Source organism: Dendrobates tinctorius, unplaced genomic scaffold, assembly GCF_039654945.1.
Source record: "Dendrobates tinctorius isolate UK_male_01 unplaced genomic scaffold, ASM3965494v1 ptg000075l, whole genome shotgun sequence".
Classification (NCBI taxonomy): Eukaryota; Metazoa; Chordata; class Amphibia; order Anura; family Dendrobatidae; genus Dendrobates; species Dendrobates tinctorius.
This window is the reverse complement of record NW_027361743.1, coordinates 18,972,452-19,044,145: the sequence shown is the minus strand read 5'-3', so window position 1 is coordinate 19,044,145 and position 71,694 is coordinate 18,972,452. Positions and strand designations below refer to the sequence as shown.

The window sequence follows — 71,694 nt, the reverse complement described above, 5'->3', positions numbered from 1 at the left end:
CATGTATTATTAGATTCACCATTGTCAAAGGCTGGGTGAGAGAATGTTAGCTAGGGGGATAGATGAGCCATTGGGTGGAGAATCTAACTCCATGAGACAGGATCTGTGCAAAGATGTCTTGGTACAGTAAGGGTAAGTTTATCAATGATGTTTAGCATAGCGTCATAATTAGTGCTATATGTAGTAGTGAAGGTAACATTATTACTCTGCTTTTTTTTCCCCCCTTTACTCTTGGCAATATTGTTACACACTAGTTGTTCGTTTTTTTTTTTTTTTTTATTTTGCTATACCCTGTGCTTTGATTAGTGATGATTTCTTGTACCCCATGGAAGATTATCCAACCAGATACAGATGTTCAGTTAATGAATTGATACCTGGGGACAATGGTGGCGGAAACTGGTTATGTACTAGGAAGTGTATGGATCATAGGGCGTACTGGTGTATCCATGTTAAGTTTTTCATGTCTTTTGTTTTTTTGTCTTCCATTTTTATGTTTTTATTCTGCTTAAATGTGATGTTTTAGATCGATCTGTTTTTCTTCCTGCTGCGGCTGGATCTTCCTTTCCTTCATTTGCATACAGGCTATTTTATCACATTGCCTTGGAACAGACTTTCTGTTTTTAGATGCAATGCACCTCTGCCAAAAGGTGGCGTAGAGGTGGTAATTCCTTATTAGCCTGACAGGAGGAGGATGTCTGTTTACATCTTTTCGTATTTTCTATGTATTACATGTGACTTGTATACTCCATAGGATGGATGCTACTCTGAAGGAGCTTACCAGCTTGGTGAAAGAAGTGTACCCAGAGGCCCGGAAAAAGGGAACACACTTCAATTTCGCTATTGTATATCCAGAACCCAAACGACCAAGTTACAGGTATGTGGAAATGCAAACTAATAACAAACCTGATGTAAATGTGATAATGGTGGGGGATTTGGCTATTGAAATATTTTATTTTTTGAGAGATCACATTTTTAAAAATGTATTTTTATAAGAAAAACAAAACTTAAGACGTTCATTATTGTCTTTCCGTTTCCATTAATACTAATGGACTCTTACAGGGTGAAGGAAATCGGGAGTACAATTTCAGGAAGAAAAGGATCAGATGATGCCATGACATTATATTCACAGAGGTTTCAAATTGGAGATTACTTGGACATAGCAATAACACCACCCAACAGAGCGCCTCCTCCATCAGGACGTATGAGACCGTACTGATATATATATATTTTTTTTTTTGGGACTTTTTTTTAAATATTTTCATTTCTAGAGAACAACACTGTTTTTAGTTTTCCCCTCCCAACCCACCCTTAGACTTCAAACAGCTGTTCATTTTATTCTCTATAAAGTTTTTTTTACCAATTGATGATTGTAGCATGGTGGTTTTTGTATGTATACATAAAAGTACAAATTGGACTTTGTATTTCTAGACATACCTCAGAAGACACAGTGCAAATATAAAGAATACTGATGAAAATCTCAAACTATGAGTCTTTTCTGCAAGGAGGAACAAGTCATTCATATAGATCTACATATCTATCTAGCCCTAATTTAGGGATGAAAGTGGATCTGTCATTAGATTTTACAATACAAACTGTATACATCATTATTTCTTAGACCTGATGAGGCTGGTGTACTTTAAAAATCCATGCCAAAATGGCTGTTTAATACATAAATTCAATTTAAATTATGTAGTGTTTTTTGGCAGCCATAGCTTAGTATTGAAGTATTGAGCAGTGTGAGATCTCAGCAGGGAGGAGGGACACTGCGAACGGTTCAGTTCCTGCTGTTAACAGGAGTGACTGGATGTAGCTCTGATCACTAGTGTATAACCTCCTTAAAATGCTAAGGAGGACCTTTCACCAGTGTTTAAACTGGCCATGGATTAGTGGCTTTTTTTTTTTTTTTTAACTTTTCATTTCGGTTGTAAAGTTATGAACTTGTGAAAATCAAATTCTAACTTTGTAAGGACCAAGGAGGCGTTTCATCCTGGAAAATGGTTTCCCCCCCCCCCCCCCCCCCCAGGATTATCAAACAACTATGCCTATATAAAGGACAAAGACACAAGGGTCACTCCCAATAATCCAACATATTACCCTTTACAATCCAGGGTACACTGCTTGGATCTCTTTCAGTATTTAATCGAACATGATCTCAAAGAATTACACCAATGCACAGGTTTGTCTAAAGGCCCTGTTACACGCATCAATGTCCCAGCGATCCCACCAACGATCCGACGTGGATGGGATTGCTGGGACATAGTTAGCCGATTGCTGGTGAGCTGTCACATAGACAGACCCACCAGCGATCAGGACCAGTGAGCAAGCTGGTTTCCAATGTAAACAGCGGGTATCTAAGAGCTGCGTGGCTCTTAGATACCCGCTGTTTACCCTGGAAACTAGCTCCCAGCGTTGCTGATCGTCGGTCTCTCGCTGTCACACGCAGAGATGCGCGCTGGCCAGCGGGAGACAAACGATCTCGCAGTCCGTCAATCTGATAAGAGCGGTTGTATCACCATCCTTGATACTTCACTCTACATGCGATTGGTTAACAACATTCTTGCTGATAAATCTACTTGTAAAGCACCCTTCACACATAGCTAGATCATGTGACACGTACCTCCCCCCCCCCCCCCCCCCCCCCCCCTCTGCTGGCTCTCGCTGATCGCGTGAGATTGTCCTGGTCCATTTCTCTTCGTCGGCTTCCTGCGGGCGCCGACGAGCGACTCCATGGACGCGGGAGGAAGTCGTCAGCAGAGCTGCCGTCTGACAGGTAAGTAACGACCGCCGACCACTGCTGCATCGCTGTGAGATCTGCCTGTTTGGCAGCTCACTAGCAACCATTTAGCGATGCACCAACGATCCTGATCGGGTCGTATCGTTGTCGAGATCGCTGGTGCATCGCTAAATGTAACGGGACCTTAAGACTCTAGCTACTGATCCAACAGCCAGTTTCAAATGCACTTTGTGCAATTTGCTACAAGAATGCATACGCTCTGGTGTCATTGCTTCTAAATGCCACAGGTGGCTAATATCAGACCATCTGATGCTCCCCATTTTTCATGGGCTCCCTAAAACTCAGTGGTGAGTTCTCTTGCCCTCTATGCCCCATCATCTTGGGCATAGTCAGTCTAATTGAAAATTTTATGCCAATGGCTTGATGAGCATCTTCAGCCTTTAATTAGAACTCACGGTTACGAAAAAGACCCCACCACAGTTCTCCAGGCATTTGCCACATTAATAATAATAATCTTTATTTATGTAGCGTCAAAATATTTCGCAGTGCTTTGGCATGATAATCTAGATGTCTTTAGTAACCAGTGACATCATTAACCTTTATTCTACCATTCCTCATCCTCTGGCCCTTACAGCTATTAAATATCATCTGGACAGCTACAGTGCGTATTCCGTCCCCTTAAAATCATTTATTTTGGAAGCTTTAAATTGCCTCCTTCAACATAATTTTTTCACTTTCAATGATTTATTTACAGGTACTAGGTGCTCCAATGGGCTCTGTTTTCCCGGTCCCTAGCCATTGTTTATATGCCCTGGTGGGAGGAGAAATATTTTCATGGACAGTCCTTTCTTTTCCAAATATGTTTATTGAATTTTTCCATAAATAGGAGGAAGGACAGGAGTAACAAAACAAGGGGAACATGGGAAGAAATAAAAAATGGAGAACTCCACATTGAAACTAGAGCATATAACTTTCAGACCAGACTCCAAGCATATAGTACAGCAGTCTAATCACTTTACATATAAATTGAGTTCCACACTGCCCACTTTAAATATTTATGTAAGACATTATTATTAAAGGCAAATCGTTCTTCTATGAGACTTTGTGAACGCAGAATGTCCAAAATAATGGGGAATGTGGGTACCTCTGTCTTTTTCCACCACAAAGCTATTTGATTCTTAATTACAGTAAATATGTGTATCATAACGTATCTGATGGATGTATCCACCCCCTCCATATCCAAGGATAAGATTACCATCTGGGGAGAGATCTTGACAAGATCAGATGATAGCAATTTAATATGTTCTCTAGTTTCCCTCCATAGATTCTGCAATTTGGGACAACTCCAAAAGAGATTAAATAAATTCCCCGGAAAAGTACAACCTCTCCAACATTGAGAAGACATACCATCCCCTATATGAGCTAGTCTGGTTGGGGTGAAATACCATCGGACTAGTACCTTATAGTAGGATTCCTGCAAAGACATAGAAACCATGGCCCTGCAGGTATGTTCTATGGCGAATTCCCATTGCTCTGGGTTAAAATTCTTTCTTAAATCAATCTCCCATCTTTCCATGTATACATGTTTCATAAAGATGGAGTCCCCATTTAGACGACTATATATATTACTCTGTCGCCTTATTGGGGGACACAGAACCGTGGGTGTTATGCTGCTGTCCACTAGGAGGCGACACTATGCATAATCTGAAAAAGATTAACTTTGGCTCCTCCTCTGCAGTATACACCCCTGGACGGCGTTAGCCTTCTCCAGTTTTTGCTTAGTGTCGCAAGGAGGCACACCTTTTTTTCTTTTTTTCCTTTCGTTGGAACAGATGAAGAAAAGTGGGTCTCCAGCGAGACTCCCGGCATGGCTCCTTCCTTGGCCCCCTTTTTAGGGGTGCCCAGTTGAAGTAGAGATGGCGGTTCCCCATGTCGCTCCTTCCCCAGTCCCTCGGGTACTGGTCCGAAGTTGAGACCCCCCCCCCCCCTCCTTCCCCAACCCCCTTCAGGGTCTGGGTTGAGGTTGAGGCAAGGATGAAGACCCCCTGACGGTGACAGACGCACCCTCCCTAATCCCCCGCAGGGGGCATTAGGTTGAGACGCCGCAGGTAGGGTCGGAGTACAGACAGCATTCTGCACCAGGGATCCCAGCCCAGCTGTGGGATCCTGCTGGGGCCGGGGGAGGGTGCAGGCAGACGTGGCACAGCAGAGACAGGGCTTTCTGCGCCCCTGCCTCTGCAGCAGCAGTGGCTCCATGGCGCTCCAGGGACCCCCCACACAGGAACCGCTAGCACTGCTGCCCCCACCGCTAGCCAGTCGCCCATTCTGGGGGGGTCCGGTGCAAATCCGACCCCCTCCCGGACTACCGTGCCGCTCTGGAGCCCTCCTGGGCATCAGGCCTCTAATTTAGACCGCGGCTTCGGCCTAGCCGAAGCCGCCGCCTTTTCCCCGCCCCCCCGGATGACGAAAATGACACTGCAGTGTCATAGAAGGGGCGGATTGAGGCAGGAAGGGCGCGCTTTTACATGGCCCAGCGCGCCCTTTTCCAGCTCTCCGCCCCCTTCCCTCTCCACCTCAGAATCCGGTGGCCATCTTGCTGCACCTGGAGGAAGGCAGCACAGAGTCTCCGGGGGGCACAGGACATGGGGCTTATCAGCGCTGGACCTAAGGGGAGCACCGGTGGGGTAAGATCACAGCTGGGTCCTTGGTACTCAGCTGTGAATTCCTATAACCTATAGCGCTCTCCTACTCCTTTTTCCTCTGCGTAGATACCCCTGTAGGGTCTCTATTAATCAGCCTAGGTACTATGTCGGGCTCAAAGAAAAGCACCAGGCAAGACTGCTTTTATGCAGTCTGCACAGCCTGCAAGGCCACTCTCCCCAGCGGCAGCACGTATCCGCACTGCCGGGACTGTACCCAAAAAACCGGAGCAGAACCCCAAGAAGTCCCTACCCACTCTTCTGCGACCGCTACTGCGCCGGAATGGGCAACTCAGATGTCGCAGTCTATGACACAGTCTATAGATAACCTGACCTCCACATTATCTGCAGGGTCATGTCTCGGCTATGAACGTTACCCAGCAAAGGGACGTCCGGTCTCATGATCAGGGCGCTTCCGACAGTTCGAGGCGTAAGCGGACCCACAGGTCGCGTTCAGCTGTGTCCTCACATAGCAATAGGTCTTCCCCCTCCAGGGAAAGACACTGTGGCCTCAGGTCACCGAGGCCGTCCCCTGATAGAGAAGGACAATGCGGATCTCCACAATGATCCCAGACTACGGGAAACCTCCGCTCTAGTTCGCCCGCTAGGGAGCTCCTTAGCGATGCGCAGGACTCAGAGGGCATATGTGACTCCAATTCAGATAACGAAACAGAGAACGCTTTGCTCCCTTGTCCCCCTAGCAATACTGCGATAGTTGAGGATTTCGTCTCTTCCATCCTTCGGGTGCTGGACATTTCAGATCCAACCCCGGAAGCACCAGAACACAAGATTTCCTTTGAAAGTGTTCAGAAACCATCGAAGGTCTTCCCTAATCACCCGGAATTTCAAAAAATCCTTTCTAAGCATTTTTCGCAGCCTGAGAAAAAATTCGCCAATCGCAAGTATTTGGAAGCAAAATACCCCTTTCCACAGAAAGACACGAAGGATTGGACAGATCCGCCTGAAGTGGACCCTCCAGTCTCTAGGCTGGCAGCACAAACGCTTCTCTCGCTGCCAGACAGATCAACCCTCAAGGACACGGCAGACAGACAAGTCGAACGCATGGCTCGTTCAATCTTTGAGGCGGCAGTTGCCTCTTTGGCTCCGGCATTTGCTTCAGTCTGGGCAACCAAGGCCATCATGGCTTGGGCTGCTCCATTGCAAAAGGGCCTTCAAGCTTCAAATCCTCAGATGGCGGACCAGGCAGTGCAAATTGCAGTGGTGGCAGATTACATGGTCCTTGCAGCGTTGGACTCTGCAAGAGGAATAGCGGGAATAGCATCAAACGCCATTACAATCCGGCGTATTCTCTGGCTAAGAGAATGGAAAGCGGATGCGGCCTCAAAAAAGTCCCTAACAAATCTCCCGTACTTCAGTGGCCGTTTTTTCGGTGAAAAGCTGGATACAATGATATCCAATGCTACCGGGGGCAAAAGTACTTCCCTCCCTCAACTAAGACCAAAACGCACGTTTAAAAGGCGTAATCAATCTTGTTTCCGATCCTTTCGGAATTCTTCGGGCTGGTCCGTCTCACGCCCAGCACAAAACCGTAATCGTTCCCCCCGCAGGGACAACACACGTGCGGCACAGAGGCCGGACAGGAACTGGCAATCAAAGGCAAGCCAGGCAAAACCTAAAGGAGGAAAACCTCAGACTTTTCCCTCGTCCTGACTCATGCCCTCTCGAAGACACCCCACTTGTTGGCGGACGACTGCTACTCTTTCAGCAGGTCTGGCTGCCTATTACAGAAGACAAGTGGGTCAAGGAAATAGTGTCTTCAGGATACAAAATCGAGTTTACTACCAGCCCACCGCACAGGTTTTTTCCTTCTGTCCCTCCAAAATCCCCGCTCAAAGCTCAGGGCTTCCGTCAAGCGGTTTCTTCCCTCCTGCGAGCAGGAGTCATAGTGCCAGTCCCAGCAGAAGAGCGCTTCCGAGGGTTCTACTCCAACCTGTTCGTGGTGCCCAAGAAGGGAGGCAGCGTCCGACCCATACTAGACCTCAAGCAACTCAACAAGTACGTTCGAGTTCGTCACTTCCGCATGGAATCCCTCCGGTCAATCGTTGCGTCTATGGAAAAAGGAGAATATCTTGCCTCCATAGACATACAGGATGCATACCTGCATATACCGATTGCTCCCGCCCATCAGAGGTTTCTCAGATTCGCAATCAACCAAGACCATTATCTGTTTGTGGCCCTCCCGTTCGGTCTGGCCACGGCCCCCAGAACATTTACTAAGGTCATGGCAGCTACCATGGATGTTCTGCACTCCAGAGGCATAGTAGTCGTTCCATACCTGGACGACCTCATCAAGGCCCCCACCCTCAAGGACTGCGAGGTCAACGTCTCGATCACGATCGACACTCTGACGTGCCTGGGATGGTTAGTCAATTTACGGAAGTCCTCGACTACCCCGAGTCAGTCTCTGACCTTCCTGGGGATGCTATTCGACACCTCCAAGGGTCTGGTGATCCTCCCCAGGGACAAGGCACTGGCTCTCCGTCTGGGAGTTCACACACTCCTCCGCAAGTCCCCCAGATCTCTCCGGTATGCCATGAGAGTACTTGGCAGGATGGCAGCAGCAATGGAGGCGGTACCATTTGCCCAGTTTCACCTCAGACCCCTTCAACTGGCCATCCTCAAGTCCTGGGACAGGAATCCGTTCTCCCTCGACAGGGAGTTCCAGTTATCAGCAAACACCAGGACGTCCCTGCACTGGTGGCTCAAGCCAACCTCGCTTGCAAGGGGAAAATCCTCTCTCTCCGGTCAATGGAAGGTTTTGACCACCGACGCAAGCCTTATGGGTTGGGGCGCGGTGCACCTACATCACAGAGCGCAAGGCAGGTGGTCACAAAGGGAATCGACCATGCCCATCAACATCCTGGAAATTCGGGCCAGCTTCCTGGCGTTGCAAGCCTTCCATCACTTGCTGGCAGACTTTCATATCAGAGTACAGTCGGACAATGCCACGGCAGTGGCATACGTGAACCATCAAGGCGGCACCCGCAGCATCCAGGCGATGACCGAAGTAACGCGTATCCTACAGTGGGCGGAGGATGCAAGGTCGGTACTCTCCGCGGTCCACATTCCGGGCGTGGACAACTGGGAAGCCGACTATCTCAGCCGACAAGGAATGGACTCGGGGGAATGGTCTCTCCATCCCGAAGTCTTCGGTCAGATCTGTCATCGTTGGGGGACCCCGGACGTGGATCTGATGGCATCCCATCTCAATGCCAAGGTTCCCAATTTCATGGCCAGGACGCGCGATTCGCGATCGCTCGGAGCAGATGCCCTGGTTCAGGACTGGACCCAGTTCCAGCTTCTGTACATTTTTCCACCCCTCCCCCTGATCTCCAGAGTCCTGAGGAAGATCAAACAAGAGGGTGTTCCCACCATTCTGATCGCTCCAGACTGGCCCAGGCGTACATGGTACGCCGACGTCGTGCAACTCACAGCAGACGCTCCCTGGCGTCTCCCCACACGTCCCGACCTCCTGTCACAAGGCCCGTTCTTCCACCAGAACTCAGGGGCTCTCAATTTGACGGCGTGGCCATTGAGACCTGGGTTTTGACCCAAGCAGGTTTTTCACCGGACGTTGCTAAAACCATGATCAGGGCTCGAAAGCCAACTTCAGCCAGGATTTACTATCGTACCTGGAAGGTTTTTCTTCACATGGTGCGACTCTCGTGGGCAGATTCCACTTCCCTATTCTCTTCCAAAGGCCCTCGGGTTCCTTCAGTCAGGCCTGGATGCCGGGCTATCCCTGGGCTCGCTGAAGAACCAGGTGTCAGCGCTTTCAGTGCTCTTTCAGAGGCGTATTGCTAACAAGCCGCAAGTGTAGACTTTTCTCCAAGGGGTTTTCCGATTGGTTCCCCCCTACAAACGTCCGTTGGAGACGTGGGACCTCAACCTGGTCTTGACAGCACTACAGTCACCTCCTTTTGAACCCCTTAGGGTGGTCTCACTCCGCTTTCTATCGCAGAAAGTGGTTTTCCTGGTGGCAATCACCTCGCTACGCAGGGTGTCTGAACTTTCAGCTCTTTCCTGCAGACAACCCTTCCTGGTTTTTCATCAGGACAAGGTGGTTCTCCGTACAGTACCATCCTTCCTTCCGAAGGTAGTGTCCAGCTTCCACCTCAATGAGGAAATATCACTACCGTCTCTTTGCCCGGCTCCCGTTCATAGGGTAGAGAAGGCTCTGCATACGCTTGACCTTGTCAGGGCATTGCGTGTTTACGTGTCTAGGACGGCTCCTTTCCGGAAGTCTGATTCACTTTTCCTTCTTCCAGAAGGCGTTCGCAAGGGCCTACCGGCTTCCAAAGCCACCCTTGCTAGGTGGATCAAGTCCACCATTCAAGAGGCTTACCGCCTCAACAATTCTCCTCTTCCGGCCGGTATCACGGCACACTACGCGGGCGGTAGGGGACTCTTGGGCCATTCGGCATCAAGCCTCAGCACATCAAGTGTGTAAGGCAGCCACTTGGACTAGCCTGCACACATTTACAAAACACTACAGAGTGCATACCCAGTCCTCAGCGGATGCGAGCCTGGGTAGACGGGTCCTGCAGGCGGCAGTACTCCAAGTCTAGGGGACTGTCAGCACAATATTCGTCCACTGCTTCCCACCCAGGGACTGCTTTAGGACGTCCCACGGTTCTGTGTCCCCCAATAAGGCGACAGAGTAAAGGAGATTTTTGTGTACTCACCGTAAAATCTTTCTCTTAGCCTTTAATTGGGGGACACAGCTCCCACCCTGTAGCCCTTGCGGGCCGTTGTTACGGTTGGGTTCTCATATTGTTGTTTGAGCCTGTTTTTTTTTTTTTTTTTTTGAACCAAAGATTTTTTATTATATTCAAATGCCGTTTACATTACATGCAGGCAAAAGCCTATGCAAAATCCAGAACATATACAAAAAAAAAAAAAAAAATATACGACATTCGAGTTACCCCCCTCATAAGAAAGCCCCCCCCTCCTCCCTCACCCCCCCAGCCTAATTGCCATAAGACATTCTCAATAAGGTTGACTCTACTGCAACCACTTAGACCAAAGTTTTTCAAAATGCACCTCTTTGTGTCGTCGTCTATAAACTCTTTCTTCTAACCGAACTACATTGTTCACTCGTACAATAAATTCCCCAACCGTCGGGGGCTCGGCATCGATCCATTTTTGTGCGATCAGTTTACGGGCAACATATAAAAGTTTTGCTATAATTGGCTTATATGCATTTCCCACAGACACTTCCTCCACATACCCCAACACACACGTTATGGGGTCCCTTCCCACTCCACATTGGTATATCTTCTCAATTTGTTCAATAACTTCCCCCCAATATGAAGAGAGTCTTGGGCAGGACCAGAGCATGTGTAACATTCCCGCGGGTTCAACTCTACATCTTGGACATTCCGCATTGTCCCTCAGGCCCATTTTTTCCATAAGTTCCGGGGTTTTATACGTTCTATGTATAATGTACAGCTGCGATATCCTACCCGGTTCACTCAATGAAAGTTTGGGTATATATTCTAATATAGTGTCCCATATTTCATCTTCTATCTGTCCCACTTCCCTCTCCCATTTAGCTTTTGCCTTTAGGGGAAACCTAATCATGTGGGAGTACAATAGGTCCCGGTAAATGGTGGAAATAACTCCCCTCGTACCCCCAGACGCGCACACATAATCCAACACAACATCTTTTTGTACCGTCATATGTTTCTGTGCCTGGAATGCATGCCTGAGACCGAGGTATCGAAACTCCCCGCTGCTCGAGAGCCCAAACTCCTCTTTTAATACAGAAAATGGCTTGATTTCCGTCCCCTCCAGTAACTGCCACATATATTGCAATCCTTTCCTCTCCCAATCACCAAAATCCTTCAATTTACACAGTTCTGATAGGCTTGCATTATCCCAAATAGGCGTGTATGTCGTCAATTCCCCAATTCCTCTGAGACTCTTAATATTTTGCCATATTTTATGCATTAACCTAAAAGTAGGTAGTCCTTTTCCATGACTCACAAAGCATCCCGCCTCCAGACTCTGTATTAATATTTTTTTATTGGTCAGTTGGGCCAAAATTTTTCCCATAACATTTAAATTTCCCTCCTCTTGCCAACCTCTGAAGTGCTGCCCTTGCGTTGCTATAAAGTATATCCATGGGTTTGGTGCCGCCAGCCCTCCTTCCTCCTTCCCCCTTTGGAGCACTTCCAGTTTAAGTTTTGCTTGTTTTTTCCCCCAAATTAGTTCCCTAAAAATAGTATTAATTTTATAAAATCTTCTCTTTGGGATCCACACCGGGGTATTATGGAGAATATACACCAACTGAGGCATCATTATCATTTTAAGTAGGTTCGTCCTCCCTACTATTGACAATACTAGTTTACACCATGCTGTCATCTTGGCTTTAAGTTTAGCTAATAAAGGATCCAGGTTTAATTCGAGAAATCTAGATATAGGCATTGATACCCATATTCCGAGGTATTTAAATTCATTAACTACTTTCAGCTGTCCATCCACCCCACCTATATGTGGACATCCCAATTCCCGGTCAATCCCCATGATACATGATTTGTCCCAATTAATTCTCAATCCGGAAAAGGATCGTTTGAGCCTGTTTATAGTAGCCTTTTTTTTTTTTTTTTTTACAGGCATGGTTATGTTTCTGGTATATTCCTCCTAATGCTTTTGCACAAAACTGGAGAAGGCTGACGCCGTCCAGGGGTGTATACTGCAGAGGAGGAGCCAAAGTTAATCTTTTTCAGATTATGCATAGTGTCGCCTCCTAGTGGACAGCAGCATAACACCCACGGTTCTGTGTCCCCCAATTAAAGGCTAAGAGAGAGATTTTACGGTGAGTACACAAATCTCCTTTTTTGCAAGTCCAATTTAATTTAGTATTACTGTGATTGACCAGTGATATCTTCTATGTGTCAGAAGTAGTAGATTATCCTTCAAGATCTGATAAGAGAGAAACTCCCCAGATGGCATATGGTATTTCTCCTTAATCTCGGAAAAGGAAGATACCCTACTACCGTCCCATATATCTCCTACTTTCCTAACCTTTAAATCAAGCCAAATCCTGGGTATGGATGATTGAAACATTACCTCAAGGAGTTTAAGAGGACATTTTTTTTAGTGAAATAGTTCTATTCTCTTTCTTTATTAATTTGGCAAATTTCGACCTGGCGTCTAATATGGCATGTACAATTGGGTTAGAGTGGCGCTTAGTTTTAGGCTCTAATATATGGCTAGAGAATGTAATTTGTAACGGTTTATAACTACTACTTGCTAGTTCAAGATCCATCCATGCAGGCTGCTCTCCAGACTTGAACCATTGACTATTTTTAGCCAGAGTCGCCTGATAATAGGCCCTAATATTAGGAAAAGCCAAACCTCCGTGTTTCTTACTTCTAAAAAGAATAGTATGTGCTACTCTTGGTTTTTTATTGCCCCAAACATATTTTATATTTTAATTCTTGTATTTTATTTATGAGTTTTTCATTGACTTTGAGAGGGATGGAGCGAAAAATGTAAAGAATTTTAGGTAATATGATAGATTTAACCACCAATATACGTCCCATAAGAGTAAGGTTCAAACTTTCGAGATGTTTAAAATCCTTGGAAATGACATTTATTAGACCTTCAATATTACTAGGCACAATCTGAATAAAAATTTTTGTGATATTTATACCTAAATATGTCAAAGATTGAGTTTCAAACTGAAAATTAGTGGAAGCTAGAACTTCGTTAACATCTTCTGGCGGTACATTAAATGACATTACTTTAGATTTCCCCCTATTAATTTTAAAGCAAGATACTCTGGAAAATTGTTCTAATATTTCCATTAAGGTTTTGACTGATTTCATTGGATTAGTTAAGGATAAGAATACGTCATCCGCAAATAGGCTTACTTTATGGGTACAATTTTTAGTATTATATCTGGTGATAGATGGATTTGCCCTAATTGCTTCTGCTAAAGGTGCCATTGCAATTGCAAATAATAAGGGAGAGAGGGGGCACCCCTGTCTAGTCCCATTTGTTATGTTAAAGGATTTAGACAAATAATTATTAGATTCTGGCATTTGGGTTAGAGTAAAGAGAAAATATTTTAGAAATAAATTGATCGTCAAAGCCAAATTTGGACATGACATTTTGAAGATAAAGCCAATTGATTCTGTCAAACGCCTTTTCGGCGTCTAAGGTTAAAAAAAGAGATGGGACACTAGTTTTCTTAATTAAGTTGAGAAGATTAATGACTCTTCTCGTGCCATCAGCTGTTTGCCTACCCACAATAAAACCCATCTGATCTGTATTGATTAACTTGGGAAGAATATGTTTAAGCCTTTCAGCTAGTATTTTGGAGAATATTTTAATATCCCCATTGATTAGGGAGATGGGCCTAAAATCTTTGACATTCACTGATTCCCCCTTTTCTTTTGGTAATAAAACTATAGTTGCTTCCAACATGCTTTTTGGAAAGGAACCAGTAATTGCTACTTGATCATAAAGGTCCTTTAAAAAGGGGGTAAGGGTTTTGGCAAATATTTGATAATACTCGTTAGCATACCCATCCGGGCCTGGTGATTTCAGAGGTTTGAGATTTAAGATAGTTTTCTCAATTTCTTCTATGGAAATGGGTTTGTTCAATATATCTAGGTCCGAATCATTTATACAAGGAAGTTTTAAACCGGTCAAAAATGTATTTATGGCAGTTTGGTCAGGGGAAAGGCACCCAGGCTCTTGATCCAAGTTATAAAGACTTTGGAAAAAATTCACAAAAACATCAGCAATGTCTTGCGGGTGTGACTGCAGTTGTCCTGTTGTGTTTCGGATCCTATTAATACTTCTTGTAATCCTATCCCTTTGTATTTTCCTCATCATGTAACGTGTGGGTTTATTTATGGAAGTGTAATAAGTGGCTTTAGTGGCTCTTATTGCTGCGTCATAATCTGAAATAAGTAATGCTTTCAATTGCTGCCTTAAGTCTAATATTTCCATGTGAGTGGTATGTGATGGACTTGCTAGACTATTTTGCTGGTCTTTTAATTTAATTTGTGACTGTAGATTTGAGATTTTTTTTCCCTTTTTTTTTTTTTTTTTTTTTTTTTTTCTCTCCTGTTTCTAGCCGATAATTGCATGATGCACCCTCTGATTACAGCTTTGTGGGCTTGCCATAAAATAAATGGGTCAATGTGTTCTGTGGCGTTATCTGTAAAATAGTTATTGAGTGCTTTATCTATGATTTCCCTAAATTTATTTGTTTTAATCAGTGAAATATTGGTCCTCCACAAGTAGGTATTAGATGTTTGAGGGCCTGTGGCAAATTCTACCCTTATTGGGGAGTGATCCGAAAAAGTTTTTTTGAGAATTTCAATTTTTTTGAATTTAGAAAGAGAGAATACACTAGTGAGAAAAAGATCTATTCTCGAAGAGGACTGGTGGGATTCGGAGAAATAGGTATACTCTCTAGAGGAAGTATTAAGGCAACGGAAAACATCATATAATTCATTGTTGGAGAGCCAGTTGCCTAACGATGGGCGTGATTTTCGTGCCTGGGATGATGCATCCAGGTCATTATTGGGCACCAGATTAAAGTCTCCCACCAAAATCAACTCTCCCTTCCTGACCTTTTAAATTTTCTTGATTAGTTTATTAAAGAAGAGTAGCTATTTACTATTTGGGGCATAGATATTAACTATAGTAAACGTAGTACCATTGAGATCACATACCAAGATGTGAAATCTTCCCTCTGGATCTACCTCTTTCAACTGCAATTTAAATGATATTTTGTTACTAACAATAGTTATTACTCCCGCTTTTTTAGTTGGTTTCAGAGCCTTAAATATATTAGAATAATTTTTATTCTGGAAGAACGGGTGGTTATCTTTAGCTAGTCTTACTTCCTGTAAGCAAATTACATCTGCCTGGTAATTTCTAATTTCTTTCCAAGTCACGTGTCTTTTGAATGGACTATTAAGTCCTCTCACGTTATAAGAAAGAAATTTTAATATCCATTTAATGTGGAACCCTTGGAGTCTGGTTTCGTAAACGAGAACAAAGAAAAAAAAAAAGAACTAAAGAAAGACTAAATTAATCACTAAAAATTAGAAAAAGTAGAGCAACTATACGGAGAACTCCTGGAGGGAGCCACCTATTGTGGCTATCTCCTGAAAGCGGGGAAAAAAGATGGCTGAGTTCCAGGGCTGTGGAGTCGGTAAGCCAAACCTGCGACTCCGACTCCTCAATTTCCCTTACACCGACTCCACGACTCCGACTCCCACACATATTGCTTATATTTAAGTGAAAAATTTATTGTAGTACAATGTGAACCTCAGACATTTAATCATTTTTATGATCCAATAATCAAGATATTTAGAACAGAATATATATTGGTGTACTACCCGGTTTTCATTCTTTTTGGTACAGATACGATATGGATAGACAGAGCAGATTTCTAATCTGCTTTTGCTATTGAAAACATTATCTATGAGCTCAAAAACCTGTCAGGTGATGCAGTTTTTTAAAAAGATGATCAGCTTTTGCAGCTGAAAAACGTATCCTCAAAAAACACAGGAAAAACGCTGTGTGTGAATGTAGCCTTAGATCAGGAATATAACAGCCATTTATAGGACATTTCATAACTTTCCCAAACTCCTATGAAAAAACATTCAGCACATCCTTCATTGAATTACTGTACCCAATTTATTATATATTGTCGGAGTCGGTCCATTTTATACCGACTCCAACTCCGACTCCACCAAAATGAGCTCAGACTCCGACTCCACAGCCCTGCTGAGTTCCCACATGACCAGCCACTATAAAGTCAATAACAACAAGGACTTTAACTAAATTTGATAGTATTTCTGAAGTAAAGACCTTAATAGTTATTAATGTAACTCCTCAACCTTTGTCCTTAATATCTTTTTGAAGATATGCTAGGAAATCTCGACCATCATCAGGATTAATCAGGGAGATATTCCTACCATTATGCCAAACTATGACTTTGGTGGGAGACCCCCATCTATATGCGAGGCCTAGATCTCTCAGTTTAGATGTAATCTCCCTAAATGCTCTTCTGGCATCCATAGTGTTTTTTGAAAAGTCTGAAAAGACTTTTATCTTGTCATATGGGGCTGGGAAAGTATGTTTATCTCTTAAAAATATTAAGATTTTTTCTTTGGTCTCGAAAAATAGTAACCGCATAATGGTATCTCTAGGTTTGTCTGGAGGTATGCCCCTTGGTCGTGGTAGTCTATGAATTCTGTCAATTGTCAAATGAATATCTGACAAAGTGGGAACTGCCTTTTTGAATAGGGTCCTGACATAGTTAGAAAGGTCATCTGGTAAGATGGTCTCTGGGATGCCCCTCAATTTAAGGTTATTTCGACGGCATCTATCTGCCAGATCTGCCGTTTTGGATTGGAGAAATTTTATTTTCTCCCCCATTTCCAAATTTTGTTGAACTAATGTCTCAACTTTGCTTTCCAGTTTAGTAATTTTAGTCTCGTTGATCTCGAACCTATGCGTGAACTTGTCGCTAACCTCTGGTATAAGATTTCGTTGTGCCTCGAAACCCAATGTAATAGTCTTTTAGTGCTTTGCAGAAGTTAGAGAGGACTCCTTCAGATACCTGTCTGTCTGAGTCAAAAAAAAAGTTTCATAGTTAATTGAATCTAGTGTGGGTCTCTCCCGAAGCGTGAGTGCAGAACGCCCTCTTTTTTGTAGGGGTTTATTAGGACTCCCATTAAGGGAAAATTCCTCTGAGGTGCTGTCTGAATCTAAGACAGAAATACCGCTACCCTTATCTCCATTTCCCAGGGTTTTTCGTTTGTGAGAAAGATCCATGGTGTCTCCTAGTGTAGTATTGGGTTCAACATTTTGGTCAACATTTTCAGTAATAAGATTAGGCTTCAATAAATTGTGAAGCTCAGGGAGTAGGTGCCTTTGTAACGTCTTTCCTTGTGTCGTTTTACCATGGCATGTATTTGAGGGTTTCACTGGAGGCTTATATTTTTCATTGATTTTACTCCTGATTGGTGACCTAGACTTGGTAGGACTAATTAGATTAGTAGAGTCACTAGACTGTCTGGTTCTGGAAGTGCCCCATGCATTCCGACTTCTACTGGGTTGCCCCTTAAGTTTTTGACTGTTTGACGCCATTTTATCTGACAAATGTCAATCAAGACTTCACTAGTTAGAGAGTTTAAATGTGTATAATACTGCGGACACCTCCTGCATGACAAGTGGCCCTTAGAGGTTAATCCGCACCACACAAAACGTAACAATTTTGGTTATAGGTTGTATATTGCTTCCCCTTGTTTCACTAGAGAAATGCACCAGTCGTATATATAAATCTTGATATTGTTAACTTTCTATTTGGCAAGGTGTGAATTAATAAGCACTAGAGTCAAAATACAAGCAGGCACCAGCTGTTCAATAGGTGGCAGGACAATAAGGCGTCAGATTTTGTCCACCCCAAGGGATGTTGTGATTCAACCCAAGTCCAGATCCCCAACGGTTATACAAAGAAAGCTGCAACAGGCTACAATTTAGTATGCTATGTAGCCCCTTAGATTGGCACTCCTAGTTATAAAGATACCAACGGCACAAGATTATAAGCCCTTCTGCTTCCACAGTCCCAATAGGACTATTGAGTATAAATACTATATAGCTAAAGACTATGTCTACTGTTTTGTAAAGAAGGGATTCAAGCCTTCATCTCCAGGTTTTAGCCACAGCCTTCGCACTAGCGTTTATAGCGGGGTTATTTAAAGACTGTACCCCCTAATCCGCTCAGTGATAGTGATAGATTGTGTGCTTTTTCTCAGTAAGTTTCTCCAAATGATTTATATTTTACTATGTGTAACAGAGTAACACTATTAAATACTATAAGGATATATACAGTATAGAACACTATACTCTAATACTTGCCCTACCAAGGACCCAGCTGGTTTTATACCACTCTTAATATAGGGTATGAATATCAAGTAGATATTTAACCAAGGATTTTCCCATAGTTATTCCTTCTGCTTCATATAAGTGAGACTGAAACATAGAACTTATATGAAAGGCAGGCCAGTGAAATCCCAAAAGAAAGGTAGCCGAGTTCCAAATTATATCGTATGATGACTTAGACAACAATATGCTCAGCCACCTAAAAAAGGTTGACGCTTCAATATAAAATAAAAATTAACTCCCCCAATCAATATACTATAAAGAAGACTTCTTTAGCAAAAGTCAGCACCCCCTCAGTGGATGAAGTGGAAAGAATCTCACCAAAAAAGGAAAAAGCTAATGTCACCTGTGGAAAGAAAGGTTTAAGACTTTTGCTTAGCCCTGAAGGGCTATTAATAAGGTTTTATTAAGTCTCCTTTGCTTCTCCGGCTTCGTCGCTATACAGATGAACAATCCCAGCGATTACGTCAGGTATCTTCAATCCCGTCGCAGCAACACAAGAAATGTCCAGTTATTCAGACTTTATAAATAAGACTTCTTTAGCAAAAGTCAGCACCCCCTTAATGAATGATGTAGAAAGAAACTCCCCCCAAAAAGAAAAAGCTAATGCCACCTGTGGAATGAAAGGTTTAAGACTTTTGCTTAGCCCTGAAGGGCTGTTAATAAGGTTTTATGAAGCTTCCTTTGCTTCTTCGAAAATGTCGCTATGCAAATGAATAGAACCAGTGGCTGCGTCAGGCGTCTTCGATCCCCTCGCAACAACACAAGGATTTTCCGATTATTCAGTCTTTTGCACTTGTGTCTCGCTTCTTATTTACCTCAGAGAGAAGGGCGCAGTCCTTGCGCTCACTTCCTTCAGCAATGGCGCCTCACCTTTCCTCGCCGCTCAAGCTGCAGCAACTCCTCACCGCCTCCCAGCGTCGTCCAGGCAGCCCGATTCTCCAGAGCACGTCGGTCGCTGATGGACTTGGTTTGCAGGCTCTGTGTTTTCTTTGTGTCCGGCGCCGCATCGTCTTCACCCCGCCTCTTAATTACCTCAGGAAGGAGGCGGGGACTTTCGTGCCCTTTCTTCCAGCAATGGCACCTCACCTTCCAGCTCCTTTCAGTACCACGGCAGTTTCTCTCTACACCTCACAGCCGCTTAATTCCACAGGGCACGTCAGTCGCCGATGCAGGAAGCAATGCCGTGCAGCGGAGATTCAAATCTTCCCGGGTAAACATGTGTTGCATAACAGTGAAGGGACTCCCGGACTCTTAAGGCCGTTTCCCGCCAAAACCGCTCCTCAGTCCCCGCTTCTTTCAAATGACTGCAGTTTAAAATTGACAAGGTCCACGATGATAAATGAGGTATCAATTTCTTCAGAGAGAGATGGAGAAGAGTTTTATAGCATTTTTAGTGCAAAATTATCCCGTCTTCTTGAGTTTTTGTCGCTTCTTTGGCTGGCCACGCAGGAGCTCCGCGCTCACACGACCGCCATGGACAGTCCTTTCTTGCCACATATGAAATGGTTTGGGAGGGTCCCATAAATACTTTTGAGGGCTTTTTACCGTACATTAATTCCAATTACCTTAATCTGCGTCTTACTGTTATCTGTCTTTTCAAACTCCCTTTTTGGAGATTATACTGAAGCTGGAGTCACACATAGCGACTTACCAGCGATCCCGACAACGATAAATGTGTCAGGATCGCTGGTGAGTCGCTATGTGATCGCTGGTGAGCTGTCAGACAACTTCACCAGCGATTAGCACAGCGACGCCGAGCGCACGGCATCGCTGTTAGTTAGCGCTGATGCAATGGATCCATGTCAAAAATAGAATTCAAATAAAAAATATTGTTATTCTCACCTTCTGACATCCCACGCAGCATTCCCGCCTCTCTCCACGCTCCGGTCCCAGTAATCCTTTGCGAGAATTACCGCAATGACGTCCATTCTCGCGGGATCGCGAAGTCTCGCGGTCATTCTTGCAAAGGATTACTGGGACCGGAGGGTGGAGAGAGGCGGGAATGCTGCGCGGGATGTCGGAAGGTGAGAATAAAACAATATTTTTTATTTTACAGCTGATTGCTGGTCTCCCGCCTGTCACACGCAGCGATGCGTGCTGGCCAGCGGGAGATCAGCAACGAAAAAAATGTCCAGAGGTTTCTTGCAACGATACCAGCAGGGGGGCTGATCGCTGTCACACACAGCGATGTCGCTGGTGAGATCGCTGTTGTGTCACAAAAGTTATGACTCGGCAGCGATCTCGCTAGCGAGATTGCTATGTGTGACGGGGCCTTAAGGGGAAACGATTAGCAACAGGGTTGAGACCTCATTATACTGTAAAAATGTGTCAGGTAACACCATTCTCACCGTCGCCATGTCACCAATGCAATTCCAGAAGGTGTATTTATGCGAGCCCGACGCATCTGGTCTACAGACAAAGCTTTCAGTCAGGAAAAGCACTATTATCAGCAACAGGTTAGCCACTCGAGTCTATAGTCAGTCTAACGTTAAAAAAGCAGTCACAACACCCTAAGGCGGGCTTATTATCCAAAACCATCGATACATCACAATCACCAATGTCTAATTCATCACATCAAGCAAATTGTACTTGCGGTAAATATCTGCCCATCCTGAATCAAGATTCTACATTACGTTCCATCCTCACAAATGGGTGTAGGGATGGGGGTCTCACTTTAGGAAACATGCTATCTCCCAGCATGTTGAAGTCACCCTCTTGTTCTCAAACTTGGTTATTTATCAAGGGCTTCTACAAATGTGCTGAATGTACTGTATGTCGTTACACCCTGGACAAAACATTCCCTATACGATTGCTTCTTTTATGAACTGTGACACTAAATATATGGTATACTGCATTGCCTGTTTGACTTGTAAAATGTATTCTGTGGAACAAACCATTAGGAAACTAAAACAAGAGAACTGCGGAACATATAGCGAATATAAGCAACAAAAATGGCGCATTCTGGGATATACAAGCATTTTGTCTCTGTTCACAATGGAGATTTTCTAGCCCAAAAAAACCTCAAAGTGGGATAAGAGTACTGTGTCCCAAATGTTGTGGGAACTGGAAAAGAGAACTTGCACTCAGAAGCATATTATTATTTATATAGCACCATTAATTCCATAGTGCGGTACGAGACGCGGTTACATCAAAATACAAACAACTTACAGTAAACTAACAATGGCGGACTGGTACAGAGGGGAGAGGACCCTGCCCTTGCGGGCTTACATGCTACAGGATGGTGGGGAAGGAGACATTAGGTCGGGGGTTGCAGCAGCTCCGATAGTGTTGAGGAGGTAGTGGGGTCATTACAGGTTGTAAACTTTTTTGAAGAGATGAGTTTTCAGGTTCCGTCTGAAGGATCCAAATGTGGTGGATAACCGGACGTGTTGGGGCACAGAATTCCAGAGTATGCGGGATATTCGGGAGAAGTCTTGGAGGCGACTGGGTGAGGAGCAAATTAGCGTGGAGGAGAGAAGAAGGTCTTGGGAGGAAATATACGGAGGAGAAATGTTATGGATGGCTTTGTAGGTCAGTGGTTTACACTGGATGTGCTGGGAAATTGGGAGCCAGTGAGGAGAGAGATTAGTCGGGCAGCAGAGTTAAGGATGGACTGGAGAGGTGCATATTGGATATGACATTTAAATACTAAAAGTTTCCTGATGGTATGAACTACAGAAACAACTTACATTATCTATTAATGTGAAACAATTTATTACGGTATATCTATTAACTTGAATTTAATTTTCTGTGTGTTGTTCCTGCCGTCCTATAGTTTCTAGTTGCACACTTTTGCAATAGTCATTTAATCACTGGTTATTCAGGATTGGTCAATGTTCCTTATATTTATACATGCTTATCCTTTGTTCACTATTCTATGACTTAAGGGCACTTTTCTGTGCCAGAAATACATTAGGTTTGTTTTTTTTTTTAGTTGAATCTAATAAATGTTACCATTTTAAATCAGGATGTGAGAGCCGAGATGATCCTTCCCCCATGTGGCTGTTTTTCACCAGCTGAACCAGCACTCTCCGTGATTATCACACCACCCTGCTAATAATCTTGCTACTCTAGTAGCTCCTTGTACCTCTCCTCTTCTTATACAAACATCTGCTTACATTATATACCAACTCCCTGACTTTACTGCGTGCTCAGGAACTGAGCCTGCATCTTTCCCGTCAGATGATGGCTGTGATACTTGACCATCTGAGTCTGACTACCATGCATAGTCAAACTCCACCTGCTTCTGTTAACTTGTTACATGCCACTGTGACTTTCACAGCAGCATTTACAGCGTGCCAGCAAGGGGGAGGGGTTGCTGATGGCTTGCCATGATGGCTGGGGGTCTAGTGAAGACCCCCATGCCTATCATAGCAGTGCCCCTGTGGATGCCATCTTCTGGCTGGCATTCATAGAAGACCGGTATTATTGCCATACACAGCAGTACTGTAGTATTGCTATACATAAACTTGCAAATATCTGGTCGTATGCATTAAGTCCCCTAAAGGTATTAACCAAGAAAGTGGAAAAAAAAAAAAAATTAAATGAATGGTATTCACAAGTACAACTTGACTGGCAAACACCAAGCCCTTATATGGCAATGTTGAAGGAAAAAAAAAATAAGGCTATGACTCTTGGGAGAAAAAAAATTAAAAAGCAAAAACCATAAATAGCTGTGTTAGGAGTTTAAATAATCACTGGAGGCAGATCCTCAGGGAGATCCATGTCCGACCCAGAGATGTTAAAGGGAACCTGACACCAGTTTGTCTGAACTAAGACTGGGATCCAAGGGGTAACATTTCTCCTGGCGCAGAGCGACATGTCAAACCTGGCATTAAAGGTTCGATATTGACTTTTAGAATTGCTTTTTCCTATAGGTGACACTAGAGTTCTAGTCCTCTTCCTCTCTGAAGAGACAATTTGAACTAAGATTAGCACCTTATTCAGAACCTGTGCTGCATTTTGTAGCGGGGTATTTAACCCCATATATAATCTCCAAAAACCTTTTAAACTCTCCCGAGATCTATGTATAGCCTGCCGGGCAGATCTATCCCTCCTCCCAGCTTCTGAACAGTCTTCCTGCTCTTTTCGATGTGGATAACGCCTCTTGCGTCATCCACATAGCTGGGCCCATACACACTAATGTTTTAGGCTCTGCCTGCAGTAGGGCGCATGCGCACTGATGTTTTAGGCTCTGCCTGCAGGAGGTGCTATTCTTATTTCAGACATGAAAAAAACCAGTGACAGGTTTCCTTTAACCGCTCACGTGCCTACAAAGAAAAACGTGGTTTTCTATGGCGTAAGACATGGGATCGCAAATATGAAGGTATCATTGTATTTAGCGTTATGACCTGCGTGCCCATATCTACTGCTCTTTAATTCATTTTATGACACCGGGCAGGCTTTGCAGGAAAAACACTTTTCTTATGCAACTTCTGTAGTTTGTTTTCAGTATTAATAGAGAAGAAAAAAATACGGCTGTTTAACCCCTTCCTCACAGGACATACTATTATGTTGGTTTCCTGTGTATGGAATGGGTTTAGGAGTTGAGTCCGCACCCTACCGGGCAGTTTGTTACATAGATGGCATCTGCCTGAACCTACAGCAGCCGGAGTTTGCTCTCATCACTGTAGTTTAACCTCTCCAATGGTACTGTCAGTCTCTGACAGCGGCATATAAATGATTGCGCCATTGGCCTCCAGTTATTGAAACGCAAAAGGAGGGGTGCACTACTGTCATATCTCAATCTCCAGTGGAGTGCAATACCTAGCCAGTAGGCAGAGAAGCAAAAATGAGAAAAAGACCAAGCTAATGATGGTATGCACATCCCAAGAGACAATAAAAAACCTTTTATTTCATATTGGATACAATAAGCTAAAAACATTTAAATTGCAAACACAGAACCAATAACCCAGACACCCCAAAAAAACAGGTAATATAAACCTAAAATGTGGCCCACATTGGACTATTCATAGCCACCCATAAACAGGCACATATGCAATTCTATATAGCAAGACAGCCATGTGCATTGCAGGCAAAGAAAGGCAATTTCATTCTGTGGTTAGTGCCACATGCTTTAGGGCGGTTAGGATTTACATTTGATTTATTATATGCTTGATATCAAGTCTGTTTTTCTGCTTTATCTTTGCCTGCAATACACATGGCTGTCTTGTTACATAGAATTGCATATGTGCCTGTTTATGGGTGGCTATGAATAGTCCAATGTGGGCCACATTTTAGGTTATTACCTGTTTTTTTGGGGTGTCTGGGTTATTGGTTCTTTGTTTGCATTTTAAAATGTTTTTAGCTTATTGTATCCAATATGAAATAACAGGATTTTTGGGTTGCTTACCGTAAAATCTGTTTCTCTGAGCCTTCATTGGGGGACACAGAGACCATGGGTGTATGCTGCTGCCACTAGGAGGCTGACACTATGCACAAAAAAAGGTTAGCTCCTCCTCCGCAGTGTACACCCCACCGACCGGCAGGGAATTCCTCAGTTAGTGAGAAAGCAATAGGAGAAGAAACAGAATAGATTGTTCTGTTTTCAAACAACTCAACTGTAACCAATCAACCAAAGTAAGAACAGGAGTTGTAGAACATGGGAGGGTGCTGTGTCCCCCAATGAAGACTCCGAGAAACAGATTTTACGGTAAGCAACCCAAAAATCCTGTTTTGTCGTTTGCCTTATTGGGGGACACAGAGACCATGGGACGTCCCAAAGCAGTCCCTGAGGTGGGAAACAAACTTCCATCAGGCCAGTGGACTCACCACTGCTGCCTGCAGAATTCTTCTACCTAGGCTGGCGTCCGCCGAAGCGTAGGTGTGGACCATGTAGAATTTCACAAACGTGTGAACCGAAGACCAGGTTGCAGCTTTGCAAAGCTGCAGCGCGGAGGCTCTGTGGCGTACCGCCCAGGAAGCACCCACTGCCCGGGTAGAGTGCGCTCTGATCCCTGGAGGGGCCACTCGATGCTCAACCCGGTAGGCCTCCAAAATTGCCGATCTGATCCAGCGAGCAATAGTAGCTTTGGAAGCCGGGTGACCTTTCTGTACCCCATCTGGAATGCCGAAAAGAGAGTCTGTCTTTCGCAAGGAAGACGTCCTAGACAGACTCTCATCGCCCTGACCAGATCCAGCTTGTTCAGGGACCGTTCCCGAGGGTGAGTTGGACTCGGACAGAAGGACGGCAGAACAATATCCTCATTGAGGTGAAAGGAGGACACCACCTTCGGAAGAAAAGAGGGCGGAGGCCGCAGAACTACCTTGTCCTGGTGAAGTACCAGGAAAGGAGAGCGGCAAGAAAGAGCCGCCAATTCCGACACGCGCCGGATGGAGGTGATGGCCACAAGAAAGGCTACCTTTCAGGAGAGAAGGGAAAGGGAGACTTCTCTGAGAGGTTCAAAGGGAGAACCTTGCAGAACCTCAAGAACCAGATTAAGATCCCATGGATCTACGGGCGCTCGATACGGAGGGGCCGTGTGAGCCACGCCCTGAAGAAAGGTTTTGACCTGAGGGCAGGAGGCCAAAGTCTTCTGAAATAAAATGGAGAGTGCCGAAACTTGACCCCTCAAGGAACTGAGAGCAAGCCCCGCATCCAGCCCTGCCTGAAGAAACGCCAGAACGGAAGGGAGCGAAAAGCACATAGGCGCGATGTTATTGGCCTCAGACCAAGTGAAATAGGCCTTCCAAGTACGGTAGTAAATTTTGGAAGATGATGGCTTCCTGGCTCGGATCATGGTATGAATTACTCGACCGGAGAATCCTGCCCGTTTCAAAACCTCGGTCTCAACAGCCACGCCGTTAAATTGAGCGGCCGAGAATTGGGGTGGCAAATCGGACCTTGAGACAGCAGATCTGCCCTGTCTGGAAGCTTCCAGGGGGCGTCCGCGAGAAGGTTGACAATGTCCGCGAACCAAGACCTTCTGGGCCAATTCGGGGCGATGAGAATGACTGGAATTCCTTCTGCTTTGATCTTCAACAGCTTGGGAAGAAGAGGCAGGGGAGGAAACAGGTAGGGGAGCTCGAACTGTGACCAAGGGATGGCCAGAGCGTCGGCGCCCACCGAGAGGATCTCGAGCTCTGGATACAAACTGTGGGACCTTCCTGTTGAGGCGAGAAGCTAGCAGATCTACGTCCGGGGTTCCCCAACGACTGCAGAGCTGAAGAAATACCTCCGGGTGTAGGGACCACTCTCCTGCCGCGAGACCCTCGCAGCTGAGAAAGTCGGCGGCCCAGTTGTCTACGCCGGGAATGTGTACCGCGGAGATTGTCGGAATCGAAATCTCTGCCCACTGAAGGATCTTGGACACTTCTGCCAGGGCTGAGGCACTCCGTGCCCCTCCTTGGCGGTTGACATATGCCACCGCTGTGGCGTTGTCTGTCTGAATCCGGACAGGCAGGCCCCTGAGGAGTCTCTCCCAGTGGACGAGAGCCAGATGGATTGCTCGTATCTCTAGAACGTTGATCGGCAGAGCAGATTCTTGAGTCGACCAACGACCCTGAACAGTGTGATTGCGGAACACTGCACCCCAGCCGAGGAGGCTGGCATCCGTTGTTACAATCTGCCAATGAACAGGAAGAAAAGACCGCCCCAAGAGGATGAGAGGTGACGTCAACCACCAGTTGAGTGACCGCTTGATCCGGCATGAAAGACGAACAGGGCGATCCAGGGACAGAGCCGACCTGTTCCACCTCGACAGAATGGCGTGTTGGAGAGGTCTGGCGTGAAATTGGGCAAAGGGAACTGCCTCTATCGCCGCCACCATTTTTCCCAGGACCCTCATAGCTGTTCGGAGGGACGGAAATCGTGTGGTCTGCAGTGATCGCACAGCCTGCTGCAGGGAGAGAATCTTCTCTTGTGGGAGAAAGACCCTTGACTGACGAGTGTTGAACAGTAGGCCCAGAAACACAAGACGTTGAGTAGGGACCAGACAGGACTTTTTCCTGTTGATGATCCACCCGAAATCGGAAAGAGTGTCCAGGACGATCGTCAAACTTAGGCGCGCCTGCTGGAAAGAGGGAGCTTTGATCAGAATATCGTCGAGGTACGGAAAAAGAACGAGACCTCTGATCCTCAACAAGGCCATCAACGCAGCCACGATCTTCGTGAAGACTCTGGGAGCGGTGGCGAGACCGAAGGGCAGCGCGACGAACTGGTATTGTTCCTGGCGAACCGCAAAACGCAGGAACTTCTGATGTCCGGAGAATATGGGAACATGTAGATAGGCATCTTGGATGTCTATCGAACACATGAATTCCTGCTCCTCCATAGAAGCGATTACCGAACGAACCGACTCCATCCGGAAGTGGCGAAGACGAACTCTCTTGTTGAGCAGCTTGAGATCCAAGATGGGTCAGACCGCCCCGTCTTTTTTCGGCACGACAAACAGGTTTGAATAAAACCCTGTAACCCGCTCCGATTCGGGAACGGGCACAATCACCCTGGAACTGAGGAGAGAGTCGATGGCCGTAAAGAACCCCGGGATCAAAGCTGGATCTTTTGGAAAACGGGATTCGAAGAAACGAACTCTCTCGTATCCTGACGATACAACCTCCCTGAACCAAGCGTCCTCTACCGAGGCCAGCCAGACGTCCTTGAAGAACAGGAGTCGACCTCCCAATTGGGAGGGACCCTCGGGAGTCCGAGGATAGTCATGTTGATGTGGGCCGACCCGATCCGGATGGTCTGCCCCGCGAAGAGTGGGAGCGCCAGGAGGGAGTGGGTCTGAAGGAAACTTTCTTCCTATCTTGGCGTGCCTGCGGTCTTTGCTGGTTGGAGGAGGTCTCCGCCGTATTGAAACGGCGGTAAGCCCGAAAGGGTCGAAACTGACGCCTCAGTGGGGGTCTGCGAGGTTTGGCCTGAGGCAGGAGAGAACTCGTGCCTCCGGTGGCGTCCTTAATAATTTGGTCCAATTGGGATCCAAAGAGGCGCCCTCCCTGAAAAGGCAGATTAGTAAGAGACTTTTTAGAAGACAGGTCCGCCTGCCAGGCCTTGAGCCAAATTGTACGTCGGATTGCCACAACGTTACTTGACGCCTGGACTGCGCAGGATGCAGCACCCAAAGAAGCAGAAAGCAGATAATCCCTCGCATGGGAAATCTGATTGGCAAGATCGGCCAATCGATCTGGTTGTGCTTTCTCTAGGATGCCCTGACGAAGATCCTCTGCCCAAGTGGCTATGGCTTTTGCTGCCCAAGATGAAGCAAAAATTGGGCATACCGCCGTCGAAGCCGCTTCGAAGGCAGACTTCGCTAGGGATTCTATGATCCTATCATTAGAATCCCTAAGAGACACCACGCCTGAAAGCGGGAGAACCGTGTTATTAGAAAGCATGGATACGGGCGGATCGACCGAGGGAGAAGCAGACCAGTTGTCCGTGAGCTCTTTAGCAAACGGGTACAGAACGCCGAGATGCTTCCCTCGTTGAAAGCGTCTGGTCGGATCCCCTCTTTCCCTGGTAAAAATCTTTCCAAACTCAGAATGTAAAGGGAATACCCTGGAGGGTGTTTCCTCCCGTCTGAACGAAACCTCCTGATCTGAGGATTTCGCAGGGGGGTCAGCAATGTCGAAGGTCTGATGGATCGCTGCGATGAGGTTCTGCACAGTAACCCTCATGTTCGCATCCTGATCCGAATCCAGCTCTAAGATCCCCTTAGATGATCCGTCCGAGAGCGCTTCACCTGACTCAGGAGAGGAGGCCTGGGAGGGATGCTGCCGAGAAGGACTATGTGGTGACATGGGGCGAGGAGAGGAATCCGGCTGGGGTTCCTGCCTGGGTCTTTTGCGACTAACGCTGGCCGACTCAGATGGAATCTCTCGGGACCTGCTGGACCCTGTAGAGGTGTCCAGGGGCAACTTATCCAGGACGGCTACTAGGGTCTGAGAGACCCTGGTAAGGTCTGCCACTGACTGTGATAGAGACGAGGCCCAGCCCGGCATGGGGGGTTCACTCTCGCCTGGGGCCCTAGATGGCTCCTGGGCGGCGTCAGGCTGAATAGGGTTGCTACAATCCAGGCAGAGAGAAGTGGACTGACCTGAGGGAAGTTTGCGATTGCAAGAAGAGCACGCAAAGTACTTAACTAAGGTGCAAGAGGAGGCAGGAGGACGAGAGCGGTCAGACTTAGAATTAGACATACTGACGGACTGTCACTGAGGCAGTGCCGGAAGGTTGGGGGACCGGAGGCAGAGGAGGGTGTCAGTCTGCAGTCGCAGAGCTACTCATGGTCCGGTGTCCTAGCGCAGCTTCCAGCAAATGAAGTGCACGGCTCGTCTGGGCTTGCAGGGGGCACGGCAGATAAGACGGCGTCCGGCTGACAGGCTGTGAAAATGGCAGCAGCTTGAGAACAGAGCAGGAAGCGAGCGCTTTCCTGCAGAGACCGAGGAAGAAGATGGGCGGGGCTAACCGCCGATGTTAAAAATGGCGCCGTCCTATCCAGACTGGGGTGGGTGGAGACAGCGCCGCCTCAGAAAGACTTAGAGTGAGGGGAGAAGGCGGTGGGCAGGCTTAAAGCGGGCGGGAGGAAAGCCCGCCCGAGAAAGAAGGCGGGGGGCGTGGCCGCGACGCAGGACAAGGCCCAAGATGAAGCCGGGGCCTGGATTAGATGAGGCAGCCGCCTGTCAGCGCGGGGCGGCAGGGAGGACCCGCAGCACTGCCGTGGTGACCGCTCCTGAGGCTCGCTGGGGCCGGAAGGGAGAAAACCCCCCCCCCTAGAAATACACTGGGGGCAAGTTGCGGCAGAACAGGCCGAGAAGCCGGGGCCTGAATTAAATGCGGCGGCCGCCGGGAAGCGCGGAGGCGTCGCAGTACTGCCACAGTGACCTCTGGAGCTGCCGAGGAGAATGGGACCCGGGCCTCATACTTACCCTGCCTGATCCGTCTCTATAATAAAGGTACCTTCAACCAGCGTGTGTTGTCACGAAGAGTATCCGCGCCTCATCCAACCGACAGGCTCTGGTAGGCGAGTGGGTGGGAGGCAGGGGACGAGGACCATCTGGATCGCCTGACACACATCCGTGTACGGTCTCCTGGTCCTGCTGTAGAGACCTATGAGGATACGGGGTGGCAGTACACGCCGTACTCAGTCTCTTTGTGGGAGTACAGTTGTGACTGTTCACACTGTATCCCTCCGGGAACCTGAAAAGGAACGACGCACAACGAGGTAGATATGGGTCTAATGAAAGACCCGTGTCCACCTCCTACTGACACTAAGCTAAACTGAGGAATTCCCTGCCGGTCGGTGGGGTGTACACTGCGGAGGAGGAGCTAACTTTTTTTGTGCATAGTGTCAGCCTCCTAGTGCCAGCAGCATACACCCATGGTCTCTGAGTCCCCCAATAAGGTGAACGAGAGGTTTTTTTATTGTCTAGTGGGATGTGCATACCATCATTAGCCTAGTCCTTTTCTCCTTATTTTTATTGGCTTCCAGTGATATGATTGCTGAGAGCAGATATGTTATCATGGCAGCCAGTGGTCTGCTGAAGACCCCCGCAATTGCCCACTTGGGTATCTTCCACTAGTTGAGCTCCATAGAACTGCAATTTTACTATATGCTGCAATATTGTGATCACAAGTTCAAGCCTCCTAAGGAAACAAATTTTGGAAAAAAAGATCCCCTTTATAAAGAAAAAAAACAGAACAACACATCGGCTGTAGCTGCATCCATAAAATTGATATCAAAATATAAAAGCACATGAAAGAATGAATGGGGCCATGTATCATGAGATTTTGAGTGCAAACCTCCTTCCATCAACAACGGCATTGAAGATGAAACGTGGATGGGTCTTTCAGTATGATAATGATCCCAAGCACACCGCCAGGGCAATGAAGGAGTGGCTTCATAAGAAGCACATGAAGGTCCTGGAGTGGCCTAGCCGGTCTCCAGATCTCAACCCCATAGAAAACCTTTGGAGGGAGTTGAAAGTCCGTGTTGCCCAGTGACAGGCCCAAAACATCACTGCTCTAGAGGAGATCTGCATGGAGGAATGGGCCAACATAATACCACCAACTGTGTGTGCCAACCGTGTGAAGTAGAGTTGAGCGACTTTAGTCGGATCGGCTTTCATGAAACAAAATTTGTTTCAGATGAAACTGGTCCGACTAGGGCAAAAAAAAAGTCAGTTTGGTTCGAAACCCGACCCCAATGCAAGTCAATGGGAAATAAAAGTAGGCATTGAGTGGATGAATGTCATCCGCTCAATGCCAACTTTTATTCCCCATTGACTTGCATTGGGGTCGGGTTTCGGACGAAACTCCGACTTTTTTTGCCCTAGTCGGACCAGTTTCATCTGAAACAAATTTTGTTTCATGAAACTCGATCCGACTAAAGTCGCTCAACTCTATTGTGAAGACTTACAGAAAATGTTTGACCTCTGTCATTGCCAACAAAGGATAAATAATATATTGAGATGAACTTTTGTTAATGACCAAATACTTATTTTCCACCATAATTTGCAAAATAAATCTTGCTAAATCAGACAAGGTGATTTTTCTGGATTTGTTTTCTCATTGTGACTCTCATAGTTGTGGTCTACCTATGATGTCAATTACAGGCCTCTCTCATCTTTTTATGTCGGAGATCTTGCACAATATTGGTGGCTGACTAAATACTTTTTTTTCCCCACTGTACATATTGGCCCAAATTTATCAAGACTGGCATTGTTCACAGCAGAGAAATGAGGAGGCGGGCTGGAGTCAGATGCTCCTGATTCATTAAAGGGGTAGTCCAGGTGTGGCATGAATGTCTGCAGTCACTATGCGACTGTAGACTTGTGAATCCTCACCGTGCGCGCTGCGTGGATTCTCCAGTGCTGGCAGCGAATGTGACGTTCATGTGACTGCAAGTATGAGATATGCATACTCCTGGTCACATTCGGACTAGACGTGCCCAGCGTAGCTCTACACTTGTATTGAGAGAGGCTGTGCACATTTAGTTAAAATGTGGCCAGGAGTATGCATACTTGCGGTCACACGACTGCCCACTTTCAGTGCTAGAGAATCCTGACCGTAAGTGTGTGCCAAAACTGGACAACCCCTTGAGTGATTCAGCAGGTCTGGAGTAAGATTTGAGGAGAAAGGAATGCCATTGCTTGTTGTGAATTTGAGATTGAGGCGTGAGATTGCCATAAGTAGCAACATTTTAGTGCAGCCTCATGATGCGCCAAAATTTTGCAGCTTATCCAAAGTTTTTTAGGCCAGAATTCTGCTTTGATGAATTAGGTCTATTCTGTATGTCCTTTAATAAAAGAAAAAAGGGGGATGAGTAAATGAGGCTTTAATGATGGGAATACTATACCCCTGAGATTGTGTACATCCTCATTTAGCGGCCAGTGTTTTGAGCATGTGAAATGTAAGCACTCAGCTGCCGATGGTGAAAAAAAAAAAATAGCTTTTTATTTTTAATATGACCTACAACCATGAAACATTATTGAAAACCTGTTCCTCGCACTTGCTCCTTACACTCGGTGCTTTTAATCTTGGATGCGTTGGGTCAATAGCGTGAAAAATATGCACAAAATCTTTATATAACTTACTTTTAATTCTTATTTTTAAAGTTTTTAATGATCAATCCACCTAAAATAAAGTGCGATCACTCGATTGTATTTTTAGTTCATGTATTTTCTTGCAAGAAAACATACCAGTGAGCCAGAAAATCTATAGGGGAAGTTTTCCTGCTCTTCCTTGATGGGATCCACTCACATGTTTGCAAGAAACTTAAAGTGAACATACAGTCATATGCATGTGTGGTCATAATGAGTACAAGGACTAAGCGATTCGAACCACAGGAGAAATAAGTCCCCAACCTGTGTGCAGTCATGTACGGATCTAGACTACACCATCTAATGAATGGGGAACAGAGGGTATTGTGCAGAAAGTGATCCACTGCAGCCTTCCGATAATCAGGGTCTAAAAAGGAACAAAATTCAAGTGTCAATGCAATATCAACCTCTTTGCAATTCTTTTGGTCTGAATCAATTTTTTTTCAATTCATTGGTCCTCTGTTATTGCCATATGAAGAAAAATAAAAAACTACTATATGGGTTTGTCAAAACTTCTATTAACTGCTCAGTGAAAAGGAGATAGCACATACATGGCATTAAAGTGCTAGAATTGTTTTTTGGGGGCCCATAGGTATAATTCGAAAATCAGACATTTCTTTTTTGCAGGCAATCCAGTCCACAGGAATAAAAAATTGTAGATGTGAGCATACCCATGGGCAATACTGAGTAGGTGTTCTTCCCGTGAAAAACGTGTCTAGAATACTTACAAAATGCTGGGTGTCTAAATGCGGCCTAATTTATGTATTTTAAAGTCCAACCTGAAAATGTCAACCCAATATCATAGAATCTGGAATTTATTCATGTAGCAGTAAGTGATCTGTTAAACAAGGAATTCACAGATTACTGGCTACGGTGAGAAAAAAAAAATAAAAAAAGCTGGTCATATTGTGTACTCATAACCCAGTTTATAACCCTATAAATCCATTATGCAGTAGATATAAAGGGTCATCCCAGAAACGTCTGTATCACCAGAGCCCACCAATCAAGCTTACCTGTTCTCCTTATTCTCAGATGTTTTCTGCCATGATGGTTTTGTTTGATTTTCACAATACTGAGCTAATATCTAAAAACAGAAGACAAGTTTGCTTCAAGGAAGACCATGATTTGCAAAGAATTACTGTAGTACAGATAACGGGGCATATTTACCAATATTGTCTTAATTCTTAGACAGCGCAAACTTAGACTACATAGTCAAGAAGTGGACCAGTTACCAAATTTTTCATGTTGAACTGGAAGCACAATGATTAATAGTGGCTGCAAAGCTGAATAAAACATGTTTTTATTTTGCCTCTGTTGTGGAGATATTAGCAATCAAATAATTTGGCACCAAATCAGTTAAGTCAGTTTTTACTAGGGGGGCATGTGCTTCTACTTCCCTATGTGAGAGTTGTCCTCTCATAAGTAGGCAGCAATATCCTAGAGAGAACACCCCCACCATAGCTTAGGTTTCTCTGTGTGTCAGATGTAAGGATACAGAGCTGATCTCCTGGTCTCACCTCCTGTATGATTAGACAGTGCTGGGAATAGAGTACAGATGGCTCACACCTTTCAGATACGGTCCATGTAAGTCCAACATGAAACGGCTGACACCCTCTTAGACTTAAAGTTAACTCATTAGATGCCAATACTTTGATTGCCAAAATCTTTGCAACGGAGAGGCAAAATAATAAAAAACAATAACATTTCATTCTGCTCTGCAGTCATTATTACATCGTGCGTCCAGTTCAACATGAAAAATTATGAAAAGTTCTCTTTGTAACACGTAAGTCAGGAGAGCCGACGGCCAGTCCGAGAAATGCGATGCGAATGATAAGGCAACCTGACTGCTCCCTTAGGCCGCAGTTCAACGGTCATATAACTTGGACAAGCATCGCAACGCAATGCTCAGCTTGGCCAGGGGCTCTCCCTACCGGAGTGTGAGAGCAGGTATTTCTATACAGCTGTCATGGTTGGGTCGGGAGAGTTGCCGGCCAGTCCGAGAACTGTGTTGCGATCCTCAGAGTTATACAGCCGCTTTCCTTATACTGGAGCTGCAGTGTGCATGCTTGACTGCCACTCCAGCCATTCTCTGCTTTTTCCAGCAGCCCCATGGAGAATGAATGAAGCGGCGGTCAGGCAGTTTTGTAATTGGGGATAGAAATTCTTATTCCGCTGATTGATGCTGCTCTGGCGTGATGTTGGATCTTGCACAAAAATTGCTCAGCATTTTTTTGGTGCGTGGTGTCACAAGTAATGTCATGCTTCTTAGCAGAAATGCCACAAGCCTTGTTTTTACCAACTGTCCCAAAATGTAGTAACTGGATTCACACAAAGCATTTTATGTACTTTTTAAAACTAAAAATATCAGCGGTGCCGCCAGATATTACTTTAAAGCCTATAGAAAATTCTACAGCGTTTTGTCTTTTGGGATTTACGCCCCATTTTGTTTCCATACTCTGCATACACTGGGTAGGGCGTTTTTTTTCTCTCAGACTTCTTTATTGGACTTGAAAAATGTAATTAAAAAAAACACAAGAATGAGTGTCAGTAGTGTGAGTGTCTAAGGACATACTGCGATCTACGGACCGGCCGCTGGTCTCCTGAACAGAACTCATGCACGCCTATGAGGCTGAGTGTGTTGGATGCATGAAGACGGTCTTAGGCCGGGGTCACACTTGCGAATGCAATGTGAGAAACGCTCGTGAGTTTCTCGCCTCAATACCCGGCACTTGGGATCGGAGTGTGCAGCTGCATGTACTTATATGCAGCCGCACACTAAGGTCCCCAGTGCCGGCAGCAGTGCCGAGTATTGAAGCGCAAGTTTCTCGCATTGCACTCGCAAGTGTGACTCCTGGCCTAAGGGTATGTTCACAGATACTAATTTATCACCACCGATTTTGCCTGGGATTCACAAAAAATTTGGATCAAAATATGCATGACATGTTCAATTTCTATTGCATTTTTTTTCCCCTCGCAATACTGATATTAAAACACCTTAAGAAACAGCATAACAGAGACCTGTGAAATATCCTCTGCAATACAGGACGTCATCTCCGGACGGGTGGGTGTCCACAACAGGTTTTCATACTTTGACACTTTGGGAGGAGAGGTCAGCTTCAGATTGTGCTGTAGAGAAATTACCACTTTGCTTTTTACAACATTTTACCAGGCACTTTCAAAGGGGATCTGTCAATAGATTTCACAATTCAAACAGCATAAATTATTAAAAAAAAGATATATTGGACCTAATGAGACTGGTGTACTTCTTTGAAAACCTCTGCCGCAATGGATGTGCAATACTTTATCATAGTTTGGCCCCAAACACTCAAATAGAGCAATTTAAGAGTCCAGTTTTAACCTAACTCTTAACATGCTAATTTTATTATGAAGCTTGTGAAACCATTCTGACACTGATTTATTACCAGCTACATCAGGTGTAAGATATCTTTAATGAGTTATGCAGCTTGTATTGTAAAATTCGGTGACAGCTTTCATTTTGATGGACATGAGAGTAGGATACCTTGATCAGGTCTTCAGTTAAGCAGGAGGTCATTTCTGGACGGGGCGGAGTGCCAATACAGAAATCTCTCAGCTTAGGGGGAGAAGACATCTTAGTTCGGTTTTCATAGTAATTATCAGAATGTAAAACTGGAGGAACAGCTTCTTGTAGGTTGTAGGAAAGCTCGGGCCTCGGAATAGGTTCGGTGATGTCCAGAGTTTTCTGAAACAGAGTGATAAAGGGCAAAAAAAGTTCTTTTTAGATACAAATGGGCAGTTAATAATGGCATACAGGTAAGCAGTACACAATGGTACATCGATACCACTGGGCCAAATACAAAAAAGTGAATCTAGGCCTAGTTCAGCAGCACTTTTCTGAAAAGAACTTATCACTACCTGCCTTATTACAGGTGCAGGCCACTTTAAAAGACTTCTAAGCTAACATCCAGTTTCCACTCCTCCCCTTTCCTATCGATTGTATGAGTGCTGATGCTGCTGTGATCACAGCTAACCCATTCTGTCTACATCGGCTAAGCTCACATTCAGTTTACACTCCTCCCCTCTCCCATTGCTTCTATGGGTGCTGATTAGGGTGACCGGATCTCATATGGGGGGAAAAAATGTCAGAATCTTGTTCGTCTGGACCCCACAAAACGATTCCCCTTTCCAGATATTGAGAGAGCCAAAATTTGAGCTCGATCAAACGACGTTAACCCGTGCCGCTCGTCGCTCAAAGTTTGAAAAAATCCAAATTGAGGTATTTTAAGATTTAGGTATTTTGCATAGTCTGTTAGACTATAAAGAATGTGACAACATTGCAGAAATAGCCCTGACCAAATTTTCGAACCATTTGTGGTATTTGAATGCAGAGTTGGTGGGATTATCGTTTTTTGATCCCACCATTACAGACAATGAAAAGTTGTTAATGGCTAATAAATTGCTCAGTAGCACAGATGAACCATCAGAGCACACTAGGGTTGTAAATCCAAAAGTTAGGAAAGAAAAATTAAAAGAGGTAGGAAGTAACCGACTTTTTTTAACGACCTTCTGACAAAAGATGAAGAACAAAAGCAATATGTCCTGCAAGTTGTAAGCAAATGCCGAGCATTATATTCTGACGTTTCAAAAACTACTTTAACAAAAGCTCTAGAATAGATTAGATAACTATGTAAAATTATCAACTCATGTAGGTTAGCGTGCTCTGATGGTTCATCTGTGCTACTGAGAAATTTATTAGCCATTAACAACTTTTCATTGTCTGTAATGGTGGGATCAAAAAACGATAATCCCACCAACTCTGCATTCAAATACCACAAATGGTTCGAAAATTTGGTCAGGGCTATTTCTGCAATGTTGTTGTCACATTCTTTATAGTCTAACAGACTATGCAAAATACCTAAATCTTAAAATACCTCAATTTGGATTTTTTCAAACTTTGAGCGACGAGTGGCACGGGTTAACGTCGTTTGATCGAGCTCAAATTTTGGCTCTCTCAATATCTGGAAAGGGGAATCGTTTTGTGGGGTCCAGACGGACAAAATTCCGACATCGATTTTTTGCGGTCACCCTAGTGCTGATGCTGCTGTGATCACAGCCAACAAGTTGTGTCTATATCTACTAAGTTCACATCCACACTACACTCCTCCCCTCTCCCAATGCTTGTATGAGTGTTGATGCTGCTGTGGTCGGCATTTCACAGTCTGACTGCTCTAACTGTAAAGAACCCTTTCCGACTTAACTGCCGGAATCGTCTTTCTTCCACCTGTAATGGGAGCTCCCTGATCCTTAGTATCGTCTTTGGAAGGAACAAGTCCTGTGCCAGTCCTTTGTATAGACCACACATTTATATATGTAAATGAGATCTCCTCTGAGGCGTATTTTTTCTAAACTAAACAAGCCCAACTTTTCCAACCTCTCCTCAAATGAGAGACCTTCCAACGCTTGTAACAACAAGGTTTTGGGTACTCACCATAAAATCTGTTTCTCGGAGCCTTCATTGGGGACACAGGAAACCATGGGTGTATGCTGCTGCCACTAGGAGGTTGACACTATGCAAAAAAAAAAAGGGTTAGCTCCTCCCCAGCAGTATACACCCACCAACTGGAAGGAGGCTACTCAATTAGTGATAAAGCAGCAGGAGAAGCAGAGAACATAACACGAATTTAAAACATAACAGAAAACAAGGGCGGGTGATGTCCCCCAATGAAGGCTCCGAGAAACAGATTTTCCGGTGAGTACCCAAAATCTTGTTTTCTCTCTCGTTTCATTGGGGGACGCAGGAAACCATGGGACGTCCCAAAGCAGTCCCAAGGGTGGGAAGAAGTATATCCTCGAGGCCGAGCTCAGAGCACTGCAGGGTTGCAGGACGACCCTTCTACCAAGGATCGCATCTGATAAAGCTTGAGCGTGAACATTGTAGAGCTTGGTAACTGTATGAATGAAAGGCCATATAGCACGGTGGGCAGCACTGTGGCTCAGTGGTTAGCGCTGCAGCCTTGCAGGGTTCGAATCCCACCAAGGACAACATCCGCAAGGAGTTTGTATGTTCTCCCCGTGTTTGCGTGGATTTCCTCTGGGTTCTCCGGTTTCCTCCCACATTCCAAAGACATACTGATAAGGAATTTAAGTTGTGAGCCCCATCAGGGACAGTGATGATAATGTGTGCAAACTGTAAAGCGCTGCGGAATATGTTAGCGCTATATAAAAATAAAGATTATTATATATCAGCTTTGCAGAGCTGCGAGGCCTACGCCTGATGGCGATCTGCCCAGGAGGCCTTAAGCAAACACATGGAGTGTGCCGTGATCCTCCTTGGATCATCAGAGACGGTAAGCTTCCAGAACAGTGGAAAGGATTCATCAAGCAAATGTAGACCTGGACACAGGGAGACCTTCTCGCAGACCCTCTGGAATGAAGAAAAGAGAATCTGAGTGCCAGGAAAGGTTCAGTCTTCAACATAAAAGTACAGAGGACTTTCACAAGGTCCAGTTTCTTCGAGACAGCTCTCAGAGAGACGAACAAAAGGATGTAAGTATGATGTCCGTAAAAAAAAGACCAGTTTAGGAGGAAAGGATGAAAATCGGACCTAGGACCAGGAAAAACCAGGTAAGGAGAGCGACAGGAAACGCCGCTAGCTCTGGAACCCAACTGATTGTGGAGAAAGGGACCAAGGGGACAACCTTCCCGCAGAGTAACATGAAGGGTTCAAACAGACTCCTGTAGGACCTCGAACACTAGATTAATATCTAAGTGAACAGCCAGATTCCCTTTAGAAGGAATAGACCGGGTACAAACTTGTCTATTAATAGAGGAAAACGACAGTCGGAATTCAGATTCAACTGCAAAAAGGACAAAAAGAATGTGAAGTGAAAAAAAAACCATTGGAGCCACCCGATGAAACTTACTCCAGCGAGAAAAAAGCATTCTATGTACGACGTTAATATGGTACATGTGGAAGGATGAAGACCTCCTTGCTTTGATCATGGTCTGTATGACCTGATCTGAGAACCTAGCGTCTTCAAAACTGCCCAGCCCGTTAAACTGAACGAAAACTGTTGAAAGAGGGGTCCCTGCGACAGAAGATCCGGAAGTCTCCACGCCGTATCCACCAGAAGGTTGAACAACTCTGCGCGCCGGGGACTTCATAGAGAGGAGAATGACAGATTTTCTTTCCGCTTTAATCCTTCTGATTATTTTGGGAATCATCGATAGGGATTGAAAGAGGAATGGGAGGGAGACCTGTGTCCAGGGTATTGCTAGTTTATCGGAACCGAACACTAGAAGGTCGCATGATTGGGACACAAACTGAAGAACCTTGTGGATGAGTCTGGACACCCTGGTGTCGATAACCGTGGTCCTACATCTGAATCAGATGCAGTGAAAAACTGACAGAGTCAGCGACCATTTGCCTGCAGCGCGGCCCTCTTGGCTGAGAAGTGTGCCATCCAATTTTTCACTCCTAGGATGTGCACCACGGAAATTGCTGGGACATTCTATTCAACCCAAGACCAGATCCAAATGACTTCTGACATTACTACCCGACTTAAAGTTCTCCCTTGATGATTGCCATATTCCACAGCCGTGGCATTGTTGAACTGGACTCGAGCCGGTTATCCGTGGAAAAGTTCAGGGGTTCCTGATAGGGAGAAAAGACTCCTGAGCTGACCAATGACCCAGGACCTTCCAATCTTGGAATATTGGTCTCCAGCCATGAAGGCTGGCGTCCGTCGCTACTATCTTCAGACGAATGGGCAGAAGGAACTTCTAGAGATGGCCCGAAAGGGAACGCTCCCCACCATTTCAGGGGAAGTTTTACCCACGGGGGATTGAGACATTTATCCAGGAAATAGGGTCACTATCTAGATAGAAGTAAGAGATGAAGAGGACACATGAACGATCGAGCAAACAGGACTGCTTCATTGAAGCGGCCATCTTGCTTAGCATATTCCTTTAGAAAAAGAGGAAGCGGGGAAAAACGCCCTTGAGAGACCGAACCCACGCAAAAGAGCTAGAAACTTTTCTTTAGGTGGAAAAATCTTTGTCTAGGCGTTGTAGCGGAACCAGAGACAACCTCGTGATATAGACGATCCATACTAGCCAGGAGAGAAAGTGTAGGGCGACTCGTACACTGTCCTGGCACGCCAATGGTGTTACGACCTTGAGGGGTATGTCCCCTAGATAAGGAAAGACGAGGATACCCCTGCTGCGTAGAGTGGCCTTTGCTGTCGCCACTATTTCCCTAAACACTCTGGTGGCGTTGGCTAGGCCCATTGGCTGCGCTGAGAACCAGAAATGAAGTCCCTGATGAATGTCCCTCGAGCAGAAGAAGTCTTCAGTTTCCATGGCATCTACCATGGATCGAAGGTGCTCTATCTTGAAGTGACGCAGGCGCACATATCCATCCTGAAGGCACCCATATTTGTTTAGTAAACAGGTTGAATAAAGAACTGAGAATTGTTCTCGTGTGGAAACGGGGACAATAAAGGCGCCTTGGGAACGAAGTGAACAGCCTAGAAGAAAACCGGAATGAGAGAGGCAGTCTTTGGTAGACGAGACCCGAAAAAAGGGAATGAACTCGAGGAAGAGTTGAAAACCTGTAACCATAGGAGATGACGTCCTGGACCTAAGGGGTGGAAGTGAACCTCCAGGAGGGGCGAGAGGGAAACAATACGCCGTGGCGAACGTTTGGCTCTCTGTTGGGGTAGAGTTGTACTCCTTCCTCCCATGGCGTTGGAGATGATCTTGTCAAGCTCATGTCGAGGGAGTTAAGAGCTGTGGAAAGGAATACCTGTGAGGGACCTCTTGAAGCGGAATCCGCATTACAGGCTGTGAGGTAAAGGACCCTGTGGATAGAGCTGCTGATGCCATCTGCTATGGCTGAACAGGCGGCTGTACTGAGGCAAGCGGACGAGGTATCTTCCTTGTGGACGAACCCGTCCGCCAGGTCTGCCAGCTCATCCACGGGGCAACAGAGATGATACCCTGGCGGGAATGTTTTACCCAGGGAGAGACTGCCTTAGTTACCCGGAAAGCCTGGAAGGATGGACAGAGGGCAGAAACGCAGCCTCAAAAGGCAGACTTGGCTAGAAAATCAATTGTCTGTCAGAGGGTTCCTATAAGGGCAAACCGTCAGACAGAGGAGTTATAATATCTGTGGCCCGCCGGGAAACCAGAGATCCACCGAGGGAGACACTGCCCACTTGGTAAGAAGGTCAGATTCAAAAGGATACAGGACGCTCATGCGTTTTCTCCTCTGGGGACCGCGGGGGAGAGAGCTGCGCAGATTGGTGGGCCAGAGTGCAGCTACAGCGCGTGAGATTGGGCTGCCTCCGGGGGGTGGGGGCATGGCCTAGTGCTGTAGTAGGCCGCAGTAAAAGCCGGGGGCTAAATTTAGGCCGGGAAGCTGCAGGGGAGAGGGGGTTAGCGTGGTTGGCGCCGGGAAGCACCGAGAGAGCTGGGACAGGGCTGGGAGGCTGCTTGCACTCTTCTCCTATCTTACCCTCTGGTCTAGAGGCCTCTAAGGGAAATCTTAATTTTTTTTTTTTTTTTTTTATGTAGCTCCCTGTATTGCCGCATAATACCTGTCCTGGTGATCCCGAATCCTTCAAAGAAGTGGCGCTGGAAGACGAACTTGCATGCAGACCTCTGGGCCACTGGACATCATGGGAAGCCGTAGGGTACGATTGCTGCAGACCTCTGGGCCACTGGTCATCACCGGTAGCCGTAGAGTACGGTTCAGTCTTCCTACCCCTGGGCGACCGGCTATGGAGGGCGGGCGGCGCAAGGGGGGTAGTGGCAAAGACCAGTCCGCATCTTCGGTCTTGCGGATGCCCCAAACACGTTAGGAGGCATGGGGTCCTACCTGGTAGATGCGAGAGGGTACAGTAGTGACGCATTCCCACACTGTGCTCCCAGTCTCTAGGGGGACAGCGGAGTGAGCTGTTACACTCCGTCGCCCAAATCACAAGCTGAATCTGAAAAAGAGAGATCATTAATAAAAACATAACAAAACCTAAAAGGTAGATACGGGGCTGAGAGCAGCCCGTGTCAACCTCCTACTGACACTAAGCTAAAACTGAGAAGCCTCCTGCCGGTTGTTGGGTGTATACTGCTGGGGCGGAGATAACCCTTTTTTCTGCATAGTGTCAACAGCATACACCCATGGTTCCTGTGTACCCCAATGAAGCGAGAGAGAAAATCTAGTTGCCGGCTTTGAACTGACTAACTTCTGAACATCCTTTTTATAATGTGGAGCCCAAAACTGGATCCCATATTCTATATGTGTCCTCACCAGTGATTTATAACAGGTAACAATACATTGGGATCGCAGGATTTTAGCTCTCTTTTTATGCATCCTAAAATCTGCCGTTTTTTAGTTTTCCGTTTTTGTTTTTTTCCTCCCCTTTTCCCAAAGCCATAACTTTTTATTATTTTTCCGTCAATATGGCCATGTGAAGTCTTGTTTTTCCTGCGACGAGTTGTACTTTTGAACACCACCACTGGTTTTACCATATAGTGTACTGGAAAACAGGAAAAAAAAAAAAAAAAATTCTAAAGTGCATAGAAATTGCAAAAAAAAAAGTTCAATTCCACAATTGTTCTTTGTTTTTTACCATGTTCACTAAATACTGAAACTGACCTGCCATTATAATTCCACAGGTCATTACGAGTTCATAGACAACCAAATACGTTTAGGTTCTTTTTTATTTAAGTGGTGAAACAAATCCAAAGTTTGCCAAAAGAAAAAAAAAAAAAATGCTGCCATTTTCCCGAGACCCGTAGTGTCTCCATTTTTCGGTATCTTAGGTGAGTAAGGGCTTATTTTTGGCGTATCGAGCTGAAGTTTTTATTGATTGCATTTTGATACAGATATGATCTTTTGATCACCCGTTATTGCAATGTTGTGGCAACAAAAAAAAACAAACCGTAATTCTGGCATTTGATTTTTTTTCTCGTTACGCTGTTTACCGATTGGACTAATTTTTATATATTGATAGATTGCCGCATTCAGAATCGCCCAATACCAAATGTGTTCTTTTTGTAAATTGTTTTATTTTGAATGGGGAAAAAGGAGGTGCGATTTAAACTTATTTTTCAAAACTTTTTTTTTTTTTACTGCCTTCAATAGTCTCTATGGGAGACTAGAAGCTGCGATCATCTGATCGCCTGTGCTCAAACAGGGGCAGGCGACCTATGACGTACCTATACGTCATAGGTTGCAAAGGGGTTAAGGGTCCCTACACAAGTTGCAGCCTTACTTCATTTTTGTCAAGTTTTATTTTTTTTTTTTGCGCAGCTTTGTTACAAAACCTGAAGGATTTCCTAGTGCTAGCAAATTGATTGATATTCCTGAAGTGTCACGCATACATTTCTTATTTTTTCCATGCAGATTTAAATCTGCAGCAGATCAGTTTTTTCAGCATTTTTGCTGCAAATTTCACTCACACTAATTACACATGCAAAAAACCACCATGGTTACTTACTGGTAGCCGTTTTTTCCGGAACCCATGACAGCACACCTGAGAGGGATCCACCCCGCCAGGACAGGACCCTACTGAGACATAAGGGGCGGCACCTCTCCCCCCGCTTCAGTTGGGTTACAGAGCATTGAGAGGACTTCCCGGTTAGTTACATGTTTAATCTAGCACCACATCACTCAAAAACACCCTACTAATTGTGCACACCCATACGGTGAAAAAGGGGGGGGGGAATATACGGGTGCTGTCATGGGTTCCGGAAAAACCGGCTGCCGGTAAGTAACCATGGTGGTTTTCCCTTCACCCATGACAGCACACCTGAGAGATTTTTGGAGACTTCGAAACCCCTTAGGGAGGGACCACCGCTTACAGCACCCTTCTTCCAAAGGTTAAGTCAGCAGAGGAGGATAGATTTCATCTATAGTGCTTAAAGAAGGTTGAAGGTGAGGCCCAGGTAGCAGCCTTACAAATCTGTTCAATTGATACCTCTGCCTTTTCAGCCCAGGAGGTCGCCACGGCTCTGGTGGAATGAGCCTTGATGCCATCAGGAATCGGGATACCAGTAGCTGAGTAGGCTACACTAATGGCCTCCCTAATCCATCTAGCAATAGTCCCTTTTGAAACCCCACAGCCTTTCCTGGCACCCTGAAATGCTACAAATAGGGAGTGGGACCTCCTCCAATGGCTAGTGACAGACATGTATTCTAACAGAGCTCTCTTAACATCCAAACTACAGAATTTTTCCTCCCCCAGATTTTTTGGATTCTCGCAGAAAGATGGGAGGACAATCTCCTGACCCCGATGGAAATCTGATGCTACCTTAGGCAGATAAGCGGGGTCTGCTCTTAACACTACCCTATCCTGAAAGACTTGCGTATAAGGTGGATTTACTGAGAGAGCCTGCAAGTCGCTTATTCTGCGGGCTGACGTAAGGGCCACTAAAATGATCGTTTTTAGGGTCAGAAACTTTAGGGGTAGCTGGTGTAAAGGCTCATACGGTTCCTTTGTAAGGGCTTCTAGCACTAGGTTTCCATCCCAGGGGGCTATTCTGGGTATTGGGATAGGCCTAGCTCTATGGCAGGATTTAATGAATCTGGCTACCCATCTATTTGATACCAATTTGCAGTTGTAGAGTGCCCCTAGTGCAGACACCTGAACTTTAAGTGTATTCACCTCTAACCCCATCTGCAACCCCGGTTGCAAGAACTCCAGGATGGCACTAATTGGGGGTTCATTTCCTAACGGCTTACCTAGGAACTTATTCCATGTTCTGCCGTAGAGGTTAGTCGTCACTGGTTTTCTGCTCTTTAGCAGAGTGGCCACCAACCCGGGGGAGAACCCTCTATCCATTAAAAGTGACCTTTCAAATTCCATGCCGTCAGATGGAATCCTTTGACCTGAGCGTGGAATATTGGGCCTTGAGCTAGTAGGTCCGGGATTTCTGGCAGAATCCATGGATCGGAGAGGGACATCATTCGTAGCAGAGCAAACCAGGGCCTTTTTGGCCAAAATGGGGCTATTAGAATCACCCTGGCTTGATAGTTTCTGATCTGACAACTGTTGGGATCAGAGCCACTGGGGGGGGGGGGGGAACGCATAGGCCAGCTTGAAGTTCCACAGGATGTGCAATGAGTCCACTGCCCATGGCTTCTCCCTCGGGTTTAGAGAGCAGAACCTGTTTGCCTGTTGTGCTTGTTGGCAAAGAGGTCTATCACTGGTTTCCCTCAAAGCTGCGTTATTTTTTGAAAAATGGACCGATTTAGCATCCATTCTCCTTGCCTCAGGGTATTGCGACTCAGAAAATCTGCCTCTATGTTTTCTGCCCCTTTTATGTGTAAGGCTGTCAAGGAGTGTAGGTGTTCCTCTGCTCTGCCCAGAATGTCGTTTGCCGCGTCCATTAGGGAGTGTGATCTTGTCCCTCCTTGGTGGTTGATGTATGCCACTGCTACCCTGTTGTCTGACATGATGCGTACATTGCGACCCTGGAGTAGCGGAATGAAGTGACTTAGGGCCTTGTTCACTGCCCACAGTTCTCTCAGGTTGGACGATGCCTCCCTTTCTTGAGGTGTCCAGGAGCCCTGACCTATGAGGCCCCTTAGGTGTGCTCCCCACCACGAGGAGTTTGCATCTGTTAATATTACATCCGTCGTCTGTCTGTCCCACGGTATTCCTGAGGTCAGATTTGAACCGTCCAGCCACCAGTTGAGAGAGCCTCTGGTTTTTACGGAAAGCTCCAGCTTTCCTTCTAAACGCCCTCTTAGCAACCTTTGTGCTGATAATATCTCCCCCTGGAGTTGCCGGGTGTGAAACTGAGCCCACCTGACCGCCGGAATACAGGAGGATGTTAGGGTACCTAGTAGGGACATTGCCCTTCTCAATGTCATACATGGTTGGTTTCGGGCTGCCAAGGCCAGATTTTGCACCTTCTCCATCTTGGACTCTGGGAGCAGACACTCTTGCCTTTCTGAATCTAGTATAAATCCCAGGAAGGTCTGTTTTTTTAGGGATTGCAATTTGGATTTTTTGAAATTGACTATCCACCCTAATTTTTGCAAGGTGTTGATCACCTGGCTCAACTGCGCCGTACAGTGGTCCTCTGAGCTGCCAACTATAAGAAAATCGTCCAGGTATGGTATTATGACCGTATCGTGAATCCAGAGAAAGGCTGTCACTGCCGCGGCTATGGATATGCCAAACGGAAGAGCTCTGAACTGAAAATGCCTCAGTATGCCTTGAATATAAAGCGCTACCCTCAAGTATTTTTGGTAATCTGGATGGATAGGGATGTGATAATATGCATCCTTTAAGTAGACTACGACTTCACCGCCGTAGACACTGATTCCATCTTGAAGGTCTGGTTTCTTATCCATCGATTGAGCAGTCTGAGATTTATAATTGTCCTGAATGATTGATCTGGTTTTTTGTTTTTTTTTATCAGAAAAAGGGGTGAATAGAACCCCCTTCCTTCCTGTGTGTGTGGGACCTCGTAAAGTACCCGCTTGTCTATCAGGCTCAGGATATCTGCTTCTAAGGCCAACTGTTCTTCGGTCACCTTTCTGATGGGTGTGATGACGACCACGGGTTTTGGCTGGCGAATAAAGGGGATTCTCAGGGCTTCTCTTAGGAAGCTCAGGATCCAGGTATTGGAGGAGATCTTTTCTCAGGCCTGGAAAGAGACTGCCAATCTCCCCCCCCACTGGAATGCTGGCGTCATTGTGGCGATATCTTTGAGGTGGAGGTGCCTCCACCAAACATAAATCCCGACTCTTTTTTCCTTTTATCCTCCCATCTTCTCCTGTCAGCGGGAGGACGCCCCTTACTGAATCTTCCCCTCCGAAAGGGCTGTCTTCTCTGATCCATCGGGAATCTGGGGAAGCCTTTTTTATTAGGCTGGTTTCACATTAGCGTTGAAACAACGCTGCGCACTGCGTCGGTAAGCCCCGCCCCGATCCGGCATCACCGCCTACTATCGCATTTGCACGCATGCGATCGGCGCACCCTATCTTTAGCATAGAGTGCGCAGATCATGCGCTGCCAGTGTGTAAGTAGCGTGCTGCGCACTTTTGACGGTGCGCGCCGAAATGCAACATGTTGCATTTCGGCGCGCACCGTCAAAAGTGCGCAGCACGCTACTTTCACACTGGCAACGCATGATCTGCGCACCCTATGCTAAAGATGGGGTGTGCCGATTGCATGCGTGCAAATGCGATAGTAGGCGATGATCCCGGATGGGGCGGGCAGGGAGCCGGATCGGGGCGGGGCTTACCGACGCAGTGCGCAGCGTTGTTTCAACGCTAATGTGAAACCAGCCTTATCGCTTGCTTTCTCTAGAATATCATCCAAGTTCTTGCCGAATAAGAACCGACCATCGCACGGGAGAGAGCACAATTTAGCTTTGGACTGTAGGTCACCCGGGCAGCCCTTAAGCCATAACGCGCGTCTAGCAGCATTTGATAGTCCCGCTGCCCTAGCTGTCAACCGCATAGAGTCCGCCGAGGTATCTGCCAAAAAAGCTGCTGCCCCGTGCAAGAGATACACATCTGCTAAAATTTTCCCTCTTGGGACCTTTGATGCCAGCTTCTCTTCTAACTGCTGCAGCCAGATCATGAGGGAGCGTGCCGTGCAGGTGCCTGCTATTGCCGGCTTTACTCCTCCTGCTGTCACTTCCCACGCGTGCCTCAAATATGAGTCCGCTTTCTTGTCCAGCGGGTCTCTAAGAACCCCTGCGTCTTCCAAGGGCAGGGCCCACCTTTTGGAAGACCTGGATACTGCTGCATCTATTTTTGGGACTTTGCCCCATATTTCCGCATCCTTGTGCTCAAAAGGATATCGTCTCTTAGAGGCGGACGGAAGGGCCCCAGATTTTTCGGGTTTCATCCACTCTTTCTCAATAAGCGCCCGGATGGGCATCTGTGTCTTCTACAGGGAAACATGGCTTAACCCCCCGTGTCACTGTCTGAGGAGGATGACTGTTCCGCCTGAGACGAGACTGATGCGGAATCTGAGGGGGAACTGGGGGATTCCTCCTACTTTTCTTCCCTTTTTTCAATAGGGACTTAATTGAGCCTTCCATTTCTGACCTGAGGGCAGATATCAGATTGGCTGTGAAACTAGGCGCTTCCTCCGCCATAGTCCGCTGAATGCAAGAGGCACAGAGATCTTTCTGCCAATCTCTTGCTAGGGGAGATTTACATATAGCACAGTCCCTATTGTTCTTCTTGCTTCCTGCTTTTCTGGGCCTTTCCTACAGGGTAGAGCATACAACAGAGAATCCCTATTAACATAAATGCTAACATTCACGAAGATCACTCACCACCCGTAATCAAGGGTACCGGACTCGGAGGCTGCGTCGGACCACGTGACCTGTGCTCTTTGGACCTTGAGGAGTCCCCCGACCTGCGGCTGGGGCGACTGCTGCTTGAATGGCTTCCATGTTTTCTGCCAGAGGGCTGTGAGGGAGGCAGGGACACTGAACGCTCCTGCTCTGACTCCATCTTGCACCGCTCGTTCTGCCGCTGCCTCTTCCTTTTAAATGACGCGCCTCCGTCCTGGTGAGAGTCTCCCCCACCTCCCCCCTGCGACCGCCGGCCGACGGTTTCAGAAAGCCGGCCCGCGTCGCACCCGGCGCCATTGTACCGTCGCCTTCTGCTGACGTCAGCCGGCGCACCCAGCATCCATAGCGCCGCTGACGTCAGGGGCCGGAAGAAGCCAGCGTCTCTCCCCTGCCACGGGGATCGAGATGCGGCGTGCGCAAGGGGAGGGCGGCGCGGTGGGGCTCCCCGGAGCCACCGGGATCCCATCCACGCCCACACGAACCCGGAGCCCAAGGGAACACCGGGGACTGTGCTACCAGGACCCGACGGCCGGCGCTACAGGTAAGCTACCTGTTCTTCCCACGCCGGGAAGGGCCTGGGTCCTTTTTTTTTTTTTCTCTTCGCCCATAACAGGCACCGCCACAGTGGGATTCCTTCCAGGACAGGAACCCAACTGAAGCGGGGGAGAGGTGCCGCCCCTTATGTCTCAGTAGGTTCCTGTCCTGGCGGGGCGGATCCCACTCAGATGTGCTGTCATGGGTGAAGGGAAAACGCATGTTTTCTATGCTGCGTTTTTACTGCCAGCACATCAGTGTTTGCATAGATTTTCAAAGCAAGGAATGATTTTGCAATTCATCTGATCCCTCTTCATAGAAATCTAGAATTAAATAGGTATTCTCAAGTTTGGAAGGTATCCTGTGTAGCCATTGCATAACGGATAATTTCCAGATTGGTGGGTGTGAAAACGCTGACACCGCCATAGATTTAAAAAAAAGGGGCTCTGGAGAGGTTGCACATCAAGCGCACTGCTGCTCTCTTCATTCTTACAGCGGTGCCAAAGACCAGTTGAACGCAGCACTCCCATTAGAATGATCATTGCTCCCATTCAATAAGGGCTCTTTTAAGCCCCAGTTCTCAGGATCGTTTTGGGTTCTAGCTGTCTGACCCCCCAGCGATCGGGGAGTTATAACCTTATCCAATGAATAGGGGATAACTTTGAAATTTACCACTGCAGCAGCCTCTGTCCTCACCCTGAAATGAAGGTTTATCAGTGATAATCCATTTCAGGGGCTGGGCTAGTCCATGCTCTATTCAGCATGCATCTGTTTTTCCAACGCAAGCTCAGTACAAACTCCTTTATCACTGTGCAATATTCCTTTTCAGTGCACAGTGACAGTGCACTCCCTCTCCGGCTCTGATGAGAAGTGACAAGCTGACAAGAGAGTGCACTGTCAGTGCATATTGTAAGGAGAGAACTTGGTGTGCATGAAAAGCAGAAATCAGTCCTGCCCTAGAAACAGTCATCAATTTCGAAGGCAGGGCTGGTCTCCGTTTTCCCTGTTCAGTTAGAGAGAGAGTAGATAGGGAACTGTAGGAACTCTTTAATGAAAATATATTAGAAAAACGATTAGATTATTACATTGAATAGATTAGGATTAAATCAGTTAGTTTCGGACCACCCCTTTAAGTACAATAGAATGGATGTAAACACGGTAATAGGCAGAAGGGTCGGACTTACTAGTGTGTCACTCTTCAGCCACTTGGTCTCAAAGCTGGGTAACGGTGGAGTGTCTAAATTCTTAATCAACGAAAGCTCTTTACTTTCTGACGGTTCAGGATTCATGCAGTTTATGTCTTTCTTCTGCACCTTTAGTCCAGGAGTGCAGAAAGTGGGGGGACATGGAGAATCCACAATGTCTGTATCTACACAGTAAACATTAGGTTAATTGATTTTCATTTATATTTGCTTTTAGGCCCCCATAAACATTAGATTAACGTTAGCCGAACTTGCCGATATTGATGGGTTCTGATGACATTCCAATGGGGATGGGGCCTCCCCCGATTCCCCCCCCCTGATAGAAAATAGTGGGGAACAGAAAGATCTGGCAAGTCAGTCTTCAGACCGGTGATCCATTTGTTCTCTACGAGGTATGCCACCAGCAGAGGCGTCTGGCAGCGGCTCGCTCATACTGCTGAGAGCTTCTTGGTGTGGGAGAGTCGAGAAAGAGAGCGCTGCCGGCTGAATGATCACAACTAACTCCAAAGTGTAAGCGGACACATTTCCAAATGGAAAAACAGGTTGGATCCCAAGTCTTGTGTCCTTGGGATATAAGTTTCTGACAATCACCTATCTCTTTCCACCCACAGCATGCAAGTCTAAGCACAATAACGCCTATTGAGGGGCTGGGGAACACAGCTATCTGCGTCAAAGAAATTAAGAACCAAGTGTTAATTTTTAATTTAGAGATCAAAAAATATAATTACTACATGTAAAATAAAGATAGCACGGGGCGTGGCCTGAGCGGCATGTGAGGAAGACGTGTGCCCGCTGAGCTCCCGCATATACCTGCTTAATTCAGCCATTCCGTCCCCACAGCACGGCTAGTATAACCCCTGGAGGCTGCACCGGAGTCGGTAGACACCGCGGGGCACCAGAGATCGCTGCTTCATCCCAGGATATGGGGAAAAAAGGTCAGAGAAGGGTGGCAGGAGAGGCCGGAGCGGGGAGCCAAGATGGCGCCGCCGCCACAGCGTGCGCCTTAGAGGAGGCCGCAGAAGACAGCGCGGCTAGGAACAGGGCAGTGGCGGGCAGGCTGCGGCGCTTTGCCCGCGCGGCCGAGGCGGGGCGGGAGTCTCTTTAGGACTCTGATATGGACCAGGAGACTGTGGCAGAGGACATGAGCCCGGGAATGGGGAGGAGGAGGAGGCTGCCCATGCCAGAGTGCAGGGGGGGGGGAAGGGAGCTGAGCCTAGCTGGAGTGATCTGGTGGAAAGAAATAAACAGCACCTCACAGCCTTGCAACTACAAGTTCCAGACGAGCCCACCAACAAAGATGTAATGCTGGCAGTGGTGCACTGTGGGACTGCGATCTCACATGTCCTGACACAACTGGGCTTTCTGCAGGAGTCCATGCAGACTGTGCGACATGAACTGCACAGTGTTAGAGACAGAACAAGCCAGCTGGAAAAACGTATGGGTGCTGTGGAGAATTCTGCCTCTGACTCAGGACAGCATTGTACAGAGCTCAAGAAGGACATGGCAGCTGTCTGGGCTAAAACTGACGACCTTGAAAATAGATCCAGAAGGAATAATGTTCGTATTGTGGGCATGCCAGAGCGCTGTGAGGGAAAGAATCCTACTGCCTTCATTGAAACATGGCTTAAGGAAAAAGTAGGTGAGGACAATCTAACACACCTATACGCAGTGGAAAGAGCACACAGGGTCCCGACTCGGCCCCCCCCTCCCCGGTCATCCACCAAGATCTGTGCTTGCTAAAATCCTCCATTACAGGGATAGAGACGTTATCCTTAGATACTCAAGTGAACACCCTGACCTTACAATAGAAGGATCCAGAGTCTCCTTTTACCCGGACTTTTCGCCGGAGGTTCAGAAGATGAGAGCGAAGTTCACAGACATCAAGAAGCGTCTGAGAGCCTGTGGCGTCAAGTACTCCATGTTTTTCCCGGCTAAACTGCGTATTGAGGCCTGGAATAAAATCCACTTTTTTCTGGACCCTAGGGAAGCCGTGGACTGGTTGGACCTTAACGAGCGACAGTTGAGGAAGGAGGGGAAGGAGCAGGAACGTGGCTGATGGTATCTTGGCTCGCTCAGTTATTATGGAGCCATGCGGTTGAAGTCTGCGGCCCTGAGGCAATGGACTGCCTAAGAAATTATCTTTTTGTTTATTCTTATATTACTGTTATATGCTGTTTTTAAGAATTTGTGGTCCTTATGGGGCCTTGGTTTGAATACGGATAAGGGAAAATGTAAAGTGCTGTGGGGTTATATCCTGTCAAATGCGGGTAGTGAAAAGGAACTGAAGCGCCTGCTGAATGGGGTGGAAGGGTTGGACAGTACCCTTGCCTATTGCACCCTTGGTTCAGCCCAAGGAACTGTTGGAGGGTGTTTTTTGGGGGGAGGGGGGAGGGACTAGGTTCAAAATGTCCTTTGGCATACTTGTACATTTCAATGTTGGCTATGGGGCGGCTGGGGGGGAGATGGTAGGCAATATGCTATGGTACGATAATGGCTGATTTTAAGATACTTAGTTGGAATATCAGGGGGTTAAAGTCGCCGGTAAAACGACAGGCCATATTCTCCTTCATAACGGACCAGAAGCCGGCAGTTGTTTGTTTGCAGGAGACACATCTCACACAGGAGACGCTGGGAATCCTGGATAAGAGATGGGTACAGGCGGGCTTCCACTCTACTCATTCCCAATACTCTAGGGGGCTTAGTATATTGATTCACTCCAGGACTCAATTTAAGTGTCACCGGGTGGTGGTGGACACAGAGGGGCAATTTGTCCTTTCATCTTGTATAATCTTTTCTACCCCGCTGGTGTTGATATCTATATATATATATATCTCTATCTATCTATCTATCTATATATATATATATATATATATATACCTCCGCCATATAGCAGTAGAGTTATCTATAAAGTTCTTACCATTCTGAGAGATTTTCCGGGGGTTCCGCATATGGTGGTGGGTGATTTTAATAATATTCTGGATTCACACTGGGACAGGGGTAGCCATGAGCCTCTGAGGCTGGGAGGTAATCTTACGCCATTTGGGGTGCTCGTGCGGGAGATAGCTTTGACCGACTTGTGGAGATGCCGTAACCCTGGTGTCCGTCAATTCTCGTGCTTCTCCTCTACTCACTCCTCCCTATCTCGCATCGATCTGGCCCTGGGTGATGATCTTATGCTGGGAAAAACTTTAGAGGTTAAATATCTGGCGCGAACGGTATCTGATCATTCGCCTGTTTCAGTCATGCTTGGGGGGGGCGGGAACAGGAGAACTGATAGATCTCTCTGGCGCCTCAACCCGTTTTGGCTGCAGCTAATCGATAAGAATAATGGCTTTATCCCTGAGTTGCAGGAATATCTTAGTATAAATAGAGGCTCGGCTTCCAGTGGGATCGTCTGGGAGGCCTTGAAGGCGTACTTAAGGGGAATGTACATACGGGAGATTTCTAAAATAAAGATCGCCTCCAGGGCAAAATCACAACTTGTATTCAGGGAACTGGAGGATGCGGAAAGGGCCCTTGCGACACAGAGCACACCTGACACTCGGAAGCGGCTGGGGGAGGCGCAGTCAAAGGTGACCAAACAGACATTAGAGGCGGCGGCGCAAAAACGGCTGTTTCAATCTACTCAATATTTTGAGTGTGTGGAAAGTGTGGGGCATTTGCTTTCTGTCGTGACATCAGCACAGAGAGGGTCTTCTTCAGGATGTGAATGGGCGATTACTCACTGACGCACCGGGGATTTTAAAAATTCTGGAGACTTTTTATGCTGACTTATATTCCTCACATGCTAGGGCCCCGACGGAGGACGTTGTTGACTTTTTGGAGGCTGCCAATCTCCCACGGCTGACTCCTGAGGATAGACACTCTCTAGATAGACCTCTAAGTTTGGACGAGTTGGAGGAGGCTCTGGGAACCATGTCCAATGGTAAGGCACCTGGGGTGGATGGGTTGCCAGCTGAGGTGTACAAACGGTATAGGACGGTGTTGCTCCCTGCTCTATTGACAGTGTTTAATGATAGCTTGGAACGGGGTGTTCTCCCACCGTCTATGTCATTAAGCTGTCATTGCCGTGCTGTTGAAAAAGGATAGGGACCCAACTCTGCCCACGTCGTATAGGCCCATCTCCCTGTTGACGTTAGACATTAAACTTTTAGCGAAGGTCCTGGCCATTCAACTCTCAAAAGTAATAGCTGTGTTAATACACCCCGATCAGACGGGATTTATGCCCAACAAATCGACGGCTAATATTAGGAGATTATACCTGAATATGCAGGTGGGGGCTGATAATGCTGGGAGGAGGGTGGTTCTGTCCCTAGACGCTGCTAAGGCATTTGATAGTGTGGAGTGGGACTATTTATGGGCGACGCTTCACTGTATGGGCTTTGGCCCGGGCTTTATTGGCTGGGTCAGGCTCTTGTACTCGGAGTCGAGTGCTCGGCTGAGGGCTAATGGTCAGTTGTCTAATCCTTTTTCACTTCATAGAGGAACAAGGCAGGGATGCCCTTTATCCCCGCTGCTGTTTGCTCTCGCGGTGGAGCCATTGGCTTCGAGGGTAAGATCGGATGCTGGCATAGAGGGATTCCGGTATGGGGAGCATGAGAAGGTAGCACTATATGCGGATGACCTGTTATTTTTAGCGGACGCGGACAGATCATTACAAAATACGATGACACTTCTTGGGGCATTTGGGGAGATCTCGGGTCTGGTTATTAACTGGGAGAAGTCTGCGCTCCTCCCACTGGACTCAGGCTCCTGCAGTGTGGTAGGTGTGCCGGTTGCAACGTCCCTCCAATATTTGGGCATAAGAATATCCAATAAGCTGACAGACTATGAGAGCCTAAATCTTGTTCCGCTGTTGGACAGGATCAAACAGAAGGTTAAGGCCTGGGCAAAGCTACACCTTTCTGTTGTGGGAAGAGTGAATCTGTTGAAGATGGTAGTTATGCCGCAACTCTTATATGTCCTCCATAACTCCCCTGTCTGGCTTCCCCAGAACAGGTTCCATAAAATTAATATGATTTTTAGAGAGCTCATCTGGCTAAAACAAGGCGCGAGAATTAAACTTGAACACTTGCAAAAACCTAAAGAAGAGGGGGGACTTGCGTTGCCCAACCCATGGCTTTATTTTCTGTCTTCCCAATGCCAGCATGTAGCGGGAGGAATGGAGGGCGAGTTGGTGGATTTGGTGGGAGGTCAGAAGATCCTTCAATTCCTAGTGGGGCGGGGATCACTGGTGTCGAGTCTGGAGTCGGGTAGATTTCGATCCCTTGCTCTCAGGTTCCCTACGGTGCTTCTAATGGTTAGGGTATGGGATAAGCTGAGGCAGCTGAGAGGAATACGCGGTCTTACAAAGTACTCCCCCATATGGGACAATCAGCATTTGCCATGCATGAAAACGCTCAGAGGCTTTGCTCACTGGAGGCGGATTGGCATATGGTGGGTGTCGCAGCTGGTGGAGGGAGGGGTTTTTAAAACTTTTGAGCAATTGGGATGGGAATTTCCCCTCCAACGCTCCATGTTTTATCAATATTTGCAGCTGCGTCACGCGTATATGGTGCAGAGCAAAAAAGTTGACTTAACCGTACACCACGACGTCATTGTCCATAGGCTTGGTATGCAGGGGTCCACCAGGGGGCTGATTTCGATGGTGTATGGTGGCTTACTTGGACGGGTCCTGTCAAGGCATCCTATTGGTGCACTGACAAAGTGGGAACAACAGCTGGGTACGATATCAGCGGAACAGTGGGACTCGATTCTACAGATGATTCCCAGATTATCCCTTAGTGAGCCTGGCCGCCTGTCTCAGCTATATATCCTCTATAGGGCATACAGGTCTCCCGAATGGTTGTTCAATAGAGGGTTACGGTTGGATTCGAGGTGCCCCAAGTGCACGATAGATAATGCGGACATTTTACATATGATGTGGACATGCTCTTGCCTGCAAATATTCTGGATCGTGGTCCTTAGCCTTATACACTTGGTCACGGGACAGGATATTCCCAGGGACCCCACGATTTGTGTTTTGGGTTATGTTGATGAGGTGGGAGGGGATAAATACCTTAAAATTGCTGTGGCCAGAATGCTGTTTGTGGCCCGAAAGTTGATAGCTTATCACTGGATTTCTGCCAAAATCCCCTCAAGAAAAGAATACATCAATAGGTTGAACCTAATATTATATAGGGAAAAGTTTGTGTACCTCAGGAGGGGTGTGCCGCATATTTTTGGGAAAATATGGGAGGGATGGCTGAAGGTTCCCGGCCTGGCTGCCTCAAATCTCCTAGATTAATGAGTGGGCCCTGGAGGTGGTCTCCTGTCGGTTGTTAATCGTCATTTCTCATATGATATGGTTGTGTGATGGAATTGGGTTTATTCACTATGTACCAGTCCATATGCCATCGGACAAGGGGAGGGGGGTGTTATGGGGGAAGGGAATGTTTGACAACATGTTGTAAGTTGTACATGCCTGTCATTTCTAAAACTTTTAATAAAAACTATCTGATTAAAAAAAATAAAAATAAAGACAGCACAAGGTCAGCTAGGTTACAAGCTGACCGATCACATCATGCCAATTAATAAAACCCTTCCCAGCTCAGTATATTATACAGCGCAGGCAGGGACGTACTACTGTGCAGGGGCTGACAAACATCAAGGTGGTTCTGACTTCTCTCCTGACATGAAGAGGTGGCATCATCATCCGTCACACTGAAAAAAAACAAAATTAATTCCATGGTTCAGTTAGGTTATTGGATGTTAATATTTTTACTCCAATGAAAGGTAAGGATGTGTGTTTTATTTGATGTCTAATCGGATTATTTTCGGTGTTCCTCACTTTATCGGATTGAAAAAAAAAATTATGAAAATAAAGTTTTAATCTTCCACCTTTTCACCATTCAAAAATAAGAAAAAAAAATTAAAACTGGAAAAAAAATAAGTAAAATATAAAAAATGTATTTGTTATCGTTGTGTTTGTAAAATCTGATCTATCAAAGGATAAAATTATTTCAGTTGTGCACCTACCATAGAAAAAAATAATGAAAATTGTGATTTTTCAATTGCTGAACATAATGTCCAGCAAAAAAAAAAAAAAAAAAAATCTGGCTATGGGGACTGAAAAAAAAAAAAAAATTTATGGTTCTTGTAAGAAGGAGAGGAAAAGAATGAAAACGCAAAAAGTGATGGCCAGCTGTAAGTCCCCCTTTTACCACATTCCGCTACCTTACACACATATTACTCCTATAATACATCTATACCGCTGTATTGCACTTACTTTGCTTTGGTGTCACACTTTTCATCCATTACATCAAGGCCGACATGCTTAAGAACCTTCAGTCCGGGGGTGCAGAACACGGGTGGTAGTGGGGAGTCCACACTTCTGAGATCTACCAAGAAATGTTATGATGAATTTATGGATATTTCAGCTAACAGGTGAGATCCCACAACTGCCAAATACAAGGGGATCGGGATCACCTCTAATCAAATTATTTTCAATAGTAAAACTACTCTTCAACCCCACACCCTTCTCTTAAAGGGATTTTCCACTACTCAGACAACCCTTTCACCATCACTATATTTCCACATATAAAATCATAACAGCCTGTTCTCATCTCCGATGCCAGCGTTGGGTGCCCCGGAGATTGTGTGACATTATGTCACGGGAGCTCTGCAGCCAGATGCCGCTTTACTCTCCCTTCAATTGGACATAACTGATATCCAGAGGATGTGAGAGCAGCAGCTTTTCTCACTTCCTGCAAAAGTCCGAAAATAGGGAAAGTGAAGTTGCCTAGGTGAGACCGCCGATTGGCTGCAGAGCTCCTGTGACAATATCAAGTGAGCCCCGGCACCAACATTGCTGGAAAGGGGCCGGCATCGCAGGTAAGTCTAGTCTGTTTTCATGCGGGAATATAGTAATTAAGAAGGTGTTGTCAATAGTAGCCAACCCTCTTAAAGGCTGTACTTTCTCCCGCTCCTGCGATGCCAGCTCTGGGTCCCTCAGTGCTTGCTTAACAATCTTAGGTCATGTAAGTTTCTGATGATGGAAATGTGAGCGCTGCACCAGTCACGTGACAAACATAATGCAGAAGGGAAGTACAAGGTTTTTTTTAATTTTTATTTTACTTAGGGGACTACAGAATTTAAGAAGGCATTGTCCTAGTAGTGAACAGCCCCTTTAATATGATGACAAACCAACTGGAAAAGTCTGAGTAAGATCATTTACTAGTTGATACAAAATTACTTTTTTAACCCATTCATGACAGAGCCCTTTTTCGGTTTTGCGTTTCTGTTTCTCGCTCCCCTTCTTCCCAGAGCCATAACTGTTTTATTTTTTGGTCACTATGGCCATGTGAGGGCTTGTTTTCTGAGGGACAAGTTGTACTTTTGAACGACACCATTGGTTTTACCATATCGTGTACTCAAAAACGAGAAAAAAATTCAAAGTGCGGTGAAATTGCAAAAAAAAGTGCAATCCCACAACTGTTTTTTGGCTTTTTTTTTTACCATGTTCTCCAAATGCTAAAACTGACCCGCCATTATGATTTTCCAGGTCATTACGAGTTCATAGACACCAAACATGTCTAGGTTCCTTTTTTATTTAAGTGGTGAAAGAAAAAAAATATTGCGCCATTTTCCGATACCCGTAGTGTCTCCATTTTTCGTGATCTTGGGTTGGGGGAGAGCTTATTTTTTGCGTGCTGAGCTGACCTTTTTAAGGAGACCATTTTGGTGCAGATACGATCTTTCGATCGCCTGTTATTGCATTTTAATGCCATGTAGCGGCGACCAAAAATAAACCTAATTCTGGCGTTTAATTTTTTTATCGTTTACCGATCGGGTTAATTCTTTTTTATATTGATAAATCGGGCGATTCTAAACGCAGTGATACCAAATACGTGTGTATATTTGATTTTTTTTATTGTTTTATTTTGAATGGGGCAAAGGGGAGGGGGGTGATTTGAACTTTTATATTTTTAAAGCTGCCATAACCCGATCGCCTCTGCTACGTACAGGCAATGATCAGATCGCTTGTATGTAGCAGAATGGCTTACTTGCTATGAGCGCCGACCACTGGGCGGCGCTCATAGCAATTGGGCATTGACAACTATGGAGCTCTGCCCGCGACTGTTCCGGGCACCTCAGCTGCTCAAAACAGCTGACATGTGTCGGGAAAGGTGTGGGCTCATCGCCGGCGCCGACATCAAAGGGGGAGACATGACATGCGCCGTACACGTACTGCGCATGTCGTGAAGGGGTTAATGAAAAAGAAAATGAGTTGCTGCTGGTTACAGTGCACTGTGCCCCTCCTGTAAATTCGCTGTCCTAAGGGTCCTGGACTAAATACAGCTCAGACATGTTTTTCATCATATGAGTCTAGGCCACAAGGTGTATTATGTTAGGTAGCCACTTACCTCTCCTGTAAGTCAGATGGGCAGGGGTGGCCAGCAGATTTTTAATGTCCTTGGATGATTCTTTTGGTTTCTCAGGACCACTGCAGGGAAATATAGCAGTAAGAAATATATTTATGGTACATTTATATAAGTATAGGAGTCTCGTCAAACATATTTGCTCCTTATGGATTTAGATTGATCATTTTGGCACGGAGACTATATGGCCTCAAATAAGTACGAAATTCCAACTGTTCTGGAGAACGTCCACCAGGATTAGCTCATGGACATGATAATACATCGTCTACACATCACTTAGGTGCCAATTCACATGACCGCAGCCTAAGAAGCTGTTAGAGACTGATAAAACAATGAGAAAATACATCTTACTATTTAGTCTTGTGAATTAGCCCTTAAGGGGTATTCCCAGTGCCAAGGTCCTATCCCAATATGTAGTAGGTGTAATAATAATAATATTAGCAAATGCCTCCCATTATAAATGTAGTATAGTTCTTCTGATTAGCTATGACGCTTACGTCATGTACAGGGCATTGCAGTAGCTTAGGCTTCCATGATTACAACCACTAACTGTCACTAAACTACTGCAATGCCCTGTACACGACGTAAGCAACATAGCTAATCAAGAGAACTATACTACATTTCTAATTGGATGTATTTGCCAATATTATTATTACACCTACATATTGGGATAGGTTCTTGTAGATGGGAATACCCCTTTAAAAGTCAGGACTAGTCTGGATATTCGAGCACCTGTGAGCTTACAGTATATACAAGCCTTCCTGGCACATACCTTCTTTTCTTTTTGTTTATTAGTGCCATTGTGTAGTCATCGTTCAGATTTGCGCTGTTGTCACTTATCCCAAAGTGTTGGATTTGAGAGAAGTCTTCTTCCTTACATAAGGCGTACTTTGGGGTCTTGGCCACATTAATAGAGCGGATATCTTGATATAAGGGTCTTGCCTTCTCTTCTGGAGCCTTTTTATTAATCTGCGGTTCCCACACTACGGGAAGCTGGTAATGAGACAGGCCAAAGTCAGAGAGCTGGGGGACTCGCATTAAATCCCATGCGACCTGCTTCTCGATGACTGGTGGGGGTGGAAGGTCTTGTGGGTCAGAGCTCTGACAACTCTCATCGGCGCTCTCAGATGTGACTGGCTCCTCAGACGGGTCACCGTGTTCTGTAAATTCACGAAAAAGGTGCAAAACATAGATTTAAAGGAACACTATCAAGAGATGAGCGATGTCTAAAAATACTGATTACACAGATGAATAATGTCAATATATAGGGCTTGCAAGCAGAAGCCACCAGGAGATTGGTCAGGGTCGCTTTGGAAGCCTGCTGCGGTTAAAGAAATTAGAAAAGATTGAACATGTGCACAGCAAATTGTTTTCACAGTGCTGTACATGTGTTAATTCTTTTTACCATTTGCCTCTTTTTCTCACAGATTCCAGGTGGAATCAGCCTGAAAAAGTCGTTGGGTGCACTTGTCCTTACTGAGATTTGCAGGCGACGCGGTGTCACCGCCGAGCCACAGTTTTACTGTATAATTCCTTCCATATCATGCGCATATAATATTACCTGCTGCTGCACAATCAGGCGGGTTATAGCCGTACTTCTGAAACGTGTCTTTGATTTGTTGGAGGTCAGAGGCGTTTCTCTGCTGCAGCACTTTACAGATCTTTAGGAAATGATTCAGCTCTTGTCCTTTCTTTTCGTTTTTGTCAATAGTGGCCTGAAGATCACTCTGTAAAAAGGAGGGACAACCTGTGCAATTTATCAGAGGTGGAACAAAATGCTGCCTCTGCTGCGTACCTGCAGAAAATGCTGGGGAACAAAAAAAGCGCAATAGGGTCTTATGTGATGATAAGGGGCAATAAGGCCGGTTTCACATTTGCGCTTCAGGGCGCAGCGACGGCCTGCACATGGCCGCCACTAAGCCCCGCCTCAGCCGGTAGCTCCGCCTCTGGGCGCATGACGCTGCATGCGTCCCCTATCTTTATCACTGAGGACGCAGGCCGTGCGCAGTATGCGTTTTTGCGGCGCCTGCGTCCTTTTGATGGTGCGCCGACCAGCGCCAAACGCAACCTGTTGCAATTTGGTTGCGCTCGGCGCACCGTCGAAAGGACGCAGGCGCGCCACCAAACGCATACTGCGCACGGCCTGCGTCCTCAGTGATAAAGATAGGGGACACATGACGCATGCAGCGTCATGCGCCCGGAGGCGGAGCTACCGGCGGCGGCTCGGCAGGGGGCGGGGCTTAGCGGCGGCCATGCGCAGGCTGTCGCTGCGCCCTGAAGCGCAAATGTGAAACCGGCCTAAGGTGCAAGGAGGCGATTGTGTCACACACAACAATGAGTGAATATCACAACAATATCAGCTGCTGCAATCCCACAGGTTAGAGCACCACTCCACCCTGTTCTTTATTGCATAGCTGGAGTGGTGCTGTCAATGTTAGTCCCCTGCCTCGTCTCATACTCATGTGCTGTTGCCACCTTCATCATTTTCCAGCGTTGTTCCCGTTGGTCTCCGGCGAAAAGTGACCTGCCGGCAGCTCCAGTGTTTCATGGAGTGGTGAGGCAGTAATTTTTCATTGCAAGTCTATGAGAGTCTCATCTTGGCTTTCATAGACTTGCACTGACCTCTTGTGACATAGCTTCTGACTCCCAGCCAATCCAAAGTCACCGTCACAAGATGGCGCCGCTGGACCGGAGGGGTGCCGAAAAACGCGGAAGATGCCGGAGGGTGAGTACATGACCAGGTGCAGGAGACTTACATTTAAAGCGCCACCCCAGTGATGAAAAAAAACAAAAAAAACAGCAATGTGTTAGGAAAGAGTAAGTGGGATCTCCGCTGTGTGTGTGGTCTTTTCCTGACGAAGAAGTCGGATGATTTCGAAATGCGTTGACAAATTACAAAAATTCACCTCGTCTCCTGTGATTTTCTTTTGGCTCTCCGTCAGCAGCGCAGGAGACCCACTTACTCTTTTTTGCTAGGTATCCGTCACCCCATTACTGTTCTCTATGTGCAGCCTGGTAATATGTTGTGAGATTTATGACCTTAGATGCCTGCGATCTTGAGAACGGGGATCCCGCGACCCACAGTTTGCTGTGAATGAAGGGAATGTCCGTACTTGCGGGACTCTCTTCATTCACTTACCCCAAAACTTTCCGAGCAAGTGTGTACGGATAATGGGGAACATGTACTTCACCTTTATGCCCATGATATCCGAGCGCAGATCATGCAGCACTCGCATTGGAGATTCTTCTTCACAGTCTGCAAAAACAAGAGGAAACACAAAGTAAGAACACACAGAAAGGTAAAGGGGGGGTGCACATTTGTTTCAAAGGAGTTTTCAAGGCATAAGACTGATCAATATCAGATGCAGCGACCATGATGCTGCCGAAACCTGCGCCAACATGCGGACTCACTGGATACCTGAGCTCGCCCACTAAGTGCAAACTCAGCCTCACTGTACTCACCATTATCTTCCTGAGTGAACACTTGCTCAATGTGCGCCGTCTCCTTCTCCAAAGTCAGCGCCAAACACCTTAACTTGCCGAAGAAGTTTCCAGTCACTGACATGGCTGCGATGGAGAATGGCGTACACAACGCAGTATTATTCAGCCACACGTGAGCTGTAGGTAGAGGTGGTAAGATGGTAGGAAAAAAAAAAAAAAGCATATTAACTATTTAAAAAAATCTAATTCCTATTTCTGTTCTCCGTGCGACTACATAGATTTGCATTGACGATTTTAATATGACACTTGGATCAAAATTGGACGCCTCCGAGCCCTTAGAAGGTTATCCAGGAGCGCTGTCACCCAGCTGATAGGTGGAGATGCAAAGATCTAATAATCATGGCCTAAGGAGAATATTCGATGAGTAATTACCATCATTTATGTTAAGCTCCCAAAATTTGTTTTTGACGGTCTATATTTTCGCTGCGCAAAAAAAAAACCCCACAGCATTTTACAGTTCCAGCAAAGTGGACAGGACATATAGACATCATACCCGCTGTGCTGCTTTACTACTCATTGTAAGGCTATGTTCACATGTTGCGGTTTTTTTTCTGCAGGCAAAACCTGCTGCTCTCTTGGCAGGAAAGAAGCTGCTTACAAAAAGCAGGATTTGCTGAGTTTTTATTGTCTCTTGTGCACGCTGATAAAGTTTAGTGCCTCAAAAAAAAAAAATCCATGATGCAACTTCCTTAGATTTTTGCACCAAAAAAGCAGGAAAACCGGATACCTGCGTTTTTGCACTTACTCATTGCTTTCTATGGGTGAAAAATAAGTTGCAAAAACGCAGAAAAAAGCGACATGCCGCAGTTTTATAAAAAAAGCGCAGCATTTTTCAAATTCAGTCAGGGAAAAAAAAAAAACCCATTGTGTATGAGATTCCTGAAATCTCATAGCTTTTGCTCGTACTGTAAAACGCAGCTTCAGCTTTACCGGGAAAAAAAATGCAACGCGCCTAAATTGACCCGCCGTGTGCTTCAATTCTGCAATATCGCAGATTTTCTCTATAGAATTGTATAAAATGAAGAAAACAAACATACAAAAAAAAAAAAAAACATGTAATCTGCACACGACTGTATCAATAATGTTTTAACAAAAGCAAATACTAGGAAATACCAAAAACAATGCAGGTTTATTTAAAATGTGACACAACAAGAGACAAAAATGCAAAAAAACAGACTTAAAAAAGTGCTAGTAGCCCAATTTACCTAAAAGGTGCAGAAAAGCTGCAACATGAAGGACGCGCCAAATACTCATCGTGGGAGCAGCGCCTAAAAGTGATAAGCTAACCAAAGAACAGGTGATAATGTGCAGACCAAAAAGTAAAGGATTCATCTTACGTCAGGTGCTGGACAGACAGAAGCATCCCACACGTGACCTATTAATCGGCTGCATGAGACGGTTGCGGTGCGCTCCTGTCTGGAGTCTAGCTGCATTTTTTCACCCTGGATGTCAGATCAGGCAGGTATTAGGCGCTGGAGGAGCATTTTTTTTAATTGCCCGCTATTATTGACCAGGGTGGATCATACACATGGTGCTCATTGCACTACAATCTGCACATGGTCCTGATCTGTGAGGCCCAGGAAAGTGATCACACCTGTTCTATGGGACTGATGGAAAAAGCAGAGCGCAGCACTCTGGGGGTGCCAGCACTGACACCCCACTGATCCGCAAGTTATGATAGGTTTTAATGTCAAGAATATCCCTTTAAAGGACTGTCAGGACATGCTGGGAGTTGTAGTTTGGGCAGAGGTTAGAGACCACTGCTGCACACAATATAATCAGAGCACTAGTTCCCAGCATGCAGCTGTGACTGAGCATGCTGGTATCTGTAGTGTAACACTGGGCAGTGATAATGTACCCCCCCCAGCTGATTAGCTCCCAGCTGTGACAGGGCATGCTGGCACCAGTAGTGTAATGGGGGCTTTACACATAGCGATATTGCTACATGTGACACTCACCTCCGACCGGCTCCCCCACTGGCTATCGCTGATCGCGCGAGAACGCCCACGTCCATTTCTTGGCTTCCTGCTGGCGCTGATGAGCGAGCCATGGACGCGGGCAGAAGATGGCGGTCATCGCTTCGTCTGAAAAGCGAGTACGACCACCGAGCATCGCTACATCGCTGTGAGATCTGCCTGTGTGGCAGCTCACTAGCGACCATTCAGCAATGCACCAGCGATCCTGACCGGGTCGTATCATTGTCGGGATCGCTGGTGCATCGCTAAGTGTAAAGGGGCCTTAACACTGGGCAGTGATTATGTATTCACCCCTCCTCAGCTGATTAGCTCCCTGCTGTGACAGGGCATGCTGGCACCTGTAGTGTAACACTGGGCAGTGATTATGTATTCACCCCTCCTCAGCTGATTAGCTCCCTGCTGTGACAGGGCATGCTGGCACCTGTAGTGTAACACTGGGCAGTGATTATGTATTCACCCCTCCTCAGCTGATTAGCTCCCTGCTGTGACAGGGCATGCTGGCACCTGTAGTGTAACACTGGGCAGTGATTATGTATTCACCCCTCCTCAGCTGATTAGCTCCCTGCTGTGACAGGGCATGCTGGCACCTGTAGTGTAACACTGGGCAGTGATTATGTATTCACCCCTCCTCAGCTGATTAGCTCCCTGCTGTGACAGGGCATGCTGGCACCTGTAGTGTAACACTGGGCAGTGATTATGTATTCACCCCCCCCCAGCTGATTAGCTCCCTGCTGTGACAGGGCATGCTGGCACCTGTAGTGTAACACTGGGCAGTGATTATGTATTCACCCCTCCTCAGCTGATTAGCTCCCTGCTGTGACAGGGCATGCTGGCACCTGTAGTGTAACACTGGGCAGTGATTATGTATTCACCCCTCCTCAGCTGATTAGCTCCCTGCTGTGACAGGGCATGCTGGCACCTGTAGTGTAACACTGGGCAGTGATTATGTATTCACCCCTCCTCAGCTGATTAGCTCCCTGCTGTGACAGGGCATGCTGGCACCTGTAGTGTAACACTGGGCAGTGATTATGTATTCACCCCTCCTCAGCTGATTAGCTCCCTGCTGTGACAGGGCATGCTGGCACCTGTAGTGTAACACTGGGCAGTGATTATGTATTCACCCCCCCCCCCCCAGCTGATTAGCTCCCTGCTGTGACAGGGCATGCTGGCACCTGTAGTGTAACACTGGGCAGTGATTATGTATTCACCCCTCCTCAGCTGATTAGCTCCCTGCTGTGACAGGGCATGCTGGCACCTGTAGTGTAACACTGGGCAGTGATTATGTATTCACCCCCCCCAGCTGATTAGCTCCCTGCTGTGACAGGGCATGCTGGCACCTGTAGTGTAACACTGGGCAGTGATTATGTATTCACCCCTCCTCAGCTGATTAGCTCCCTGCTGTGACAGGGCATGCTGGCACCTGTAGTGTAACACTGGGCAGTGATTATGTATTCACCCCCCCCAGCTGATTAGCTCCCTGCTGTGACAGGGCATGCTGGCACCTGTAGTGTAACACTGGGCAGTGATTATGTATTCACCCCTCCTCAGCTGATTAGCTCCCTGCTGTGACAGGGCATGCTGGCACCTGTAGTGTAACACTGGGCAGTGATTATGTATTCACCCCCCCCAGCTGATTAGCTCCCTGCTGTGACAGGGCATGCTGGCACCTGTAGTGTAACACTGGGCAGTGATTATGTATTCACCCCTCCTCAGCTGATTAGCTCCCTGCTGTGACAGGGCATGCTGGCACCTGTAGTGTAACACTGGGCAGTGATTATGTATTCACCCCCCCCAGCTGATTAGCTCCCTGCTGTGACAGGGCATGCTGGCACCTGTAGTGTAACACTGGGCAGTGATTATGTATTCACCCCTCCTCAGCTGATTAGCTCCCTGCTGTGACAGGGCATGCTGGCACCTGTAGTGTAACACTGGGCAGTGATTATGTATTCACCCCCCCTCAGCTGATTAGCTCCCTGCTGTGACAGGGCATGCTGGCACCTGTAGTGTAACACTGGGCAGTGACTGATGCACTAGGTGCACACAATGCCCGTCGGTGCTATGCTGTGTCCTGTGCCGACCTCTGAAACATGCATGGTGACATTACCCGCTCCTGAGCTGCACGGTGACCGGCCCCGCTGCTCTCTCTGCTCACACGGATGTCAGCAGCCGCCAACAACTTGAATTTTTTTTTTCTTCTTAACATTCGCTGTGAAAACTTTATTGACACAATTGTCCATGCACATGAGCGAAAGCATCGTCTTCTAACTTTACTGCTGCCATCTAGTGGTGAGCTGTGGTAAAGACGCTGGGGAGACCCGATGTCACCTCAGCAGCAGCAGAGCCCCGGGCCCGCGAGTGCCGGCACCGGAGGGGAGTACGGGCTCTATTATTATCGGGGCCATGGTTAGGTTATTACTGGAAGCTGTCCAAGCAGTGGACAACATCTTTAAGGACGCAGTTTTAATTTTTAGCTTTTTTTCCCCTTTTTTTCAAGAGCCATAACCATAACTTTTCTTGCTTTTCCACAGACATTGCTGTAAGTCGCGGTCACACTATGTTCTCTCATGCGAGAGGATCGGCCGATTAGATCTGAATGTGATCTAAGTGTGATCCGATGATCGCACCTGAAGAGAAGACTCAGAACTTATATTTTCCATTTCCTCCATTCTCTTTGTACGCGGTAATTGGACTGCAGTCAGATGACATCCGAGTGCAGTGAGTGTCTTACACCCATAGAACTGTATGAGTGCCCATGGTCTCACAGCATGCTGCTATGGTTTCCTCAATGGCAGATCTGCACTGCCCCATAATAAACCATTGGGCCGAGTGCTATCCTATAAAACATCACATAGCACTCAGCCGAGTTATACGCCCGTGTGAGCGAGCCCTTACCATGTGATCCTCAGGGTGCAGAGTCCTGTGGATACAGTGGGTGCAGCAGAGAGCCGCCAGGTCCTTACTCCACCATTCAGTCTGTGCATCTGAAACACAGCACAGCAGGCGCGGCTCCAGCCTCCTCACTACACAGACCTGATCAGCACAGGATTGTGGCTAGCTTTTTATGTTATGTTAATAATGTTTTTGTTGAGGCCATCATACTGTAGGGGTGGCGGGGCAGGGCGGAGGAAGATGAGGCGATCATTTGGTGGTGGTGCTGCTGATGTTAGTGCAGATAGGCGGTGGAGGTGTGCTGTACTCACAGGAATGGGGGGGTGACCCGCTTCTTGGCGTCAACAAGCACGGGACAGAGACAGGAGATGTATTCAATAGGTTCTGCTTTTATTGGCCGCCTTTACGACAACCAGCACAATGCATGACAGGACTTTTACACTGTTCTCTCTTGCAGACAGGACCAAGTACCTAGTACCTTCGCTTATTGACTTTCACCGTCGAAGTGTACTTTGTGGCTCTTGCACCGTGGCTGCCCTAAGCCAATCCACCACGGTGTTTCACCCTACAAAGTCCACCAAATTACAGGTCCTCACAGACCGTCTCTGCCTGTGACCAACGTCCTTAAGGGTCACCCCCGTAACCGTATCTGCTGTCCAAACTACCTGAGGGGTCTCCTCTGTATAACAGACACTCCATCCTTGTGAGCTCCCCTGGCTGACTGAAGCTTCTAGAAGCTTACCTCAGAATTTATCCAGTCAGTCCAGGTAGCCCCGCCCACTGTCACCTGACAGTCGCCTTTGCCCAATCAGAGTCACCTTGACCTCTGACAGTTATCTAACTCTCGCATGGCAGTTACATAACCACTGTCATCGGTGCTCTCTAGTGACCTCTAATGGACAGACTGCCACATGACACCTTCTTTTCCTACCTCTGTCTTCTACTACAGACAGAGCCGTACTCAGGTCAACCTCCCCACATTCCCCCTTCCTTTGACCATTGTCATCCTCGACAATCGCGTCCCGGAGATGAAAGTGGTGTCAATACCTGGCACTGACATGGTCGGCATCTGAGTCACACAGTTCCCTTGGTCACACAGACTTTCCTGGTCACACAGACCTCCCTGCGTCATACAGACTTCTGGTCACACAGACCCCTGTGTCACACAAACTCTTGGTCACACAGACCTCCCTGCATTGGCACCCGGTCATCTGTCTTCTCCTTGTCCCGTCGTCCTTTCAACTTAACTAAGTCAGAGTCGGCATACTCCACGTACCCGGGACCTGCTGAATACACACATTTTTTTTTTTAAAATAAATAACAATAACATTTCAACACTTCAAAGGCACCACACACTTCTCCACATTTGTTGCAATACTTTTTTTTTTTTAACACATAAAAACATTAATCGAAGGAGGACAGGGGTGCTCCCCCTTCCTTTAAGTAAACCACTTAAAACATTTTTTCCAAAGGCATCCCTGCTTCACCAGAGGATATACTCTCATGGGGACGCGGAACAGTCCCCTACTAGTGCAACAGTGCACTGCAGTCCCTGCAGTCCAAAACAGCTGGTACTTCGGGCCACCTCCTGGCGGCCGATGTCTCGCCATAACAGGGGGACTCCACAGCCGTGGAGTCTCTGGGATACCAAAACAAAAATACCTCTGAGCCTCGAGTGTCCCTGAAGCTCGAGACCCAGGAGTCCTCATCCATTTATGGAGGCTTGTACCCCTCAGGGCAGGCAATGACGGCTACCGCGTAGTAGCGTGGGGGCAATATTCCTTGCAATAGGAGACCCAGTCTCCTTCTTGCAAAGCCCAGCCGTGCCGGATGGACGCCACATTTAGATAAACTTTCTCTCCAGTGATACGATCCCGGATAAAGCCATATCCTCTCTCCCGGTTTGTGTGCACCAGTCTCCCGATTGAACGTGGAGCCGCCATGCCAGCCTCTCCTTTTTCATGGAGTAGCCCCGAGATCTCTCGCTCTCTGGCCTTCTTCCCTTTGATAACCTCCACAACCCAGGCGGAGGGTCCGGTATAGGCTGCAGAGTCCGGTGGGCGGGTCGCGGTAAAGGTCGGGGCAGGGTAGAAGCGTCCGCAGGCTCCGATGTGGTATAGGCCGCAGCTGGTACCAAGACTTCCACGGGCTCCGGCAAAGCAAACTCAGGCAGGATCACTGATGAAGCAGCGGCCGCACTTTCCGGTGAGTCGGACACTGCACTTGATGGCCCGATTTCAGTATTGGCTTGGAGCGTGGTGGATACAGCGGCAGTCAGCTTGGCGGGGGCCACGCCGTCATCCAGAACAGTAGGTGTCACAGTGCAAGGCGTCGGGCGGGGAGGCCAAGGGCTGGTGACGGGACGCCGCGGTCTGTCTGATGCATGGAGTGGGGAGATGAGGTTGGGCTGGAGTGCTGCTGGCGGGACCGGGGACACGCTCACCTTCACAGCCGCCACGGCTCCCTGCAGACTTTCCCACCGCTCCCTTTTCAGCCATTGATCTTCACCCCGCCGTCCAACAGGGCCGGCCTCCAGGCCCGACAGCTCCGCAGGGAAACTCCCTGGGCAGGTCTCCAAGTCTTGGCGCCACCACCATTCCTGGCGTCCGATACCCCGACAGCTACAGAGTCTCATGCCGTCCGAGGTCCAGTAGCTGAATGGCGCCAAACAGCCACAGCAGGTCTCTCCACCTAGGCCACTCCCGTTCTTGGGGGGTGCGGCGGTGGGCTTCTCCACCCATTTTCCAGGGTCCAGCATGAGGAAACAGCTCTCTTCAGACGAACACCACTCCCCCCAGGGACGGATGTAATAAAGCCCCGGGTCATCCAGTACAATCAGCAAAGTCTGTCTCTCTCTCTTAGGATGCCAAATCACCACAGCCATTCTTTTTTTTTTTTAGCCCACTTTTCTGCTCCGGTACTTATTGCACTTATTGGCAGCCAGCA

The 71,694-nt window shown here is 46.7% G+C and overlaps 2 protein-coding genes across 4 annotated transcripts in view; one reads left to right on the top strand and one right to left on the bottom strand.

Annotated features, from left to right (window-relative positions):
* Positions 1-1,364, top strand: part of SAP18 (Sin3A associated protein 18) — an 11,724-nt gene extending 10,360 nt beyond the window's left edge. Inside the window, exons 3-4 of the mRNA XM_073583044.1 lie at positions 752-874; positions 1,060-1,364. Coding sequence (XP_073439145.1) covers positions 752-874; positions 1,060-1,216 — 280 coding nt within the window. The 3' untranslated portion in view covers positions 1,217-1,364. The remainder of the gene's footprint in view (positions 1-751; positions 875-1,059) is intronic.
* A 31,533-nt stretch (positions 1,365-32,897) lies between these two features.
* SKA3 (spindle and kinetochore associated complex subunit 3) lies at positions 32,898-68,107 on the bottom strand. 3 transcript variants are annotated; one of them, XM_073583042.1, is made up of 13 exons: positions 67,964-68,107; positions 63,845-64,000; positions 63,574-63,638; positions 61,944-62,109; positions 61,155-61,542; positions 60,368-60,447; positions 58,231-58,342; positions 57,586-57,665; positions 50,946-51,130; positions 36,440-36,640; positions 35,938-36,045; positions 33,933-34,003; positions 32,898-33,286 (listed from the first exon to the last, which is right to left on the bottom strand). In XM_073583042.1, exons 2-13 carry the CDS (start codon positions 63,945-63,947, stop codon positions 33,280-33,282), a joined length of 1,566 nt encoding a protein of 521 aa, XP_073439143.1. In that variant the 5' UTR covers positions 63,948-64,000; positions 67,964-68,107; the 3' UTR covers positions 32,898-33,279. The 3 variants fall into 3 exon arrangements, with proteins under 3 accessions (XP_073439143.1, XP_073439144.1, XP_073439142.1); XM_073583043.1 differs by lacking the exon at positions 67,964-68,107 and adding an exon at positions 65,221-65,336; XM_073583041.1 differs by lacking the exon at positions 67,964-68,107 and adding an exon at positions 65,089-65,152.
* Between the last annotated feature and the right edge of the window lie 3,587 nt (positions 68,108-71,694).

What these genes read in the sequence shown, in the direction of transcription:
- SKA3 (XM_073583041.1), bottom strand. Translation starts at nt 65,137, where the DNA reads ATGAGTATTTGGCGCGTCCTTCATGTTGCAGCTTTTCTGCACCTTTTA. An exon ending in CGGATATCATGGGCATAAAG is followed by an intron (nt 62,110 to 63,573) that starts GTGAAGTACATG and finishes TCCTTTTTACAG; the next exon opens with AGTGATCTTCAGGCCACTAT. An exon ending in TTGCAGAGGATATTTCACAG is followed by an intron (nt 34,004 to 35,937) that starts GTCTCTGTTATG and finishes TTCTGTTTTTAG; the next exon opens with ATATTAGCTCAGTATTGTGA.